The 71,656-nt window shown below is 44.6% G+C and overlaps 3 protein-coding genes, 1 long non-coding RNA gene and 1 other non-coding gene across 6 annotated transcripts in view; 1 reads left to right on the forward strand and 4 right to left on the reverse strand.

Moving 5' to 3' along the window:
* Window positions 1-25,714: 25,714 nt before the first annotated feature.
* LOC100274177 (uncharacterized) lies at window positions 25,715-33,305 on the reverse strand. Of its 2 annotated transcripts, none has more exons than XM_035962160.1 (6): window positions 31,234-32,112; window positions 30,438-30,541; window positions 29,636-29,831; window positions 26,946-29,268; window positions 26,810-26,870; window positions 25,715-26,520 (listed from the first exon to the last, which is right to left on the reverse strand). In XM_035962160.1, exons 2-6 carry the CDS (start codon window positions 30,525-30,527, stop codon window positions 26,092-26,094), a joined length of 3,099 nt encoding a protein of 1,032 aa, XP_035818053.1. In that variant the 5' UTR covers window positions 30,528-30,541; window positions 31,234-32,112; the 3' UTR covers window positions 25,715-26,091. The 2 variants fall into 2 exon arrangements, with proteins under 2 accessions (XP_035818053.1, NP_001347487.1); NM_001360558.1 differs by lacking the exon at window positions 31,234-32,112 and adding an exon at window positions 32,686-33,305 and having other exon boundaries at window positions 25,822-26,520.
* Window positions 33,306-43,710: 10,405 nt separating this feature from the next.
* On the reverse strand, window positions 43,711-44,553 carry LOC103639360 (uncharacterized). Its single transcript, XM_008662121.2, has 2 exons — window positions 44,040-44,553; window positions 43,711-43,954 (listed from the first exon to the last, which is right to left on the reverse strand). Exons 1-2 carry the CDS (start codon window positions 44,366-44,368, stop codon window positions 43,801-43,803), a joined length of 483 nt encoding a protein of 160 aa, XP_008660343.1. The 5' UTR covers window positions 44,369-44,553; the 3' UTR covers window positions 43,711-43,800.
* Window positions 44,554-67,764: 23,211 nt separating this feature from the next.
* On the forward strand, window positions 67,765-68,323 carry LOC111590108 (uncharacterized). The gene is made up of 3 exons (XR_002749190.1): window positions 67,765-67,926; window positions 68,024-68,108; window positions 68,195-68,323. It is a non-coding gene; the product is annotated as an uncharacterized lncRNA (long non-coding RNA).
* Window positions 68,324-69,337: 1,014 nt separating this feature from the next.
* On the reverse strand, window positions 69,338-69,419 carry LOC111590180 (small nucleolar RNA R41). The gene has a single exon (XR_004852892.1). It is a non-coding gene; the product is annotated as a small nucleolar RNA R41 (small nucleolar RNA).
* Window positions 69,420-70,954: 1,535 nt separating this feature from the next.
* LOC109942658 (probable E3 ubiquitin-protein ligase HIP1) overlaps window positions 70,955-71,656 on the reverse strand; it is a 2,039-nt gene continuing 1,337 nt past the window's right edge. Inside the window, exon 4 of the mRNA XM_023301099.1 lies at window positions 70,955-71,180. Coding sequence (XP_023156867.1) covers window positions 71,007-71,180 — 174 coding nt within the window. The 3' untranslated portion in view covers window positions 70,955-71,006. The remainder of the gene's footprint in view (window positions 71,181-71,656) is intronic.

The following is a 71,656-nucleotide window of genomic DNA, read 5'->3' on the forward strand; positions in this document are numbered from 1 at the left end:
AACACTTGAATGCCTTGTATGCTGCAAGGATTGGTTGTATGAATACCCAAATATTCAAGGTACTTGATAAGTATGCTAGTAATCACATAGCTTATTAGTTGCTTTTACTCGCTCTATATTTACTGTAATATATTGCTAAGTATGCTAGTAATCACTCTACTTTCCTAACAATTGTTGTTTTGCTATTTCAGTTTATCCAGTTGTGTTTGGACCTAGCTAGCAGCAACACTCTTCCTGCCAGTGGAAATGGGTTAGTAAACAATATATCCTCTTTTTTTGCTATTTTACTACTGCGATGTATGCTGGCACAATAAAAGAATGCAGAGAGGAGAATTGTAGTGTAGGGTTTATTTGTTTCCATATGTACATGGGATTACAAAATATATGTGTTGTTTTTTCCAAATAAAGAAAATATTTGCTTTATTTAGAAAAAAAATTAATTTTACATTCAACAAGAAAGCAACATGCACTCATTTATTTGCTTTTGGCCATTTCTCCTTTTGCTCGATAGTTCAATGTGCTTTTTTCTCACATGATGCTTTTCTTTCACTTCCAGGGAGGTTTATTCGTCGTTCGGTGGGCTTCTGATACTATCTAGATGTCCCCTTCCATTGTTGCTAGCTTCAAGCTTGATCACATACTCTTTCCACCGCTACTAGTTTATGTTTCTTGTCAAAAAGATTATTGTTTATTAAGGATCTTTAACAGATGTTTTTTGTTATTCTCTCGAGACCTAAATGTTTGTTGACCAAAATTGTTACTGTGTATGCAACTATGTTTGTGTATCAGTGTATGCGGTTGGCTTGATGTGAGACAATATGCTAAGCCCACAGGTTTTCCATGGGTTTCCACCCAATTACGGGTTGGTTTGGGGTCAATAATGTTATTGGATGGGTTGGGTTTAACTTCCTTCTAATATGTTTAGGTGGGTGTGGGATGGATATCGAAGTTACTAGATTTGGGTATGGGTGGGAGTGGGTTGGATTTTTTGCCATTAGCAGGCCTAGACCAGCCTGTCTGAAATTAGCGAATGTCTCCTGCAGATCAGCAATGTGATTTTCTTTCTTGGTGCTTTTTACTATAATATCATCAACATATGTTAACACATTTATGCCTATCTGATAATGGAGAACCTTCGTTGTCATTCTGCTGAAGCTTCCTCCAGCGTTCTTGAGCCCCTCAGGCATCCGAAGATAACAATACGTTCCACTAGGGGTTATGAAGCTGGTTTTCGGCTCATCCTCTTTCTTCATCCAAATTTGATGGTAGCCTGAATAACAATCTAGCAGACTCATAAGCTCTGACGAAGCTGCTGCGTCAACTAGAGAATCTATCCTTGGCAATGGAAACTCATCCGTCGGACAAGCCTTGTTGAGATCAGTAAAATCGATACACATCCTCCATTTGCCATTGACCTTTTTTACCATAACAGTGTTAGCCAACCATTCTGGATACTTCACTTCTCTGATGACTCCGACGCTGAGGAGTCTTTTTACTTCATTTCGAGCACCTTCGGCCTTGTCATCAGACATCTTCCGAAGCCTCTGCTTTCTGGGTCTGAAGGATGGATCAACATTGAGCGAGTGTTCAATAACATCCCTATTGACGCCACAGAGATTGTTATCCGACCATGCAAAGACATCTTTGTTGTTGAACAGAAACCTTATCAGGGTTTTCTCTTGTTCCTCAAACAATTGAGATCCCAGCAGCACCTTCTGTTCTGCGATATCTTCGCATAAAAGCATGGGTTTTGGCTGATCGGCCGAAGCAGCCTTCTCCCTTCTGTACTTGTACTACTCACAAGCTTCGGCTTCATCTATATTGTGGATTGCCTTTGAATCAGTCCAATTCCCCTCGGCCTTTCTGGCAGCTTCCTGACTCCCATGAATAGCAATAGGTCCCTGATCCGAAGGTATCTTCATGCAAAGATATGCTGGATGAAGAATTGCTTCGAAAGCATTGAGTGTTCCGCGACCAATGATTGCATTGTAAGGGTACTCCATATCGACAATGTCAAACACAACTTGCTCAGTCCTTGTATTGTTGACGAATCCGAAGGTCACTGGCATGGTAATCTTTCTAAGTGCTACAATCTGTCTTCCTCTGAAGCCACAAAGAGGGTGCGTAGCATCATGAATCTTGTCTTCTGGCTCTTGCATCTGTTTGAAGGCTTTAGCAAATATAATGTCGGTTGCACTGCCTGTGTCAACCAAAACATTGTGGACTAGAAATCCTTTGATGACACAAGATATGACCATAGCATCATTGTGAGGGTAATCATTGAGCTGAAGGTCCTCTTGGGAGAAGGTAATTGGGATATGAGACCATCTTGACTTGATGAAGGGTCCTTGCACCCCGACATGTTGTACCCTTTTTTGTGCCTCCTTCTTCTGCTTCTTGTTAGCTGGCTTTGAGCATGAACCGCCTGTGATCGGGAGGATCAGCTTTAGAGCCGAATCAGCTCCAGCTTGGTTCTTGAACGAAGTCATCAGCTCAAAAGGTGGAAGTGAGTTCACCGGAGGTGGGCGCCAATGTTGGGGACTTGTTCTCAAATGCTATAAATTAAGAACAAGGCAACACAGAATGTTAAATGTTAATGCCCTTCGTCCGCTGAAGCATTATCTCCCCAAAGGATTTAATGAGCTTCGGACGAAGGTCTTGGGTAATATATCACGAAGGTCACACCTTCGTGATAAGAGATAAAACAATGCGAAATGAAATATAAAATATAAAATATTATAGAATAACAAGAATAAATAACATTATTCACTTATTTTATAATATGAATTTAAATATTAAAACACAATATTTAGGTACATTTATACCTTCGCCTTGACAAAGAATAATTCCAGCGTAATATGTTAGTGATTACAAGATTCTGTGAATAGTAAAGGAGTACTGTTCATCTATTTGTAGGCACAGGATGCAGCCTGTAAGAAATTACAATCATGCCCCTTACAAAAGATTACAATTATGACTCAGACCCTTATGGACTAAAAAGTCATTCCATCTTTAAGTCGGTTTGATCCTTCGTCTTTGGATACGTTATAGTATCAAAGCTTCATGAGCGGTAGCTTCGGTACCACGTATAAACAGATTTGCCGAAGGTGTTTCTTCCTGCAGGACCTTCGGCGACGAAGCATGGTCCCAACAGGGGGTAAATGGGAACCAATCAAATTCTGGTGCTTAAAATCGGAACTTGAGCACTTAACTTCGATTGAGATGAAGAAGTTCCTCAAACCAAAAGCATATCAATAAACCAGTGGTCCCATGTTTTGAAAATATTCCTAGGACTCACAAGAGATCAGAAAAATGAACGGATCACACCACGTGAATACTGGATGTAGGGACGTTCTGCTCGAACTAGTATAAACCTTGCGCCAACCGAACACACCACACGGACGACGAAACAACATATAGGGATGAAAACGGAATGGATACAGCCGGATACAGGGTCATCCCGTATTCTACCCTATTGTATTTCTCTCGGATATGGGACTGGATACGGGTAGTTAAGATTTGGGACGAATACAGGATGGGACCGGGTAATAATCCGGGCGGGTAAGAAACAAATAACGGATACTACTCGGGTAGGTACCAGATAGTTGTCGGGTAGTTCGTACCGATGATATTAATTGGCCAACCATCCAACAAACACATAAATTAAGCAATACATAATCATGTATATGATAGATCAAATGTAGGAAAGGAAACCGATAAAATTGACATCATATAGTTCAAAGTTACGAATCACAAGGACATTATAGAACCAACACCACAATATTAAAAATTCATAAAATATTCTAGTTTCACTCAAAAATTGCAAATAAGTTACAAAAACTAATAAACATTTTATACGAAGATAACTCAAGTTCTTTTATGAAAATGATAAAGTAAAGTATTGACTATGTTGAAACTTGGATACTTACGGTGATTCACAAGTAACTCAGACAAATAAGTTAAAGTGAAATCGAAGAAACGCGGGCATCTTATAGATCTTATGATCCAAACATTTTTTATGGTTATATATGAACATATGTTGTGCCGCCGTAAAATTCCATGATTTTTTAGGCTATTTATACATTATTAATTTCTTGGCGTAGAAAACCGTCAAAATACAATTAAATCCATAAAATATTGTAGCGCCGACCGAAAATTACAAATAAGTTATCAATACTAATAAATAGTATATAAAAAGATAACCTAACTTCCCACATAGAGATAAACTTAAACCCCCCACATAAAAATGATAAAGTCTATTAATTTGATATAAATTTGGACATTATTTTAATGATTTTGGCCTAAAGATGTGTTTAAACAAAAAATCGATGTACTACAAAGTTATAGATCTCTTCGAGCTCAACAATTTTCATATAAACATTATCTTCATCGGATTTCATATGTAAAATTATAACTATATTATACAGAAAAAGAAAAACGGGTACCCGAATTCCGGGTACCCGTATCTGACCCGAATATCCAGATATTTACTGGGTAGTCCTCGCTCCATATCCGACCTAAATCGGAAGCTGTAGTATCCGGGTATTACTTGTATCCATCTCGAATATAAAAATATATGAATCCGTATTCGAAAAACAGGTATTTGCACTATCCGTATCTGGTACCACACGGGTATACCCGACCCGTTTTCACCCCTACACACATACACAAATTTACTTGCTGGAGCATGGGTTCGAAACACCGACACTTGGTGCGCCAGGTAGAGGGGATTGTGCATTCTCGATGATCTCTTCAGGCTTCGGATGGCCGGCAATGACAACAGTGAAGTTTGGGCCCCCGAAACAACCATTCAATTTGGTTTATGATCGGTTCATTATTTTACTTATGTGCTTCTAGATCAAACATTATGCTTTCAGTTAGCATGTGTGCAAGATTCCAAGCCGACCCTAAGAAATGTCACCTAAGGGCCATAAAAAGTTTCTTGACATATTTAGTTCATACTCCTAGATTTGGGCTATGATACTCCAGGGTGTCTACCTTTGATCTTGTTGGATATTCCGACACTAACTATGCCGGATGTAAGGTTGACATGAAGAGCACATCAGGGACTTGTCAGTTTCTGGGAAGATCCCTGGTGTCTTCGTTGTGCACAACTATTCTGGACGAGGCAAATCCTTAGAGACTATGGCTACAAATTGAGCAAAGTCCCACTCATATGTGATAATGAGAGTGCTATCCGCATGGCGGAGATTTCCGTTGAACACAGTCGCACTAAACACATAAACATCTTGTACCACTTCCTGAGAGACCACTCACAAAGGGGGATATCGTTATTGACCATGTTAGCACCAACAAATAGTTAGTCGATATTTTCACCAAGCCCTTGGATGAAAAGGGATTCTGTGAGCTTATACCTTTGATCATGGCATGTCTCTTTCATTTGGTATAAATACATATTTCTTATTCTTCTTGTGCCAAAGCTAAGACTAACATGCCTCCAAGTGTATATTCATACTTAGTCTTAGATTGAAAGGGAAATGCAGTTGAAGGCAAATGCAAAGCTTCCACAACTTCTCCGTCGATATCAAATATCCCTTCCCCAACTCATGTACTTGCATTCATACATTTCTTGTTGAAGGCCTCTGGATTTCTTTGTTTTTGGCGCTTAATGCCAAAGGGGCATAAATTAATAGGCCAAGCAAAAGGACCACACCACCACCACTATTTTATGAAAACTTTTTATCTTCCAAATTGGTAATATTGCATTTGAAAAACCCTCTTGACAGCTAAGAGGGGGAAACTATTTATGCCAAAGGGGAGAAGGTTTTCAGACGGAACTTTTATTTGGCCAAAGGAAAAAACATTTGAAAAAGGGGGAGAATCTTTCAAACTTGAAAATGCTTTTGAAAAATTCTATTATTATACCTTAGGCCAATTGCAAAAGAATTTGAAAAGACTTTTCCAGATTTGCAAAAACAAACTAAGTGGTGCAAATGTGGTCCAAAATTTTAACTATATCAAAACATCCATATGTACTTATAACTGCTTTCACTTCAGTAACTTATGCACTCTTGTCAAAATTGCAAACATGTTACATTTCTACACTTTATACTTGCTTTGGTTTGTATTGGCATCAATCACCAAAAATGGGAGATTGAAAGGGAAATGGCCTTTACCATTTTCTCTAAATTGATTTTGATGATTGATGACTATAAAAATCTAATGGACTAACTAGTTGAAAGGGAAATGTGCCTTTGGGCCATTTCTAAGTATTTTGGTGATTGAGTGCCAACGCAAGTGCTTTTGTGTTGATCTATGCAATGTGGTGGACAACGTGCAAATCATGTCAAAAGGTATGTTTCTAGACTTAGTATATTGTTTTTAGAGACTAATGTATTGTGTCTAAGTGCTGGAAACAGGAGAAAACGAATTGGAGAAGAGATGGCCTTGTTCAGCCAAAGCCAGCTCTGTCTGGGTGCATCGGACTGTCCGGTGGGGCACCGGACAGTGTCCGGTGTGCCAGACTGGCTCAGGCGAACTTGCTGCTCTCGAGAAGGAATTAACGACATACGGCTATAATTCACCGGACTGTCCGGTGAGCCAACGGTCGGCCGGGCCAACGGTCGGCTGCACGATCTGCGCGAGACACGTGGCCGAGCCAACGGTCGGGAGGGGGCACCGGACTGTCCGGTGTGCACAGGACAGTGTCCGGTGCGCCAACGGCTCCAAGGCTGCCAACCGGCTTCGCCAAATAAGGAAGGAAATCCGCACCGGACAGTGTCCGGTGGTGCACCGGACTGTCCGGTGCGCCAGGCGACAGAAGGCAAGAATTGCCTTCCCGGATTGCTCTCAACGGCTCCTAGCTGCCTTGGGGCTATAAAAGGGACCCCTAGGCGCATGGAGGAGTACACCAAGCATTCCTTGAGCACTCTTGATCACTCACACTCCATTCTTGCGCACTTGTTCGACATTCTAGTGATTTGAGCTCCGTTCTAGTGTGCTAGTCTTTTGAGCTTAAGTCTGGGTCTTGTGTGTGCGTATTTGCTGTGATCTTTGTGTCTTGTGTGAGTTGCTAATCCGTCCCTTACTCCGTGCTTCTTTGTGAACATCTTTGTAAGGGCGAGAGACTCCAAGTTGTGGAGATTCCTCGCGAACGGGATATAGAAAAGAAAAGCAAAACACAGTGGTATTCAAGTGGGTCTTTGGACCGCTTGAGAGGGGTTGATTGCAACCCTCGTCCGTTGGGACGCCACAACGTGGAGTAGGCAAGCGTTGGTCTTGGCCGAACCACGGGATAAACCACTGTGCCATCTTTGTGATTGATCTCTTGTGGTTATTGTGTTTTGTTGAGACTCCTCTCCAGCCACTTGGCATTATTGTGCTAACTCCTAATCAAGTTTTTGTGGCATTAAGTTCAAGTTTTACAGGATCACCTATTCACCCCCCCTCTAGGTGCTCTCAATTGGTATCAGAGTCGTTCTCTTCAAGAAAGGGACTAACCGCCCGAAGAGATGGATCCTAAGGGCAAGGGGATTGTGATCAATGATAAGGAGAAGGAGTCCTTCATCAACGAGCCCAAAGATGACAAGCCTACCGACTCGGGCTCGGGCCACAAACGCAAAGATGGGAAGAAGAAGAAGACAAGACGCATCAAGGAGATCATCTACTACGACGACAACGATGAGTCCACTTCTTCCCAAAAGGACAACGACGACAACGACTACGACAAAAGAAAGACGGTTAATTCGAACTTTTCTTTCGATTACTCTCGTATTCCGCATAGCTCAAATGCACATTTGCTCTCCATCCCTCTTGGCAAACCTCCACACTTTGATGGGGAGGACTACGGATTTTGGAGTCATAAAATGCGTAGTCACTTGTTCTCTCTCCATCCAAGTATATGGGAGATTGTTGAGAATGGAATGAAATTTGATAGCTCGGATAGTCCTGTATTTATTAATGAACAGATTCATAAAAATGCACAAGCTACTACTGTGTTGTTAGCCTCTTTGTGCAGGGACGAGTATCATAAGGTGAGCGGCTTGGACAATGCCAAGCAGATCTGGGACACCCTCAAGATCTCTCATGAGGGGAACGACGTCACCTTGCTCACCAAGATGGAGTTGGTGGAGGGCGAGCTTGGAAGATTCGCGATGATAAGGGGCGAGGAGCCAACCCAAACATACAACCGGCTTAAGACCCTTATCAACAAAATAAGGAGCTACGGAAGCACGCGATGGACGGATCACGACGTCGTCCGCCTAATGCTAAGGTCCTTTACTGTACTTGATCCACATCTGGTGAACAATATTCGTGAAAATCCTAGGTACACCAAGATGTCGCCCGAAGAAGTTCTTGGAAAGTTTGTGAGTGGGCGAATGATGATCAAGGAGGCGAATACGTGGACGACGCATTGAATGGTCCAATCAATGAGCCTCAACCCTTTGCTCTCAAGGCAACAAGAAGCAAGGAGGCGCTACCTAGCAAGGTGGCACAAGTTGAGGCGGCAGGGCTAAATGATGAAGAGATGGCTCTCATCATCAAGCGCTTCAAGACGACGCTAAAGGGTCACAAGGGGCAGCCAAGCAAGACCAAGACAAAGGGGAAGCACTCATGCTTCAAGTGTGGTAAGATTGGTCATTTTATCGCTAACTGCCCCGATAATGATAGTGACCAGGAACAGGGGAACAAGAGGGAGAAGAAGGCATACAAGAAGGCTAAGGGCGAGGCACACCTTGGCAAGGAGTGGGACTCGGATTGTTCGTCATCCGACTCTGATAATGAAGGACTCGCCGCCACCGCCTTCAACAAACCATCCCTCTTCCCCAACGAGCGTCACACATGCCTCATGGCGAAGGAGAAGAAGGTATGTAATCGAAACAATGCCACTTATGATTCTTCTAGTGATGATGAGTCTAGTGATGAAGAAATAGATTACTCTAGTTTGTTCAAGGGATGCCTACACGATTGGTAGACACCCCTCAATTAAGGATGGACTTGGCTTCAAGAGGGAAGCCAAGGACTTAACAAGCTATAAGGCTCCCATCTCCGCCAAGGAAAAAGGGAAGGCTCCTATGGCTAGTAGTGTTAAAAAGAACCATGCTTTTATGTACCATGATAGAAGACAGTCTTATAAGAGTTGTAATGCTTATGATGCTTTTGACTCTCATGCCATGTTTGCTTCTAGTTTTTCCTATATGCATGGTAAAGATATGTCTAGGAGATATTTTGTTCATATGCCTAGGAGAAATGTTGTTAATGTTCCTAGGAAAGTTAATGAACCTTCTACAATATATCATGCTTGCAATGCTTCATTTGCCATTTGTAGAAAGGATAGGAAGATAGTTGCTAGAAAATTAGGGGCAAAATGCAAGAGAGACAAAACTTGCATTTGGGTCCCTAAGACAATTGTGACTAACCTTGTAGGACCCAACAAGAGTTGGGTACCTAAGACCCAAGCCTAAATTTGCCTTGCAGGTTTATGCATCCGGGGGTTCAAGCTGGATTATCGACAGCGGATGCACAAACCATATGACGGGGGAGAAGAAGATGTTCACCTCCTACGTCAAAAACAAGGATTCCCAAGATTCAATAATATTTGGTGATGGGAATCAAGGCAAGGTAAAAGGGTTAGGTAAAATTGCTATTTCATCCGAGCACTCTATATCTAATGTGTTTTTAGTTGAGTCTCTCGGATATAATTTGTTATCTGTTAGTCAATTATGCAATATGGGATATAATTGTCTATTCACAAATGTAGATGTGTCTGTCTTTAGAAGAAGTGATGGTTCACTAGCTTTTAAGGGTGTATTAGACGGCAAACTTTACTTAGTTGATTTTGCAAAAGAGGAGGTCGGTCTAGATGCATGCTTAATTGCTAAGACTAGCATGGGCTGGTTGTGGCATCGCCGCTTAGCACATGTGGGGATGAAGAACCTTCACAAGCTTCTAAAGGGAGAACACGTGATAGGTTTAACTAATGTGCAATTCGAAAAAGATAGACCTTGTGCAGCTTGTCAAGCAGGCAAACAGGTGGGAAGCTCTCATCACACCAAAAATGTGATGACTACATCAAGACCTTTGGAGATGCTTCACATGGACCTCTTCGGACCCGTCGCCTATCTAAGTATAGGAGGAAGTAAGTATGGTCTTGTTATAGTTGATGACTTTTCCCGCTTCACTTGGGTATTCTTTTTGCAGGATAAATCTGAAACCCAAGGGACCCTCAAGCGCTTCCTAAGGAGAGCTCAAAACGAGTTTGAGCTCAAGGTGAAAAAGATAAGGAGCGACAATGGGTCCGAATTCAAGAACCTTCAAGTGGAGGAGTATCTTGAGGAGGAAGGGATCAAGCACGAGTTCTCCGCTCCCTACACACCACAGCAAAATGGTGTGGTAGAGAGGAAGAACAGGACGCTAATTGATATGGCAAGGACGATGCTTGGAGAGTTCAAGACCCCCGAGCGCTTTTGGTCGGAAGCCGTGAACACGGCTTGCCATGCCATCAACCGGGTCTACCTTCACCGCCTCCTCAAGAAGACGTCGTATGAGCTACTAACCGATAACAAACCCAATGTTTCATATTTTCGAGTTTTTGGGAGTAAATGCTACATTCTAGTGAAGAAGGGTAGGAATTCCAAATTTGCTCCCAAAGACGTAGAAGGATTTTTTTAGGTTATGACTCAAATACAAAGGCGTATAGAGTCTTCAACAAATCATCGGGATTGGTTTAAGTCTCTAGCGATGTTGTATTTGATGAGACTAATGGCTCTCCAAGAGAGCAAGTTGTTGATTTTGATGATATAGATGAAGAAGAAGTTCCAACGGCCGCAATACGCACCATGGCGATTGGAGATGTACGGCCACAGGAACAAGATGAACGAGATCAACCTTCTTCCTGAACAATGGTGCATCCCCCAACTCAAGATGATGAACAGGAGGCGTGTGATCAAGGGGGAGCACAAGATGATCATGAAATGGAGGAAGAAACGCAACCGGCACCTCCAACCCAAGTTCGAGCAATGATTCAAAGGGATCATCCCGTCGACCAAATTTTGGGTGATATTAGCAAGGGAGTAACTACTCGATCTCAATTAGTTAATTTTTATGAGCATTACTCCTTTGTCTCTTCTATTGAGCCTTTCAGGGTAGAAGAGGCCTTGCTAGATCCGGACTGGGTGTTGGCCATGCAGGAGGAGCTCAACAACTTCAAAAGAAATGAAGTTTGGACACTGGTGCCTCGTCCCAAGCAAAATGTTGTGGGAACCAAGTGGGTGTTCCGCAACAAACAAGACGAGCATGGGGTGGTGACAAGGAACAAGGCACGACTTGTGGCAAAAGGTTATGCCCAAGTCGCAGGTTTGGACTTTGAGGAGACTTTTGCTCCTGTGGCTAGGTTAGAGTCCATTCGTATCTTGCTAGCATATGCCGCTCACCATTCCTTCAGGTTGTTCCAAATGGATGTGAAGAGCGCTTTCCTCAACGGGCCAATCAAGGAGGAGGTGTACGTGGAGCAACCCCCTGGCTTCGAGGATGAACGGTACCCCGACCACGTGTGTAAGCTCTCTAAGGCGCTCTATGGACTTAAGCAAGCCCCAAGAGCATGGTATGAATGCCTTAGAGACTTTTTAATTGCTAATGCTTTCAAGGTTGGGAAAGCCGATCCAACTCTTTTTACTAAGACTTGTGATGGTGATCTTTTCGTGTGCCAAATTTATGTCGATGACATAATATTTGGTTCTACTAACCAAAAGTCTTGTGAAGAGTTTAGCAGGGTGATGACTCAGAAATTCGAGATGTCGATGATGGGCGAGTTAAGCTACTTCATTGGGTTCCAAGTGAGGCAACTCAAGGATGGAACCTTCATCTCTCAAACCAAGTACACGCAAGACTTGATCAAGCGATTTGGGATGAAGGACGCCAAGCCTGCAAAGACTCCGATGGAAACCGACGGACACACCGACCTCAACAAAGGAGGTAAGTCCATTGATCAAAAAGCATACCGGTCTATGATAGGGTATTTACTTTATTTATGTGCTAGTAGACCGGATATTATGCTTAGCGTATGCATGTGTGCTAGATTTCAATCCAATCCTAAGGAGTGTCACTTAGTAGCTGTGAAGCGAATTCTTAGATATTTAGTCGCTACGCCTTGTTTCGGGATCTGATATCCAAAGGGGTCTACCTTTGACTTGATTGGATATTCAGACTCCGACTATGCTGGATGTAAGGTCGATAGGAAGAGTACATCAGGGACGTGCCAATTCTTAGGAAGGTCCCTGGTGTCATGGAGTTCTAAGAAACAAACTTCTGTTGCCCTATCCACCCTGAGGCCGAGTACATTGCCGCAGGACAGTGTTGCGCGCAACTACTTTGGATGAGGCAAACCCTCAGGGACTTTGGCTACAATCTGAGCAAAGTCCCACTCCTATGTGATAATGAGAGTGCTATCCGCATGGCGGATAATCCTGTTGAACACAGCCGCACAAAGCACATAGACATCCGTCATCACTTTTTGAGAGACCACCAGCAAAAGGGGGATATCAAAGTGTTTCATGTTAGCTCCGAGAACCAGCTAGCCGATATCTTTACCAAGCCATTAGATGAGCAGACCTTTTGCAAGTTGCGTAGTGAGCTAAATGTCTTAGATTCGCGGAACTTGGATTGATTTATAGCATACATGTGTTTATGCCTTTGATCATGTTCCTTAATGCATTTTGTTGTTTATTTATGGTGCTCAAGTTGTACAAGCACTCCCCGGACCTCACAAGTCCTTTGCAAGTGATGCACTTATTTAGGGGGAGATGTGTTACAACTTGACCCCTTGAGACTAACCATGTGCTTGAGTTTGCTTGATTTAGTCTCGAAGGAGGCTTGAAAGGGAAAAGGTGGACTTGGACCATGCAAGAATTCCACTGCACTCCGATGAGAGGGTAACTTATTCCAAGTTCATCTTTATGACCTTATTGCCTTTGTACTCTTATTTGAAGCTTTTGGTGAGGCAATGGGGTTCTAGGGCCAAGATTGATTCCGTTTTGGTGCTTGATGCCAAAGGGGGAGAAAATAAAGGCCAAAGCAATAAATGGATCAGCTACCACTTGAGATATTTTGAAAATAGTAGAATAGAGCTTTTGGTTTGTCAAAACTCTTTTATTATCTCTTTTGTCAAAAGTTGGCCTCTTGTGGGGAGAAGTGTTGATTATGGGAAAAAGGGGGAGTTTTTGAAATCCTTGATCAATTTATTTTGGAATACCTCTCTTTATGTCTCTACAAGTGAATTTGACTTAGAGATAGGAAATTGAGTTTGATTTGCAAAAACAAACCAAGTGGTGGCAAAGAGTGATCCATATATGCCAAATATGAATCAAAACTATATTGAGTTTTCATTTGCATTGATATTGCACTTGTTCTAGTTGCTTTATGTTGTGTTGGCATAAATCACCAAAAAGGGGGAGATTGAAAGGGAAATGTGCCTTTGGTCCATTTCTAAGTATTTTGGTGATTGAGTGCCAACGCAAGTGCTTTTGTGTTGATCTATGCAATGTGGTGGACAACGTGCAAATCATGTCAAAAGGTATGTTTCTAGACTTAGTACATTGTTTTTAGAGACTAATGTATTGTGTCTAAGTGCTGGAAACAGGAGAAAACGAATTGGAGAAGAGATGGCCTTGTTCAGCCAAAGCCAGCTCTGTTTGGGTGCACCGGACTGTCCGGTGGGGCACCGGACAGTGTCCGGTGTGCCAGGCTAGCTCAGGCGAACTTGCTGCTCTCGGGAAGGAATTAACAGCGTACGGCTATAATTCACGGGACTGTCCAGTGTGCACCGGACTGTCCGGTGAGCCAACGGTCGGCCGGGCCAACGGTCGGCTGCGCGATCTGCGCGAGACACGTGGCCGAGCCAACGGTCGGGAGGGGGCACCGGACTGTCCGGTGTGCACAGGACAGTGTCCGGTGCGCCAACGGCTCCAAGGCTGCCAACGGTCGGCTTCGCCAAATAAGGAAGGAAATCCGCACCGGACAGTGTCCGGTGGTGCACCGTACTGTCCGGTGCGCCAGGCGACAGAAGGCAAGAATTGCCTTCCCGGATTGCTCTCAACGGCTTCTAGCTGCCTTGGGGCTATAAAAGGGACCCCTAGGCGCATGGAGGAGTACACCAAGCATTCCTTGAGCACTCTTGATCACTCACACTCCATTCTTGCGCACTTGTTCGACATTCTAGTGATTTGAGCTCCGTTCTAGTGTGCTAGTCTTTTGAGCTTAAGTCTGGGTCTTGTGTGTGCGTATTTGCTGTGATCTTTGTGTCTTTTGTGAGTTGCTAATCCCTCCCTTACTTCGTGCTTCTTTGTGAACATCTTTGTAAGGGCGAGAGACTCCAAGTTGTGGAGATTCCTCGCGAACGGGATATAGAAAAGAAAAGCAAAACACAGTGGTATTCAAGTGGGTCTTTGGACCGCTTGAGAGGGGTTGCTTGCAACCCTCGTCCGTTGGGACGCCACAACGTGGAGTAGGCAAGCGTTGGTCTTGGCCGAACCACGAGATAAACCATTGTGCCATCTCTGTGATTGATCTCTTGTGGTTATTGTGTTTTGTTGAGACTCCTCTCCAGCCACTTGGCATTATTGTGCTAACGCCTAATCAAGTTTTTGTGGCATTAAGTTCAAGTTTTACAGGATCACCTATTCACCCCCCTCTAGGTGCTTTTACTAGTTTGCCTAGTTGATTGATTCTCATGTGCATAAGTCCAGTCATCGTAATTCTAAGTCGACTGCCCGGAATACCGTAGATTATTCTATACAAGAGAGTTTTTTTGAGAATTCACCTGTGCGCGGACCGTTTGGGGCCTTCTGGCGGACCGTCTGCGACGCCTCGGTGTGCCTCAGGCAGAAACTATAAAAATCACATAACCTCTACTACGAACTGTCTGAAGGAGAGAAAAGTATCATCCGATACCAAGCACGGACCGTCCGGCCCTCAGGCGCAGACTGTCTACCCGTTGGAATCCAGAGAAACTCGAAGGTGTCGGGTTTAGTAAAATTCATTTTTAGTGTCCTCGCGGACTGTCCGGGATGCACGGTCGGACCATCTGTGACTGCTTTATCTGGCATCTGACGACACATTTAATGCACTCATATTCGTCATATAGCCGTTACTGCTGACCATTATGTTTCCAGCCATTGATGTGCAGGGGTGGCCCGTCCGGCCTAGACGCGGACCGTCCGCAAGTGGCGGAAACTTGACAATGGCTATGTGGTGGTTGAGGGCTATAAATTCAATCCCAAGCACCTCCATTCAACATATCCAAGCATTCCAACTCTCACATTCATTGCAAAGAGATAAAGTTCACTCCAAAGCCTCACACAAGCATCAAAGATCCTCCAAGTGTAACAATTGTGATTGTGTTCATAAGTGATTAAGTGCCTTGTGAGAGATTATAGAGAGTGTGACCTAATGTTTTATTTGTTGCTTAGTTTTTTGATCGTGCTTTCTTCGTCTCCTTCTAAACTTTCACGTGACTTGTAAAGCTAGCAAGAGACACATAATTGTGTGGTGATCTTTGCGGGTCTAACTGACCCTTGAGATTAAGAAGAATCACTCAACCGGTCTAAGTGACCATTTGATAGAGGAAAATGGTTGAAATAAACCCGACCTACGTGATCTCCTCAGCAGGGAGTAGGTTCTTCGAAACTGAACCTCAGAAAACAAATCGCCGTATTCATTTGTGTTGAACATTACCTTGTGATTTGATCCTTTCTCTCCCCTCTTTTTAAAGTTCTCTTGCTTATCCTTTTGAGTTAGCTCCTAAAGTAAATCCGCACATTGCTTGAGCCACTCGTGACAAGGAGAATCATCTTCTGCACTCTTATTTCATTATTACTCATTCTAACGCTAACTTTGGGTAAAATATGTGTGTAAAAATTTATAATTTTCAGGTTTTGACTTTTCATCCCTCTAGTTGATTTTCAGTACCTGGCAGCATGCCTTTCCTGGGGGCATACAGCACACAACACTATTTTCGTGGTGGCTGGCGGCATACAGTGCACATGGAGTACGGGGCGAATGGCGAGCAGATAAACGGACTAGCAGAACTTGTGAACTGGTCAACGAGGTGTTGAGCCTCAAATTGAGCGAGCGGACGGTCCGGCCCTGAGGCCGGACGGTCCGCAGTCCGGACAGTCCGCGCCTGTGGGCTGGACGGTCCGCGCATGCGCAGAGCAGTTTAGGGTTCCGAATTTTGTGCTATGTTTGTTGGCTAGATTTCCGGAATTAGCTCGGAATCCAGTCGTGTAAAGGGTCCAGCCCCCCTTCTCTATAAAAAGAGAGGTCTACGGCCGATTTGTAATCAACAATCGAATCAATACAACTTTTATTCGCATTTTATCCTAGGAGTAGTTCTAGTCTAGTTTAGGTTTAGCCACTCGATCCCCAAATTCTCCGCCTCTCCTCGACTCTACGTCGATTAGAGGAGTCTAGGTCGGCCTGCCCGAGCCTAGACACCACCTAGGATCTCTACTCCCCGACGGGGTCCCTCCTGGGAGCGAGATCCAGGCGCCGTCGGCGATCTTCCGCCGTCCCTGCGTACGTGCGGACCGTCTGGCCCCAGGGCGCGGACCGTCCGGCCGTCAGGCAGAAGTCCCAGCAGCGCACCAGGCCGCGGACCGTCCGGCCCCAGGCCGCGGACAGTCCGCCCTTGCGCAGAGAGCACCACCGCGCCTCGCACTAGGCCGCGGACCGTCCGGCCCCTGCGCGCGGACCGTCCGCCCCTGTGCAGAGGGCACCGCCACGGTTCTTGTTGAGTGTTTGGCGCTCCGAAAAGGCGTCAACATACTTTTGGCGACTCCGCTGGGGAAGACATATCTAAGCTCATCAAATCGGCCCTCAATGGCCGGTTCAAGGGATAGCTCTGATATTTCTCCAAGCAACATCATAGAGCCGACTTGGGAAACCTTGCCGGCTGACGAGCAGCTCCAGTTCGAGGAGCACAAGGAGCGGATGATCCAGGAGGCGAAAGCAAAGTTCTTGGCCAACTTCAAAGTGGACAGGAACAACAAGGTCGTCCGACATCGGGCGACGGATCCGGCTTCGCTCCAACCCACGCCAGATATCCCCAATGTAAGTAATACCAACGACCTGCAATCTCTTAGAAATTATGTAGAAGATCAGCGTGAACAAATGCAGAGCATCATAGGGGGTATGCAGAGCGATCTTAAGAGACTAGTACGTGCATTTGATAAATCTAGTACCGCAAATTTTCCTTCGCACGAGGTTGAGTTAGGAGATAACGCGTGTAACACATCGGCTACAGGTTGTCACGACCAGTCACAACCCCTTTATGGGATGCAACCACAAATCGGCAGCAAACCAGGCGATTTGCACATGCCCGGACCGTCCGCACGTGAGCGCGGACCGTCCGGGCCAGCAACAGTTGGGCCTATTTTTAATGAGTTACCTAGATATGCGCCCGAGCCACCACACACGGCACAGAACCTAAACTACCCAGTCGGACCGTCCGCGTACAACAACGGACGGTCCGCACATAATCACGGACGGTCCGGGCCAATGTCCGGACAGTCCGCACATGACCTTTTTGAGGAGGATTGTTACCGGAATCCTCACCCGCCCCAGCAGCACTTCCCATCGCACTATACAATGCATCAACCCATTAATTCAAGATCCAGAGCCCAGGAAAGCTTTCCGGCCCCACCCAGGAGGCCGGAAAGAAACGATCAAACCTATGACCCATATAGGGCAAATGAAAATGCACCACGTGACTCAAACCAATGGGGGGAAAGACAACATGCTAATATCCAGCCAACCCCACCTATGTTTGACCAGAGAGCTGGTGGTCTCGCACCGGCTGCCATTGATATAGTAAGGGAAGAAATAGCCGGGGCGTTCCGAGATAAGCTCGGAGTAAGCATGGTCCCTGGGGGGCAATCATATCGGAAACCTTATGACAGTCGATTTGATCACCACCCATACCCACAGGGAACCAGGATACCCGAATTCGCAAAGTTTTCGGGTGATCAAGGGAAAAACACACGCGAACATATAGGCCAGTTCTTAGCACAATTGGGAGAATTGGCCGACACAGAGGCATTTCGCGTGCGTTTATTTTCATTATCGCTAACAGGAACCGCGTTTGCATGGTATGCCACTTTACTTCCTAATTCCATTTCATCATGGGGGGATTTAGAACAAAAATTTCATGATCATTTTTTCTCCGGTGACTATGAGTTAGATCTGGTAGATTTAGTGTCATTGCGACAGACAAAAGATGAATCGGTTAATGATTACATCCGGAGATTCCGAGATACAAGAAACCGATGCTTTCAAATTCATTTAGCAGAAAAACAGCTAGTAGGATTAGCCTTTAATGGTCTACGATATTATTTAAAAGAAAGATTAGAAGGCATCCAATTTTTTACACTAGCACAGTTACACTAGAGAGCTTTGGCTTGCGAAAGCCGGAGCAAAGAAACTGCTAAAACAATGCGTCACAACGTACATATAGTAGAATGCGACCAAAGTAGCTCAGATGACGAATCAGCAGAAGTGTATGCTGCTGAAATGGTTTGGCCAAAACAGGCCAAATCTTCGGCTTGTGCCTCCTTACAGCCGGTTCAAAAGAAACGGCAAGAGGAGGTTAAGTTTACGTTTAATGTTGGTAAGTGTGATAGGATATTTGACGAATTACTCAAAAATGGTAATATTAAAATAAATCACACTGTTCTATCCGCTGACGAGCTAAAACGTCGTGCGTACTGCAAGTGGCATAACTCATTTTCTCATGCCACTAATGATTGTAATGTATTTCGGCGACAGATTCAATCGGCCATTAACGAAGGACGATTGAAATTTCAGGAAATGCAGGTGGATACAGAGCCCTTTCCGATGAACATGATTGACTTCGAGGGCAAGAAAGTCCTGATTCAGCAAAATACAGCTGATAAAGGCAAAGGCAAGGAAACAACCATCGGCAATGCTAAAAAGGCCGATGGGGATTGTAAAGCTTCTTGCAGGAAAGTGGTGGCCGAGAAGACTCCCGATGGAGGGGAGACCCTGAAGGTGACCATCACAGCCTCTAGCATTGGGGGGCAAGCGCAGACGGGAAGACAGTTGCAGGAACCCGTGCTGCGCATCACGGACAGTCCGCCGTCCAGACGCGGACGGTCCGACGCTTCGCCGGACGGTCCGGAGGACTCTGGCGGACGGTCCGGCCGTGCTCAGGACCCACAGCGACCACGTACCTTCAAACCACGACGACCCGAGATAGGTACGTGGAAAACAAATACATTTAAAGCAGCTGGTCGGCTGGTCAAGCCTGGCCCGACTTTCGATCAATTGTTGTCTAAATACGTGAAAAAGAAGGCCGGCCCTAGTGACCGGCCACCAAAGCGACCCCGCTCACCCATTCATGAGCAACGTCAGGTCAGGCCGATTGGATCACCTCACCAATCGGATGAAATGAAAGGTCCTATTGTACAATTGAGACCTAACATGCCAACATGGACACCTCCACCTCCATATCCACCTATGTCATATCCATACACATATTTACCTCCGCCATATGTCCCAAATCAAATGTGGGGCATGCCACCATATCCATTTGGGATGCCACAGTACCCCGCCTGGGGGGCACCCCAAACATCTGTTTTTAACAGGTTGACGCCACCAGTACAAGAACGATTGAGCACTGCTCAATCCGGTCACCAGGCACAAACCAATCCGGCAGGGGGGCATATGCCTGCAGCAACTCAAAAAACAACAAAAAAGGACATCATCAAAATAGGCACTGCAGATGTTGTCATACAAGAAGATAATAAAGGGCCGATGATTTTCGGCGAATCGGCCAACACGATCGAAAAGGATACGGCTACCATCAAAACAGCCGATCCAAAATACTCCATGCCTCGATGGTGCCCAGCGGGATTGACACGATCCCAAAAGAGAAAATTACAGCGCCTAAGAGCAAAGGAGAGCCAGGAAAAGGAGGCGGAAAAGACATTTAATGACACACATCCACTATACCCGCCACCGCAAAAGAAATGGAGACCGAAGGCCGTTGAGAAAAAACAAACGGCCACAGAAATAGAAAGTCAATCTGCACCAGGCGCGGACTGTCCGTCCCCTGCGCGCGGACCGTCCGCCGTTCACCGGGAAGTCTCTGGACAACCTGCACCAGGCACGGACCGTCCGGCCCCCGCACGCGGACCGTCCGCCGTTCGCCAGGAAGCCTCCAACGACACGACAACATCAATGGAAGAGGACGACCTGCTGGGAGAAGACCTGGTCGACTACGAGGCTTCTCCAGAACGTCCAGGTATGGATGTAAATATTATTACATTTTCTGCCGATTGTACTATTATCGGCGACGATGAACCTGTTGTTGCCCAGTTTGATTTTGGTCCTAAAGAAGCCGCCTTTACTAAACCAAAAGAATCGGTAAATCATTTAAAGCCGCTCTTCGTGCGCGGCCACATTGATGGGATACCGATTGCTAAGATGTTGGTAGATGGAGGGGCGGCTGTAAATCTAATGCCTTATTCATTATACAGAAAATTAGGTAAACAAGATGACGAACTTGTCAAGACCAACATGACCCTCAGCGGTGTTGGAACTGATAGTTCGATCAAAGCCAGGGGAGTCACGTCCGTTGAATTAACCATCGGGACTAAGACCCTTGCTGCTGCATTCTTCGTCGCTGATGTAGAAGGAAATTACAGTTTAATCCTAGGCAGAGATTGGATTCACGCCAATCAATGTATACCTTCTACATTACATCAAATGCTGATACAATGGGTAGGCGATGACATAGAACAAGTACATGCTGATGTATCGGCCTGCATCGCTGTGGCCGATGCCCCTGTACTCTGGACTTATGAGACTGCTACATGTCTCACAGGAGTAGACTTTTCTGATTATCAATTCATAAGTATAGATAAAAAAGGTTTCATTCCTGTAATGCTAGAGCCGATGGAGAATCGGCTAAATCCTAAATAAAGTTAAATGATGAATACACACAAAGTTCATGAGTCTTTGGTCACGGACAGTTCGGCCGCCAAGGCTGGATGGTCTGGTCTTTCGCAAAAGAGTTCGGACTTTAAGACCGAACATCTTCCACAGCTAAAAGACAGTATTACGGATGATCCGGTCCCTGAGACCGGAAAGTCCGCCATCACACAAAGATCTTCTAATTCCTCTGTGGGGAACATGATAGAGGAATTCAGAGATCTTGATAAACTAGGACAGGGGTTTACATCGGTTGATCCTTTGGAGGAGATTGACATAGGAGATGGTAAAACTCCAAGGCCGACTTTTGTAAACAAGACCCTGGAGACCGATCCTAGAGATGAGATGATCGGTCTATTGAAGGAATATTCAGATTGCTTTGCTTGGAATTATACTGAGATGCCTGGATTAAGCCAAAAGATCGTAGAGCATCGGCTGCCTATTAAATCTGGTTTCAGACCTTTTAAGCAAAGAGCTAGAACATTTCGTCCAGATCTTCTCCCACGCATCAAGGACGAAATCCACCGGCTGCTAGAAGCGGATTTTATCAGACCTTGCAGATATGCAGAGTGGGTCTCCAATATTGTGCCGGTGGAGAAGAAGGAGTCAGGTAAACTTAGAGTATGCATTGATTTTCGCAATTTAAATAGAGCAACTCCTAAAGACGAATATCCCATGCCTATAGCCGACACATTAATCAATAATGCATCAGGAAATAGAATTATTAGCTTCCTTGATGGTAATGCCGGATATAATCAGATTTTCATGGCCGAAGAAGATGCGTCTAAAACGGCCTTTATATGTCCAGGCTTCATTGGTTTATTTGAGTGGGTTGTCATGACATTTGGTTTGAAAAATGCTGGTGCTACTTATCAGAGGGCTATGAATTTGATCTTCCACGAATTGTTAGGGAACACTGTGGAAGTTTACATTGATGATATTGTAGTCAAATCGGCTGAGTTTAGTTCTCATATAGCTGATTTGCGCAAAGCCTTTGATAAAATGCGTCAGTATGGTTTGAAAATGAACCCACGTAAATGTGCTTTTGGAGTGTCGGCTGGTAAGTTTTTAGGATTTGTCATACATGAACATGGTATAGAGATAGACCCTGACCGAATCAAGTCTATTCGGAATGTGGGACCTCCGACCTGTAAGGTCGAGGTACAGAGGTTTCTCGGCAAGGTGAATTATTTACGAAGGTTTATTTCTAACCTAGCCGGGAAAATTGATGCGTTCACCCCTATTCTTCGGCTTAAGAATGATGCCGAATTCGCTTGGGGGGCAGAACAGCAAGAAGCATTTGATCTTATCAAAAAATACTTATCTTCGGCCCCCGTATTAAAAGCACCACGAGCAGGAGTACCATTCCGATTATACATTGCAGCTGAGGATAAGGTCATTTGGGCTGTTCTGACACAAGAAACTGAGGGGAAGGAGCATGTGGTGACATATCTAAGCCGAAGGTTGGTGGATGCTGAAACAAGGTACACTTTTATTGAAAAGTTATGCTTATGCTTGTTTTTTGCATGCACCAAATGTAGATGTTATTTACTGTCTAGTCATTGTACTGTTTCTGGTCAAGCCGATGTGATCAAATACATGTTGCATAACCCAATTATGAGTGGTAGAATTGGTAAGTGGGCTTATGCACTCATAGAATATGACTTGGCCTATGAACCATTGAAATCTATGAAAGGCCAAGTCATAGCGGATTTCATTGTAGAACATCGGGTTAATGATATTCATGAACTAGACATGTCATACCTCACTATTACTCCTTGGACTTTATATTTTGATGGATCGGTTTGCAATGAAGGGCAAGGAATTGGCATTGTGCTTGTTTCACCAAGTAATGTCTCCTTTGACTTCTCTAGCCGATTGAAAACTTATTGCACTAATAATCAAGCTGAATATGAGGCCCTCTTATTCGGCTTAGAACTTTTAAATGGTATGGGAGTAAAACATGTGAAGGTATTTGGTGATTCTCAGCTGGTTGTCCAACAAGTGTTAGAAGAATATCAATGTTTTGATGGTACTCTAAATAGTTACCTTGAGAAATGTTGGAGCATAATTCATTCTTTTGACGAATTCAGTATTCGGCATATCTCTAGAGTTGAGAATCATAGAGCTAACGATTTGGCACAAGATGCATCAGGTTATCGGATAAAGAGAGGGAAGTTTCACAAAACTGAAAATCTGATAACCAGTGCAGAGCCAAATTCCCAGGTCGCGGACCGTCCGCATGATGGCGCCGGACCGTCCGGGGTTACCAAAAATGTTCTCTTGATCGATTCGGCTGACAATGAAGCCGATGCAAGAGATTGGAGGACACCTATACTTAATTATTTACGAAATCCCAATATCAAAACAGATAAGAACATTCGGCGAACAGCTTTCAAGTATGTTTTGATGAGTGACGAACTTTACCGCCGAACAGTCAATGACATCCTGCTTAAGTGCTTGGGCCCAGATGATGCTATATTAGCCATGGCCGAAGTACATGAAGGGATTTGTGGTACTCATCAATCAGCTCCAAAGATGAAGTGGTTGTTGCGAAGGTCCGGTTTTTATTGGCCTAGTATGATAGCTGATTGTTTCAAGTACTACAAGGGTTGCCAAGTGTGTCAAAAATTCGGCGACCTACAGTTGGTCCCTGCAGCCGAATTACATCCTATTATTAAGCCTTGGCCGTTCAGAGGATGGGGATTAGACTTTATTGGAGAAATTCATCCTTCATCATCAAAGGGGCATCGGTTTGTGTTAGTTGCCACAGACTATTTCACCAAATGGACTGAAGCCGTTGCTCTAAAGAACATGACACACAAGGAGGTAATCGAGTTTATAACTGAGCATATTATTCATAGATTCGGCATTCCCCAGACCTTAACTACAGATCAAGGTACTTCTTTTATGTCAAAGGAGGTACGTGAATTTGCTGAATTATACAAAATTAAGCTGCTTAATTCATCTCCATATTATGCTCAGGCCAATGGTCAGGCCGAGTCTAGCAATAGGACATTGGTTAATTTGATAAAAAAGAAAATATCTGATAATCCTAAACATTGGCATAAGATTTTGTCTGAAGCTTTATGGGCTCATAGGATATCTAAACATAGGGCTACTAAAGTATCTCCCTTTGAGCTTGTCTATGGGCAGGAAGCAGTGTTGCCTGTGGAAATAAGTTTGAATGCTGTCAGGTTCGCCAGACAAAATGATCTAACTGCTACTGATTATTATGATTCAATGATTGATAATATTGATGAGGTGACCGACAAGAGGATGATAGCTTTGGGAGCAATAGAAAAGGACAAGATCATGGTAGCCAGGGCCTACAACAAGAAGGTCAAAGCAAAATCATTTCAAGTAGGGGACCTGGTGTGGAAGACCATTCTGCCTCTAAGGAATAAAGACCGGAAGTTCGGGAAATGGTCACCAAGCTGGGAAGGTCCTTATAAAGTAAAACAGGTGATGTCTGGCAACGCCTATTTACTACAAACATTACAAGGTAAGGACTTGCCTAAGGCTTTGAATGGGCGTTTCCTCAAACAGTATCATCCTAGTATGTGGCAAGATGCCTAAGAGAACCGATGTAATCACATCGAGTTAGTTGCTTTTGGTTTGCTCAGCTCCACCAAAAGGCAGGGGGGCATATGTTGAGCCTCAAATTGAGCGAGCGGACGGTCCGGCCCTGAGGCCGGACGGTCCGCGGTCCGGACAGTCCACGCCTGTGGGCCGGACGGTCCGCGCATGCGCAGAGCAGTTTAGGGTTCCGAATTTTGTGCTATGTTTGTTGGCTAGATTTCCGGAATTAGCTCGGAATCCAGTCGTGTAAAGGGTCCAGCCCCCCTCCTCTATAAAAAGAGAGGTCTACGGCCGATTTGTAATCAACAATCGAATCAATACAACTTTTATTCGCATTTTATCCTAGGAGTAGTTCTAGTCTAGTTTAGGTTTAGCCACTCGATCCCCAAATTCTCCGCCTCTCCTCGACTCTACGTCGATTAGAGGAGTCTAGGTCGGCCTGCCCGAGCCTAGACACCACCTAGGATCTCTACTCCCCGACGGGGTCCCTCCCGGGAGCGAGATCCAGGCGCCGTCGGCGATCTTCCGCCGTCCCTGCGTACGTGCGGACCGTCCGGCCCCAGGGCGCGGACCGTCCGGCCGTCAGACAGAAGTCCCAGCAGCGCACCAGGCCGCGGACCGTCCGGCCCCAGGCCGCGGACAGTCCGCCCTTGCGCAGAGAGCACCACCGCGCCTCGCACCAGGCCCCGGACCGTCCGGCCCCTGCGCGCGGACCGTCCGCCCCTATGCAGAGGGCACCGCCACGGTTCTTGTTGAGTGTTTGGCGCTCCGAAAAGGCGTCAACACGAGGTTTTAGGAAAAATATATGAAGCTGTTGAAGTACTATCTGTTTTATTGGATTAAATACTTTTAAGGAGATCCCAAATTCATTGTTTTGGAAGCTAAATTTTTTGTACTTGTTGGAGTTGCTGTAATAAAGATACCGAATAGCAACGACAAACCGCTCACCCATATCGCGGTGTCTACTGCCGTTGAACCCCGGCCTGAAGCGGCAATGCGATCATCCAAACTATGATGTAAGCACACAAATGCACGTTGTACGAACATATTATTTGGCATGAAAACTGAAGAGTAGGCTACTCTCCATAATTCTCAGTCAGTTGTTCACGTGGTTATAGGTATTACTAGTATTTTTTGGAAAACCGAGAAGGAACACTGTATAAACTGATCAACACAATATAATACGTATATCAATGCCCTTGAAATTAGCGCAGGTTAACTGTACATGAAACCAGTACAAGGAAAATACACATGCTAATTCACAAGAAGATTAAACACAAACCAACAACCATGCTCCTTCATGCATGTAAGCACATGTACAGTGAGGTTTCAAACACACAGCAACCCAGAAAAGCTCTAGCAGAAGAGACTGATAACATACATTCCGCAACACTCTGGCCCACGACCCGCTCGACTGCAAGCTGAGTATTATTCCAGCAACCCAAAGCATCACCTGACCTGAGAGAACGCACACGAAGGCTTGCCTCAATAAGCTCTACAGAAATTCATGTCCTCCACCATCCCACCCAATCGGGAGAAGTTTCACTCTTTGGTCTTCGCAAAGAACCGACTGAATCCTCGGCTCTGTTTGTCTGGCAACTGGTGGTTGGTGAATGACGAAGACGAAGAGGATCTCGATCGATGCTTCGGGCGCTTGGAGCTGTTCGGAGAAAGGAAAGGGCTTCCGTCTGCATCAGAAGGGATCATGTGTGTCTTGTATCCATTGACCGGAGAGACATTTCCTGTCCCAAGCATATCCTGGTCTGTATCAGGTTGGCCTGAAGGCTTCTGGGAATATTCTCCTGCGGTTGTTCCTACCACGTCCTGTAGAAAGTTCTCCGTGCCTTGCCGATTAGGTGAAGAGCCGAGTGACTCGGCTGGAGGACGCATAGCTTGCAGCTGACGGCCAAGAATCAATATGGTCTCCTGGCACTCTGCCAGTTTCTCTGCTGCAGCCCCTATCTCTTTATCCTGTCATCATTTAATTTAAATACAAAATTAGCTGCTCAAAGTATTTGGTATCATGAAAAGTTTAATAGTTTGGCATAACAGCCTACAGTTCAAGGTAAAGCCTGAAAAACTTTCAAACCTATTTAGTGTTTGAGTACATTATGTGATCTAGTGCTGCCATATTTATTGATCTGGAAGCATTTACTCATGCATCACAAGGTGAGCTGCCAGTACTTTTCATCAAGATTAAAACGCAACAAGTGAATGAAGGTCATAGATAATAGCAATGGGCAAAACCTAACTACTATACCTGCTTTGACTTGGTGTCTGGGTCCCCATCCACAAGCATTGAACTCCTCTCCATCTCATACCTCCACATCATAAAAGAAAGTCAGAAGAGAAATCAAGTAGAAGGTGATCTATATTTCAAAGCATTTGAATTTAACCTTTCCATCTTCTCCTCGAGATCTCTGTATTTAACTAAGTCGTCCTGATGACTTTGCCTTTCATCAGAGAGTTCAGCTGTTAAAGCATCTATTTTGGACCTTAGCACTTCTATCTCATTTTCTAATTCAAGTTTCCTTGATTCAAGTGACTTGTAGGATTCAGCCATACACTTCAACTGTGTCTCACTCAAGCTATTTGATTTCTCACTGTCAGCCAACTTAGATGTGAGGTTTTCCAGGTTTTTCTCCATATCACTTAATCTAACCTTTGTTTCTTCTATTATTTTGTTGCACTTTGCTAACTCTCCCTCCAAATTTGTCCTCTCAGATTTAAGTTGTTCATATTCCTCCGGCGAGCATACCTTCACTGCAGCCTTAACATCAAATCCAGCATCAGTAGGCCCCTCAAACTCAGGATCAGAAGATGAATGAGGCAACAGTGGGCAGAGACCAGAACCATTGTCTTTTACTGGCTCAGGCTGCACCTTATTTTCAAGTAGAGTCACTTTATCAACACAATCTAAGTTATTACTTTCTGCTTCATTGTTGTTGTCTCTCAACAGTGTCAACTTAATCTGGCTAGTTTCTGACAAGATAACAGACAGTGCCATGACAATATCATTTAGGACATCATCGTTTGACAGAACTTTGTCAACCAATGCAGAGAACTGTTGTGTTTTCTCACTTAGCCCATTATAATCAGATGACTGGCCTTGAAACTTGGAGACTTCTTGATCAAGTAACTTAACAAAGTCTTGAATCTTCAATATGGCATTCTTAAGTTCTTGATCGATGGCACATTTGCTATCTAAACTTAAGGTCCTGCCTGAATGATGAGTTCCATTTGTGTTCACCGAATCTGCCTCATCTTCAATATCCTTTAGAATGTTTCTGATACTATCAAGTACCTCAGCATTATTCTCTGCTGATTCAGAATCCAGTAATAAAGATATTCTTGACTGGAATTTCGAAAGCGAAGATTTCTCAGACAAACGCTGTTTATTAGATGGACTTTCTGTCATTGGTGAAGCTGACTGCAAATCTTTAACACCATCTCTTTCAGTAAAGTCAGACAAAGTAGCCCCAACTTCATCTATCTTCATTTTGTCAATAGTGCTGCCATTGCCATTAACATCAGAAGACAGACATGCTAATCTCTCCATCTCTAAGAAGTCATCCATGAGTTCCAACCTATTGGAGCTTTCTGTCGCACTGCTCTTGGCAGCCTTCTCTTTTTTGAACTGAGAGAGCTCAGACACCAGAGTGTTGGCCCAAGATTCTGTACAACTTCCTTCATCATCAACCCCATCTTCAGACATGGAAGTCATGCTAGGTGGGTTGCTTCCATTTTGGCTCAGTGCACCATCAAAATGAATATCCATGTTCATAGTTGGACTCTTATGTTGGTTTCCAGTCAACATATGAACTTCAAAGCTTCGGAGCTTTCCTGCTGTCTTAGCATACATGCTTCTTGAAGATTGCAGCTCACTGTTTCGCTTTGTCAATGCCTCTTTAAGCATCTTGGTTTCTTCTTCCATTGTTAATAAACGAGCAGTCAGAAACTCATTCTCTCTCTGCATGTACTGTATGTTCTCGATTGCGTAATCAGGAACAGGAGACATAGGAGACATGGGCCGATGGAAACTAGAATTCTTTGCAGGAGATCGTCGTACTCTGTGGTCTCCATACTCTCTACCCAAGCTCTCCACCTCCATTTTCATTTGAGCTAGTGCTGCAGGACCAGGTAACTTCTTTCGAACAAGGCCACGTAATCTTTGGCATTCAGCTTCAAGTTTTGATATTTTCTTGACATCTTCCTGGTGCTGTTTAGTTGCTACATCAGCTGAGCGCACACTCATGTTCTTTTCTTCATTGCGGATTTCAAGCTCTTTGGAGACAACATGCAATTCGTATTTAAGTGAATTTATTTCCCTTTCGCCTGATTGGATTGTGCTCTTTAAGATTTCAATCTCAGCTTCTGCTTGAGCTTTTTCCTCATCAATTTTCATCAACAGTTCTGCCCGTTCTTGAAGTGCTCTTGTGAGTGCATCATTCTCAGCACCAGCCCTTATGAGTTCCTGTTCAAATTCAAGTAATTTTGCTTCTAACTCGGCCTTTATCTTCTCCCACTGTTTGGTTTTTGCAAAGACTACATCATGTAGCTTCTGCTCACCTTCTTCCTTAACAGCCCTTACTTGCTTCATGCATTCTTTCAATGCACCATCCAGATGTGCAGCTCTTTCTTCAGCGGCTAGCTTAGATAATGTAACAGTTTCTAGCTGAAGCTTGAGCGCGGAGGCCTCTGCTTCAGCTTTCTCCCAACCTAGTATGCCAAAACATAAACTCTGTCACGAATACATTTGGTATAGTTATCTTATAAACTAAACTGTATCCTGTAGAAAAAAAAATATATATCTAGAGAAAGTTTGTTCCATACTAAAAATAAGACTGTTACAACATATCTTCCATCCAGAAGCCAGCCTATTTTTCTAAATCATCAACCAATATCAGGCCAACTGATACACACTCCCTCCGTCCCAAAAAGAATGCAATGCTAGATATGAATTCGTACAAGCCCTTGCCCACATTTGTACCTAGAATTGCAATTTTTTCGACAGATGAATATTAAACTATTCTATAAAAAAACAGCTAATATGAATATATTTAAAAAATAGTGATCTTATGTGTACCTGATACAGCTTCTTCAGCAACTTTTGCATGCTGCTTCACAAGAGCATCTTTAGTTGTGATCTCAGATTGCGCTGCAGAGAGTTTTTCATTCAAGACCTTCACGTTTTCTTCTAATTTTTTTACTTTTTCCTCTGACTCGGTAAGATGTGCATATGTTTCAGGTGAAATTTGCACAAATTTTGGAGCTTTATCTTCCTGCAGAGAATAAAACTTGTTTTAGCATAAGTATACTTAAAAGATGTGTCAAAACTTATAAATCAGCCTTGATGTATAAAGGTGAAAAAATGGCCAGCTGATTCTAGCCATTGCTATGCCAAATGTTATGCGACCTTTTGCCACACCACCAAGGTCAATGAAATAAAATGGAGAGGGAGAGAAAGAAAGAGGTGAACAGATCATATCAAGGGACATCTTGGCACATGTTCAATAAGTCAAGGCAATGTACCCTACCGCTGAAGGAAAAAGATGAACTAAAGAAACATGACTGCACGACCAACAACCAAGTGGCATCAGTTAACACAGAACAGTCCCTTATGCAGTTGCACCTATCAAACCTTTCTTCTGGCATCCTTAGGTACTCTATTTCAAACAATAAGTCATTCTGGCTTTTGTAGATACATAAATTTAACTATGTACCTAAACATGATATATATGTACGTAACAAAAGTAATGTATCTAGAAAAGCCAGAACTACTTACAATTTGGAACGGAGGGAGTAAAAAACATTGGAGGCTAATACTATTATCTTATAACATGGAGACTTAGATCAATCTAACTCAATATTATACAAGCTCGGCAAACCTGTTCTGCATGATTAAAATTCTGCAGCACATCCGCATTTGATGATTTGTCAGATGATTTCTTCTTCCAAGGCCAGCTGCGTCGATCCATTGCTTGCAGAGTATCTAATAAGATGTGGTGAATATTTGCGATCAGCTACAAAACTGATAAATTGTGTATAGGTAGGAGAAAAACTCAAAAGTAAATGTAGTTAAACTATTCAGTCATTAAATTTGGCAACCACATAAGAGACAGACATCTCATGTAACCAACCTGTAATACTAGAAAAATGGAGTAACATGACCATTGTGACATTGCATACAGATTTCCACAGGAAGCATATGATAAGCGAAAATATTGCGTCAACGAAAACTTTGGTCCAGATCAAAGTTTTTTAGACCCAAAAAAATATTGTGGTATTGATGAAACCATGATTTGAAATACAGAGTTTCTAGATGTACTCCAAACACATTTTAGCCTAAAATACAATGGTAGGAAAATATTGTGTTCCCAAGTGTAAGGCTACAGGAACTGTGAAGACATTAGATAGGAAACTAACGTATGGCTCCAACCTTTTGACAAATGAGTTAATGTGTTTTCTGCATGTCCATACAAGGGGACATACAAGACATTGCTAATCTGGCAGCAAGAACCCCAAATTGAATATAACTAGTAAAACACCGGTTGTTGGGCGAGTGCGCGCTTAAGTTCATAATCACTCCACTATATATGGTTATAAAAGAATACCAATAATATGATCAACTACTCCAACCAGTCCAGTGTGGCCGCTAGGGTTTATAAATCCAAACGTACGTACCTCACCAGCCCAAGTATCTTAACATTCCACTGGCAGGAAACGTACAACCCCAATCATCGAAAAGCAGAAGCTTCTGCCACAGTGGCGTCACAGCTATATAGGGGCAGGGCAGGGCAGGGTCAGGCAGGCCAAGAGAATCGAATCCCTGCATAAAAGGGGAAACCAATCCTTCAAGCAAGAACGCGCGGTACAATCAGCACGCGTCCTTGCGGGGGCCCCCACGCGAGGCCAACTTGCAAGCACAGCACAGTGCACCCGATCCGATCACCGTCATGCCAGAACTAGGCCAGTGCATTGACGCGGGCAAGTAAGCGTACTGTCCTATACTCATGTGTGCGCACCTACCAGAGCTTAATTGACGCCGTATCTTCTACTCATGGACCATAATCGCGCGTTGGGCGCAGTTTGAGGGCTGACAGGGCCACAGGCTGTGGAGCTTTAGCGCGAACGGCAACCGCAGGCAGGCCGCCCCGGCAAGAACCGCAGTTAAGACGGGCACCAAAGACGCCCGCGGAAGTAATTGCCGGCGTGCGGCGTGGGGGTCGCACATGTTTACCAGCCGAGATGACCTGACCGCGCCTACTGCTGCTCTCGTCAGTTCTAGCGAAATCTGCGTCCCGGTGAAGGCGCGCGTGACGGGGCTTTAAAAGCTCGGAGCTACTGCTACCTCAAACTCGATACGGATATTGATGGCAGCCTCCGCACGGTGGATTTGGCTTTAACCAGATGCCCCGCTGCATCATTGTACTTGTATTGTAGTGTTTTTGTGGCGCGTCCTCCCTTCATCTCCGTCTTTTACTAATAACTGCCGTAGCAGTTATCCCCAGGGGGGTTTCTTGCACGGGCAAAAAGAAATATAAAGGAGCAGGGTAATAAAAATAAAAATCTAGTAGTGCGCGAAATGGGCTTCTTCTGATGGATTGAAATGTCACTTCACATGTGTGACGAGAGAGTTCATCAGAAGCAGACCAGCGTGGTAAGGGGAAAGCTGAAGCATACAGGGAGCACAGCACGACGACTTGCCGGCGCTACTATCCGTGTGAAACAGCTGCCGCGTGAGCGATCCTCGCTGCAACTGAGTTTATGGGTTCCGTCCAGAAAGGACAACGAAACACGAAGCGGAGAGTCCGGAGGGCGGAACCTCAACTAAAACAAGGCGAGCGGCACGGCCGCACACGGTGGGGAAAAAATATTCAGAAACTGCGGAGAAATTTTGGGTTTAAACATGAAACTGCACAGTAAATTTTCAGAGAGTGTGACATCCGGCATGAACAGAGGAACTCCGTATGCGGGCTCTGCTATCGAAGCAGATGATAAAAAAAAATCCCGACCAAGACGTAGTAGAAATTGCTACACACATTTTGCAAACGAACGGGAAGAGCAATCGCGCCATAGCAACGAACGGAGAATATACAGGGGGGAGAAAATATCAAACAGGCTCTGGGTGATTACCTGGGGAGACGAGGGCGCGCGGCGGCCAGGAGGAGCCCCTGCGCGGCTGCGCGGAATGCAGATCCGGGGGGCGGGGCCGCGGGCGCTGGAGTCCGCCGCGATTCCGGCCGGGGTGTCGGATCTGGCGCGCGGGTCCGATCACCGCGGGCGGGGGTGCCGGTGCCGGTGTCGGTGGCGTGGCGTGCGTCGCTTGCCGAGCACACTTGCCTTCCAGCCAGTCACAGCTGCCCTGCCGCGTCGGCCGTGGTCCGGCTGGTTTGGACTGGACTGGACTGGACTCTGGACTCCCTCCCAGCTGCCCACTGCCGCTTTTCCCCCCTCCACACCTCGCCTCCCCTTTTGCTCCCGCCGCCTTTTTTTCCCTTTGGAATCTCGCCTCCTCCTCCCGCTGCTGGGCTCGCGCGTAGGGTGGCGGGCGGCGCCTCCCCGGCGCGTGCGCGGTGGGCGGTTGCAGCACTGCGGCTCGCCCGGTTTGGCAATGCGGCTCGCCTCTCGGCTCTCGCTCTGCCGCTGTATGAGTGGTGGAGGTGGTGGTGATGGTGGTGTTTGGGTTTGGGTTTTGGTTCGAAGGGGAACGAGGGAGAGGTGGGGAGAATGGTAGAGGTGCCGTGCGGGTGCTCTTTGTTTACGGGGCGCTGCTGCCGGTAGGTGGGCTAAAAAAGCGGGGGCGAGCGATAGGAGGGAGGAGGGAGGAGAAAGGAAGAAATGGTGGGGTGTGGGGAAAAGTTGGCAAGAGAGCTCTCTGCACTCTGCACCTCTCCTCTGTTCTCTGAGAGAAACAGGTTAGTGCGTGATGCAAGCAGAGAATTACACATCACCTCAAAGATGGCAGAAATGAAAGCGACAGAAGAACAGTGATCAGCGAGTTCTTCTACCATGATCTACAATAGTACTAGTTGAGGCTAGTTTTGGGTTTTGTGGGAAATAAAAAACAGGAGTCATATTTTTTTTGCTCAAGTGCAATACCATTACCATCCAACTCAACTCTCACGCCAGATGCAATCATGCGTGATGGCACTACTGTACTGTACCGGGGTAGTAGTAGCTCGGAATCATTTTCCTACTCAAAAAAGTCATATGACCTGTTGGGTTGTCTGCTAACGTGAGCTGTACTTTATTTACTAGCGTGCCAGTAAACCTGCTCTGTATACCTCTTTAACACGTCTTTCGCAGCTCTACTCGGCGGCACAACTTTGCCAACCGAGGATTCTTCTGCTCTGCGCAGTAGTTTTGAAATCCAGGATGGCTCAATAAAAATAAAGAAATGAGGCAATAAATTAGTTTGCAGTACGTGTAATCCGATGCATTTGCGAGTAGTACGGCTGTGTGAGTTGATACTTGATAGGCTGGCTCGGCACCAACGCCGCCATAAAGCTCCACAATGTCCATGCAAATCATGCGAGCAAACTGCCGCCCAAACACATGTCGCCTGATTCGGATCACACCACACGCGGTTGGCCTCTCCCGTCTCCACCTCCGGCATACTACGCATTAAAGCTCTGCTATTTTTTTTTAAAAAAAAAAGAAGAAGAAGGATCATTAGCACCGAATGCCAGACAACATCTCCGATCGAATCAGTAGGTGGGATATATACATTTGCGAGTTCAATTTATGACACCTGTCCCTGATCCAAATCATTAAATTCTTATCTGCTGCTTACAGCTCAGCCAAGCCAACTTTAGTTCTTGGATCCGTCTACCGGACGCTAAGTTCTCTGGTCTTTTTGACATGCAGCTGATACATGTCTACAATGTTTAAGTGTGACGAATACTTGTTTAGAATATATTGTGGTTTTTGGTTGCGTTGTCTAACTAGCCATGATATGAGTAGTGTGCATATAATATGTCACTCGACTTATGGTGCATAGCTAGTGTCCGTTATGAGTTTTCTACGGGACGTAGAGCGAAACTCAAAATCGAGACCTGCATGTCTTTTTATTAAGCTCACCGAAAATGAGAAGAAGAGAAAAAAAGAATTCAAGTGTTAGAACACTCAAGTGAGGTGTGGCTTTTTTTGTTATAAAACCTGTGGCAAGGGAATGCCGTAATCAAGACGAGTGATGCCAAGAAGAGCAGTCAGTTGGAACACATCGCTAGCTAGCCTCCAAAGGCTCAATCAGCTTTATGAGAGCGCATTGGATGATGCACGGAACCCAACTGAACGAAAGACGAGTTGATATGGCATTGTTTGCCGCGCAACGCATCCGTCCTTGCTACCAGCACCGGCCGGCCCGGCCCGGCCCGGCCCTGTTGTTTGTTATTAATCTCAAAAAACTAAAAAGAGGAAAATATACTGCGTTTGTTCGCGTACTACGTGTCGGATGCCCGTCACGTACTCATGGGCGTTTTGAGAGGCAAATTAGTCTCCCAAACACTTCCTGGTTTCTCAGCTCTGAAGAAAAGAAAGCACGACAGGCGGGCGAAGATGATTTCTCTTAAGCGACGCTAACAGCTCGATCAGGCATGTCACTTGGTCGGTTTGTCTTCCTTGAGAAACCAGGCAAAGATGCGCCAACCTGACGCCCTTTCCTGCATTGACTGCCCTGTTGTTGTGTGAGTGCTAGTACCTGTTATTGCAATAAGGCAATAATAATTAGACAGGACGTGGTAAATTTCCACGTGTGTGAAAGTAAACAAAGCTGAGCAGCGCGGTAGGTAGGGTGGGGATGCAGTGGAAAGCGGGTTCGTTCAGATCATATCCAGCTCCAGCCGCCGGAAAAGAGGAGGGGATCCAAAGATACCAGTCGCAGCAGGCACCAGGCACAGGCAGTACCCCCTCACCTCTTTTCTCTCTCTCTCTCTCGTCCGGAGCAAGCTGCAAAGCCCTGTTCGACTAGCCTGGCTCTAGGTCTGTGCATGTGTCCGTGACGTTTTTACTCCATAGACCACGTAAGCTTAGATACAGTACATCGTCCTGAAGTTTTCCAAGCCGTGTCAACAGACAGCGAGTCAGCGGCACGTCCCCATAAGGCACTCGTGCGACCATATATTACCGTCATCCATAATCTAATCGGAATCCGATCATATGGGGAGACGCAAGGAGCGCTAGCGGTTGAAGCGAACGTGTCTACGCGCGCGAGCTAGATAGAACTGCTACGATGATTTGCCGTTGCCGAGCTCGAGCACGGCCGAGCGCAAGCGGCCAGATTTTGCTCTCAGTAGGGTGGCACGTATTACAACCTGCTACACAACGCCACTTGACCTACCAAGTCAGCGAGGCGCTCACAACGAGGCAAGGGATTCAATACAATCATCCATCCAAACGCGGGGTAAGATATTTATTCACGCGTCTACGATTATAACCACAAATAAAACTCCGTACTCATCCGTTGATATAAACATCTCACACTTACATAGAGTTTACTATATTTCTCGTATCTTTGATAGCCACGACCTTCATGTATCGATGGATGATTTTTTTTTTTATACCCATATCTACATCCATGGAGCACAAAGCTCGTAGATACCATAACCCACGTTTAAGATTGCCATCACTACCGCCCGCAACGAATTTTGCTGCCTCGATAGCATGCATGGCAAGCTTTGCAGCTGTCCGTGGTAACCAAGTAGAAAAAAAATTTAGAATAAGCTGAACTAAACCACTATAATATAAAAGTATTTTCTATATTGTATATTAAAAATCTTAGAAGAGACTATAGTGAGACTCTATAGACTAAGGCAATGGTAGAATGGACTCGAGCCCGCCCGCACCACCGCCCTCCGTCCCCAGAGCTGCACGAAGAGGAAGCATGGTGTCCGACTGGCCGTGCCCGAAACCATCCTGTCTGCGTAATCATGGCTGGGCCAGATCCAACGGGAGTGCTAGTAGCACTCGATGGGAATGAGACGTTATCCTGTATTTCTGTCTCTGTCTGGCATGCAACGTGTGTGCTCCGTGATTTGATTCATGGGCAACATGTTTAGTTTTTTTTTCTTATCTGCCCTGATTCTCTGCGTTGTGTAGTAGTAATAGGTACTGCACACTATAGTATCACGTTCAGTTAACCTCCTGATGCAGATGCACGGCATTTCGCTGTTGCACGGGCTCTTGTCCTACATTCGGAATGATTCTTCTTCTTCTTTTTTCTTTTTTCCCGTTCGTCCTAAAAAGAAGGTTGCAGTAGAGAAGTTTTTTTTTTCCTGTAGACAGCTGGACTGGACGGTGCTTCGAGCTGTAAAGAACCCCGTAGTCAGCTTCATTTAAACCAAGTGATTAATAAAAGAACTGCCAAGGACAGGCTTTGACCGCAGGGCCAAGAGTTACAGTTTTTTAAAAAAAAAAATAAACGGAGGGACAGCGGACAAGGCGCAGAGTGTACAGCAGTGCACAGCTGCACCGCAGTTGCTCACATTTTCAAACGGACATGAATGAATGTCTGCTGACGTTAGGCGGAGTAAATTACTGCAGGCCGTCTTTGGATAAAGAATGAAGTCATACTTTATAATTACAATTTACAAGCCACTCCCTAGGTCGAAAATGGTATTTTCACCGATCAAGTTTTACTAAATCTAACTAAAATTATAAAAAGTTTCTCGGTATTTATTTTTAATATATTTATTATAAAATTAGATTCAAGAATCTATCTAATAATACTAATTATATAACATACATACACCATATTCGTTTTCTTCTCTTTTTTTTCCCCAAAACCATGCCGTCTCTATCAATATAGAAAACAAACAGAATGTAACGCAATAAATGTGCATCTAAATCAGTCACTTTTACAATTATAAATGACAATATAAAATAACTCTCCTATAGATGTATCGCCACCTGGTAGATAATCTAATAAAACATTAACTTACATCTAAAGTTACCAATATGTGGCATTATTAAGAACAACTAAAATATACCCTGGACTCTTCATCTAAATTGTCAGCATATCATATTGAGTATTGACAAAATAAATAACCATAAAATACACCTATATATGTATTTCTAGATCGTCACTTTCTACCGCTACCAATAATAATTAAGTTGAATTGACCATATATACACGTTATATATCATCATGCAAATGAAATATGCATGTGTACCGTGTACGTAAAAGATAAATGTATATTTCTACTGTCTAACAATTGTGAAATTGATCCCTTAATAGACCACTTACTAATGATACCTAAGTTCACTTTAAATTAATATTGATACTTCATGATAATAACTTACATAAGTTGTTATTGTATACTTTCTTTGTTCTAAATTATAAGATGATTTATCTTTTTTCTAGATACATTATGTTTACTATGCACTTAGATGTAAATTATATTTAGATATGTAGTAAAAGTAATGCATATAGAGAAACTAAAATATTTTATAATCTGAAATGGACGAAGTAGAAATTTACGCATCTTGACCAAAACTTTGAATTATATTTACATGAATAACCCGTTTGGATGTAGATATTCAAGACTAGAATTGGGAATTGGAATCATGATTTCTGAATTCTACTCTTTGGTTGTCTAATGAATTCAGAGCTAGAATTAAAGCTCAATTTCTTAGAATTGTACTTTAACTAAAAATTGTCTCTCACAGTTCAAAGCCAAGACTCTAGGTATTGGATGGAATTGCAATTCCAGATACATCCAAACAACACTATTCCAAAGAACACTATTCCAGATAAATCCAAACAACCAGAAGGCATCTAAACCCTAAACCTATTTCCAATACTAGACAGATTTGGTATTGGATCTAATTCAATTATAACATCAACAATATCTACATCTAAACAGGCCCTAAACACTCTATTTGTCGCAAACCAACACAATTGCAAGGGAAAAAAACTTTGATGGAGAAATTTTACATCTCTTATTATGGTTAGAGTATATTGAGTCGATGACACCATGCAAGTAAAATAAAAACATATGGCATGGTGTTTTATCTGTGAAAGTGTATAATATTTTTCTCTATCGCGCCAAGTCAAACTACACATGAAAATTTTACCGGGCGTGTGATTTGTACAAGATTTTAAATCTTTCTCATGGCAATGTTACGTAGCATGTTCATTCGAAGTTTTTTTTTCATGTGACTATGCATTCTGATTGGCATTACGCTGCTGAGTGCTGACAGTTTCCACAACTGTGTTGGAGTAGCAAACACGTCGACTTAACTGAAGTACCAAGGCAGCTAAAAGAAAAAAAAAGTAAAGGAGTTGTTTTGTTTTCTCGAAAAAAGAGGGAAATATATATGAAATCCACATGCATATTTTGGATACAGAATTTTTATAGAAATTATGAAGAAATTTTATAGAATTCGTTTTGTTTTTTTTCAGAAAAAAAAATATAGGAACGTGGAAAGTTCGCACGGTCTAGGAACATCTCTAATAGATTTTCTATTATCAACCTTTATATTAAACTTTACTTTATACTGTGTTTGCACATTTTATACACGCTCCGTACGTAGAAGATAAAGGTGTCGAATCAGGACGAAAAGTAAAGTGTGAGCATCTTCTCGAGAATCATGGCTTTCTAAGGCTATGACATTTTGCTTTCCATATTTGATTTATACCTTGCTACGTCATTGTGCAGATATATTATTTTATTTAGCCACTTAACTTGCACACCTAAAAGGTTTTTTTTTTTTTTTGCAGGCGCATTTGAGCAGTTTCTGCGCTTTTTTCCAGGCGGCAGTCGCTGGGCAGTGGCCCATCCTCGAGGAGCCAGAAAGAACGGTTAACCTTCAATAAACGGTGGCTTGGCGTAGCTGTCTTTCTACAGGGATGCGGAGCGGGGGGACGAGACTGTTTACAGCATCCCTATAGAAAGAACGACAGATGGGCTCCCGCGGTCCCGCCTCCCAGACCCCAGTATATCCCTGAACCTGGGGGAAACACTGTGTATATATGCAAATGCAACAGAAGAGATGCAAATGCAACAGAGGAGAGAAGAGTATATGCGCGCGTAAACAGTCTCCTGGATCCCTCTGACAACAAAGAAACAAACAAGCAGGAGTAACGACGAGTAGACAGCGACGGCACGAGCGAACGACGCCTGCGCACTGGTCAAGCGTAGAGCTTGAATTCTTGGTGTGGCTGAAACTGGAAAGCGTAGAGTATACTGCCCTGAACTGAAGCGCCTTTGTTACTGAAGATCTACTCCCCGAGAAACGGTGACAGGAAGGTGAAATCGCTCGCTCAGCCGGAATGATGCATGACCAAAAATCTGTGCGCGTGCTCTCCTTGGCTCCTCCCTGTGATGGCTACTCCTGCTAAATTGCTCGAAGCTAGTAGACGGTAGTAGTAGTGTAGTGTGCGTGCGTGTGAGGAGCAGGGATCGACGTTGGTCCCAGGAATAGGACCAGGTATGGCTCCGTCCCCGATGGAACAGGACGCCAACCAACTGCACTGCATCGGAGGTCTACAGCACTACCGCTTTTGTCTTGGCTGTGCTTTTCGTCTGCGCTCTCTCCTCTCCTCTCCTCTGTTGTGGAGCACGTCGATCCATCTTCCGCTCTTTGCCTCTTTGGGTTTTTTTTTTTGCTTGCTTGTGGTCAAGTCCGGTTGGAAAGGCCGAAGGAGACGAGCGAGAGGGGGTCCCAGGCTCCCACCCAGCCCGGCGGCCGCGCGCGTCCCTTTCTCCTTTTCGGATGCCCCGCGACGCAGCACCGCGGCAGCGGCAGGCCATCGTGCCGAGTCGGTTGCCGCGTCGCCATCCCCGCTACGCTATCTTTACCCTGGTCCTCGCGCGTGTTGTTATTTGTTAACTTGTCACACCACCACCTCCTCCACGTACGCCTTCTTCCCTTTCTCCCTCTCGGCCTCGACGCCGACTTTGCTCGCGCTGACATGTACTACAAGGTACGTGCGCGCCGGGCCGGGGTGCCTGGACCACACCACAGCCGGCGTCCAAACATACTACACGGAAAACAGGCGCGGCGGATGCCACGGGCGTGGGCGGCGTGTGTATACGGCGGCGTCGGCGACATCCATAGGCTTATGCGCTGGACGATGGGGACGTGACGGGTGGCTGGCGTGGGCGGCGTCGTGTATACGGCGGCGTAGGCGACATCCATAGTCCAGCATGGTGCTGTGCTGACAGTACTAGGAAACGAACCACGTGGCCTGATTAATCTGTGTAGCCGTGGTCCTCAATACCACCCTGGCGAAAAGTGGCGAGCGTGCCGTACACTACTCGATGCGCGCGCTCAACGCATACGACAGGATGCCATGCAATGCAGGTAAAGGCCAGTACCTTCTGCGGACGACGGCGGCAGTGCACTGCCGTATACGACAAGGATGTGACATAATTCGTCCCAGTTATTACTGCAGCTAGTATAAATATACAGTTTACACAAGCATGAGCAAAATAAGGATATATATAACGACAGCAGCAGCAACTGTTCGTCGTCGTTAGCTACAACGCCTACTACTAGCTGCATGCGTTGACAAAACTGGAAGGACGCCTGCTAGACCTAACAAGTTTTCTCGTCAGACGATCGTGTTCGTGTCCAGCTGTGTGCGTTTAGCTAGCGTGCGCGGAGAGAACCAGCCCCCGGCCAAGAATTGGAACTCGGGTGTCGTCCTGTGTGTGTGTGGTTCCTTGCGACAAAAGCAACAAGGCTTCATCAACTAGCTTCAAGTGGTCGCGTGCTGCGTGCATGGACAAAATCACAAAAGGCGCATGTGCGCGGTGCGCCACACGGCATGAGAGATCGTCAATTGGATGGGATGGTGCATTATCAGCAGACAGCAGGCAACTAAGTGCACAACAAAGATGAAAGTTGGTGCTAATAATAGAGCCTATATACCTAGCCTAGCTATAGCTATATATTAAGGATCTACTGTAGAAGGGTACTAGCTACTATACCCATCTCTCTTTTTGTTCCTCAGACAGACCTTCACGTCGCGTGCGGTGTGCCTCTACTACACGCGGCTGCACCACCGGTACGGTAGTACTAGTAGCTACTACTGGTCTAGTTTGTACTGTTTGGCGTTTGTACGTACAAACGGGAGACTACTGTTGGCGTTTAAGATGGCTGCCGAATTCAGTACGCATATGTAGTACTACTTGATAGTCGTCGGCACTCTAATTGCGACGTCACGGGCACCGTATACGCCCGTTGTGACTTGTGACGACGGCCTGAGATGACGGGGGTCCCCGCCCGGCGGCGACCACTGTACCTAGCTTGTACTAGTCGTCGTCTGCTACTAGGGAGCCTGTGCCACGCCCAGCGGAACCCGATGTGCGATTGAACTGCGACGTCTGCGAGCAACTCGTCCGGTGTGCATGGAGATGCGTGCCTGCATTGTCTCCAAGCGGAGAAAGAAGCGACGATGCAGGTCCGGGTCCGGCGAGCAGCAATGCATGCAGAGCAGCAGCAGCAGCATCGAACATGGGGCCGTATGCCGTTGATCCATCAAGAAGAGTGGTTGGGTTTCTGGGTTCCCGCCCGTGGACGCACACGACAGACGACACCACCACCCAGTATCCGTGTCCCCCGTCCTCTCCTGCACGAGCACGACGACCACCTAGGCCGGGCAGCAGGCGGTAGGCATCTGCTCCTTTTGCAGTACGTACGGTACGGTACGTATGCTACTGGCCGTAGCACACAGTCCTCGCTCGGTTCTCGACCTGCGCACTGTAGACTGTGCACAGGACGGGTTGGATTGCAGTTTTTCAAACAGTGTCGAATTACCTGTGCCCACCAGCCTCATCTCCTTTCCTTTGACCTCTCATATAGCTAGGGATGGTAACGTGCTTTAGATTCTATACTATAAAATTTAATCAACAAATCGAATTAAGATCATACTCTATACATAATTATTTTTGAACTAAAAATTATTTAAGTGTCTTAATTTTTTATAAAAATACATTTAGATCATGATCCATTACCACCTCTAACTAACTATAACTGACTCTCTGTACGGGTAGGGACTAGGGAGTAGTGGTACTAGAAGCACTGGTGTCTGTAGGTGGGCGAAGATCCTCCAAATGTTTTGCACCCGAACTCCACCAGCCAAAATTTGGGACTGAGACGTCAATCATTTTTCATTGACAGCTTCGATCCACCAAGTTAGGTAGTATATATATACTGAACGGCCGAGTCATATACGATGATGAAACGATGATCCAGATTTATAGACGGCGCGTACTACACACACACACGTAAAGTTCCGCGCCGCCAACACTGCTTCGAGATGTGCTAGACCGGACGCTCAACTACCGGGCTGTCGTCGTCGGTTCGCTGTCGGGTTATTTGAACTAGGATCGCTGGGTCGGAAATAAACACTCGCTTTCCTGTAGGTGGAAGAGTAGAAGCACATAAAAGGAATAATAAGCACGTAAATGTAAGAGCAAATTCAGGAGTACTTTTTTGATAGCTCTTACATTTAATTTTGAGACCTGGATTAAGGACTCCTGAATTTGCTCTGATATCCTCCATGCGGAAGACCACGGAGTCGATGGTTAGTACTGGTTGCAAATTGCAAATTTGCGAGGGTGGTCAGACTATTGGCGAAACTGTTTGGCATGGAACACGCGACCGACCGAGGAAGCTCGCCCCTCGGCCTCGGCCTCGCCGGGGACCCGGTACTCGTGAGCTTTTAGCTCGCCGGCGCGCGATGATATAGCATTCGGCTGTGTGCCATAAATTTCCGAGACGCGTGTTTGGCAACCTCCGACCTGGGTCCGAGCCCCCCCCCCCCCCCCCCCCCCCGCGCCGGCCGGCCGCTGACGATCATCATCGGTAGTAGCATCTCGATCTGATAAAAGGAGATACGGAGTACTAAAAAAAACAGCGTTTCTTTCAGCAGGCACAACGCGAGTAGTGTTTAGAGGTGTGTTTTGAACTGCACGCAGCACCACCACCACTGCTTCCCAATGCAACCAACATCGTTTACGGCTTACGGCTGCTCGATGCCTTCAATTAATGCGAGTTGTTTAGTCACGCCCGGCTCACCTTGGCGCCAAAAAAAATGGTGGTCTGTAACCAACTTGATGGTTGGGGGTTGGCGTAAGAAAGATGGATATAATAGTTTTGCTGTTGGGTCCGTCGCACTCATGCAAGTAAATGCAACGGTTTATCACTCTCGATCTGAAAGGTTTCCCATCTTAATTAAAAAAAAGGAACATATTCTCTTCCTTGTATTGTACACTTGAAGTATCTAAATAGTAATATAGGCTAATAGGTGACATGGACATCGACAGCAAACCTCTCTCCCCTGTCCCTGTGTCTGTCTCCATGACAGATTAACTCGGGTTCCATGACTGAAAGTGCCAGTGCTACTCTGGTGGTGTGTATCCTTCGTTCTTCATCAGGAAACTCTTGAAGCGACCTGGTGTTTGCGAATGACCGCTCGTGCATCAGGGCACATCAAAGCTCACTGATTTTGCAAAAAAAAAAAAAAAAAAAATTGTCACCTGGCACCGATGAACAGGCCAGTTCTAGTTCCGCCGCCCCTGTCATGCATGCATGCATGCAGGCTGTGTAAGCAAGAACCGGTGCGGCATGTATGTACGACGCCGCGACGAGACGATGCCCGGCCGGCCGTCGGCCTTGGAGCCCCGAGTGTGCCATGCCGACACCCCAGGCAGATCGTGCAGGGAGGCAGCGGTGCCATCGACAGCCTCCTTTCCACGGGCGTGACTACTCGACCGCCACTGCTTGCAGTCATCTGTTGGCGAGTAAATGTCGTGTTCAGAGACCGATGCGGAGCGTGCGACAGCGACGTCTGAAACGGGACAATCATCTCGCGGACAACAACCTCCCGGCCGCCTCCCTCGTGTCAGACCGGGGTGTCAGCGCCGTGGCGGAGAGGAGAGGGGAGGGCCCCTTGCCGCTTGCGCTTGCGCGTGACGAGATGGAATGGAATGGATGGATGGACGCTCCCCCTCCACTTCCGCTGGGACGTCCGTCGTGTGGTGCGACTGCGACCGTACCGTGCGAGGGATCGCAAATTCGCAATCGCTCTATCTTGAGTCTTGACCTGGACAGCGAAGCTTGTTTATACTATCTTCAGCGGTTCCCCTTAAATTTCTCCCCATATATCCTACTCATGTGCCACGTCTATATCTCCATCCTTTACAGCGGTCTCCATAAATTCTTTCCCTATACATCACTACAACCATAAAATATTATTTTCCATATCTTTTCATCATCTATTATCATTTTTCTCTTCTCTAACAAACACTGACGCACACGCATAGCGAGGAAAGGGGGCTGCCACAGCGCCCTCTTAATCTGGCGGAGTACCGGCCTCTCTCCTTGCACTGTTGCCGGTAGAGGCTCATATAGCGTCATGCGTTGAACACGGAAGGAGATGCCTGTAGCCATCACAGGTAGCGGAGAGGGAGGCTGGCGGGATGCGTTGAACACGGTCTTAAGAAAACGTGCTCTGCTGAAATGAAAACACTGGCTCACGGACTCTGAATTCTGAAACGTACGCATTAAACGGTTAGCTCTTGGCTCTTGCGCACGGGCCGGAGATGATTAGGGCCTTGTTCGTTTCTGCCGGATTGGTGAGTCAGAATAATTTCTAATCGGATTGCTTCTCTAATTTATATAAACTTTATTTAGCCGGAACGATTCCGGGTGCAATCCAACATAAACGAACAGGGTCTAGGGCGGCATGGCAGTCAGCAGGTGGGGTAGTAGCAGCCCTACAAGAAACTGATAAATGTTCGTGAGTTTTGTTAAGATCGTGGGTACCGACGTTCTTATATTAATTAAGTTCATGGGTTTATTTAAGAACGTGGGTACCCACGTTCTTACATTAAGTTCGTGGGCCCTAGCCAAAACCGTCGAACTTAACCTTTTAGGAACGTGGGTACCCACGTTCTTAAATTAAATACGTGGGCCGCGTGGACACCGTCGAACTTAACCCAACCTAAATCCCTAACCCCGCGCGTCTCTCTTCCTATCTCCTTTCCTGCTTCCCACCAGTGCTTGCACCCGCCGCCGGCCGCCAGCACGAGCACACCGCGCCCGGCCGCCGCCACCTAGTGCGCTGCGCCGCGCCACCATCCCGCTCGCGCGCCACCCAGCTCGCGCCGCTACCCCGCTCGCTGCGCCGCGCGCCACCCCGCTCGCTGCGCCATCCCGCGCGCTGCGCCGCGCCGCCAGCCAACGCTGCCCGCTCGACAGCCCCACGCCGCCTGGCCACCTGCGCAACCGCGCTGCAGCTGCCCGCCGACCTTAAGAACGTGGGGGCCATCGAACTTACTTCTTTAAGTTCGTCCAAAAATCGCCGTCGGCTATGTTCGTGGGTAAACCCACGTTCTTATGGTAAGTTCGACGGCCTATTACATTAGGTTCGACGGTTTTTCACCCACGTTCTTTAACCAGTTTCTTGTAGTGCAGGTTGTTTGTGCAGTAGCATCCGTGCATTGTCTTTCTACACACCAGGCACCAGCCACAGGGCCGGTCCTGAGGGCGGGCAACCGGAGCGGCCGCACCGGGCCCCAAAATTCCAGGGCCCACCCTAGGTATACATACAGTGTATATGTATATACGTATTATGGCCAGATCCAAGTAAAACTAATCCAATTAGGCCCATGTTGATTCAACTGCCTGGACACCATGGTAATTGGAATAAAAAATCCCTAATCACCGTCGGCCGCTGCAAACGCACGCGAAAGCCTTGCCCTTGCGCGATTGTGCCCTGCGCTTGCCGCCCTTGCCATCTGATCACCTCACATTGCAGTCCTGCCATCTTCTTGCCGGTCCTCAGGCCTGCTGTGCTGCCTGTTCACGGAATCACAGCACAGGTCACGGCTTCGACTGCTTGAAGCTAAGTTTACCTGAAAGTCCAATGTCTTCTATGAAGATCTTTGATTATGTTCAGCAAATGGATTCGTATCCAAATATTACAATCGCTTACCGGATATTATTTACTGTGCTTGTAACTGTTGCATCAACTGAGAGAAGCTTTTCAAAGTTGAAATTGTTGAAGAACTATTTAAGGTCAACAATATCTCAAGAACGTCTCAACGGATTGGCCACTTTATGTATTGAGAAGAAATTATTGGACAAGGTTGATAACAACACTATTATCAACGACTTCGCATCAAGAAATGTTAGAAGAAAATTTTAAGGTAATAGGTAAACATATTTGAATTTATTTTGATATATTTGAGTTTTTTATTATATAAAATATTTGTCGATGTACTTAGAAGAAAGTAAAAAAATTATAGATGAAGCTTTAAAGGCCCCAATTTTTGGTTTCGCCCCGGGTCCCTGAAAACTCAGGACCGGCCCTGGTACATGCTGACATCAAACCCTCCAAAAAAGATCAGGTAGAACTTGTTCGTTTGTGCCGGATTAGTGGGTTGGAATAATTCCTAACCGGATTGCTTCTCTAATTTATGTAAATTTTGATTGGCTGTAATGATTCAAGGTGTAATTCGACACAAACAAACAAGCCCTCAGTCAGAAAATGACGATGACCAGCCATATCGTCGACATGGCACGGTACGGTTTGGAGTCAAATCATCGAGAGCCTTCAAGTCTACTAGTCAGGAAACCCTGTTCTTAAACGCCAAGACGGGCCGGGGACGACGCACGCACGCACGAATCTTTGGTTGTTGGACGAACTTCTATCACGCAATAAACCAGCTTATTAAAAGTAGTACTACTAGTAAATAAAAAAATTCGTCCTCTCGTCGTCGTAGCACATAACAGAGAGCGGTTGGAACTGCACGGTTTCGGTCAGTCGATCTCCAAGCGTTTCAGAGATTGGAACGCTCTAACTAATAATATGCCCGGTACAGCCAAAGGCTGCTAATCCACTGATGGGCTTGTTCCAACAGATCAATTAAGCCTTTTTCTTCTTCTTCTTCTTAAGACTCGAACAGCACACGAGAAATAGTCGTGGTCGTGGATTTCTGCTCTTGTGGCCGTATATCGGTGTCCACGCAAGTATGGATGGAATAATATAATACAGTTCACACTGTGAGTTCCAGGATTATGTACTGACGTGCTTCTCCCAACTGCCTGCAAGTCTACGACACTTGATCCGATCCGAGAGAGAACTGTAGGAAACAGTGAACTGTTCGTTTAGGAACGAGAAACGGATTTATCAGGATCAAGTTAAGCCATGCATGTGTGCGAGATGGTAATCAGTGGGGGCGTCCACGAATCACGATGCCTTTTTTAGAGCAGTTACTACTTTGTGTTTAACTGAAGGCCCATGCCTTCACTTCACCCGTCGGTAGCCTAGAATATTCATTCTCCAGAGATTATTATTTTTCCACTGTCTTTTCGCTGCTGATTGAGCGAACTGTGCACGTACAGTCCCAGCTGTGCGTCTTGGATTTTAGGGCCATTCAGCTGCTGCAGGATCCGACTGCTGCCTGCCTGCTTGCTTGCACGGCGACGAGCATGGCACTGAGTTTTATGTCGGTGTCGGAGAGGAATGAACAGCGGAAACTGTCGCCACCGCTGTGAGGACGATTGATGATTGACCGGACAGCGGCTCTCACCTACAAATCTATGCCAACGTAACTGCTACAAGATGCCCCGCTATTAGCTGCATTATTAGTCCTCTAACCAAGCCAGCGATGCATGTTATTAAGACCTAACAGAGGAATCGTGCAGCCTTAATCAACATTTTTTTTTCTTGCTCAAGAGGCACAACTGCCGCAGCTGTCCTTCCCAGTAACGTTAGCGAAGACTGTGGATGAGATAACTTGAAGCATATATATTCGGGAAAAGCTCAAACAGGGAACGCATATATATATATATATATATATATATATATATATATATATATATATATATATATATATATATATATATATATATATATATATATATATATATATATACTACTTGTTAAGTAAGCAATAGTAGTCTGCCTTTTGACCGTTCTGCCTCTGACCGGTTCTGCCATCTACGTACCCCACAGCCGTACACACAGGTCTCCAGCAAAAATTTTATCATACCTGCGCAAGAGCTGAACATAACCAATTCAGCCACCAACAGACTTCTTACTATCAAGTCCGCGCCCACGCTTATAAGCCGCTCCATGTCTCCTTTCGTAGCCAGTATGGTACTAAGTTTTTGCAAGACAGCAGGAGAGCGGTTCTTCTCGGCCCATTATCCCTTCCGCGCGGCCCATGTGCTGAGTGTCACTCGGACGGCCCATTTCGTGCGGCGTTACCCTCAGGCCTCAGGCGGTCTTCTTCCCCGGCCGTTCGCACGACGGAGCGCTGAACCGCTCGGTCAGCCACTCAGCCGGTCAGCCCCACTCTCGCATCCTCCCTCCCCACGACCTCCACTTCCAATGCGTGCGCTGGATGATGCCGCTATATGGTGCCGCGTCCGAGGCAGTTCCTCTCTCTTTCACTTACTGCAATTTGCCGAGGTCTGCAAGCTCCGCTTCCTGCTTTGTCCTTGCTGCATCGGGCGCCGGAGGACCTCGCCTCCTCCCTCCCTTCATCGGCGCGACAGCTGCCTCGGCGCCCGGAACAGCGCTGCCGCCACGCCGGTGCTGCTCAACGTGTACGGCGCGCTGCTCTGCTCCGACCTCCTCTCCGAGCTCTCCTCTGCCATTGACGAGGCCCCCAAGGTCCACCCCACTGCCTCCTGACCTCATTCCCTGAAGCGCTGATCTCTCCCGTTAGGGCAAACTGATCTGTTGTTAGTGGGACGGCAGTGAAGTATGCAACAACAGTGGTCTCGCTTTTGCTTTGCGTAGCTCTAGTGCACATGAAATGATTTATATGAAATATGAAAGGCTGAGAAATCATGCTGTACCAACTGTGGCGTGCTGTTCAGTGTGAGATTGGCCTTTCTTGGTTGCCTCAGCTTGTACATTTTGTAATGAATATGCTCATTTTAGTTGGCAGACCAGTTGCTTGTTTGGAATTGGTACTGACGTATTGCTCTGCTAATTTTAGGATTTTTCAGGGATTAATATTTCAGTCTTCTTTTTCCATGCATCGCTGCACGTCTGTTGTTTGTTCCTGTGCGGGTTCCCTCCCCATGGTTGCCTTTCATATTTGTAGTGTAACTGCTAAACCGTTCTGTAATTGAACTATACAACATGGATTTAAATAAACTATATGTTGGGGACTTGTTCTCAAATGCTATGAGTTAAGAACAAGGCAACACAGAAAATGTTAAACATTAAGATCCTTCGTCCTTCGAAGCATTATTTCCCTTAGGATATAACGATCTCCGGACGAAGGTCATGAAGGATTAACCTTCATCACTACGATATACATTAGTAAAAGACGAAGCATATGAAACATAAAAGATAGCGTGAATAATCATATAACATTATTCATTTAACTTTATTAACTCATCATAAAGGAATAGAAACAATATCGAATTATAAATGTACCTTCGGCTTGGAAGGAGATGAAAATACAAGTGTGACGCAAAAGCAAATGCCAAGTCAGCGTGAACAGTATGGGGGTACTGTTCTCCTATTTATAGGCACGGGGTACAACCCATACAAAATTACATACATGCCCTTTACATTTGGTGATAATTCTACAGCATTCTATCGAGGTCTAAATGGCCTTTTCATCTTTAAGTCGGTTCCCCTTTCTGCGAACATGCCGAAGCTTTCCTGCTTCACAGCTTCGGCACTGTGTCAACCTTCGTATCTTTTGAGCTTCTCCCTTTCTGATTCAAGCCCGAAGATACCTGTTCACACATTATACTCCAGAAACATTGTTAAATCATGTTTTTGAGGACCTTCGGAAGCCGAAGGCCCCCAACAGTAGCCCCTCGCAATATTAATTTGTTTGAAAATAATAAATTCAGATTGCGATATGACCGAAGGCTTTATGCCGAAGGTCCGAAAAAACACCTTCCCTTTGCTAGAATAGCAACATTCAATGACAAGTGGGGTCTTTCAACTTTCAACGCATCAAGCGTATAAATACGGCCATACCGCAAACTTATTTTGCACGCTTTCTGGCCAACCACTCCTGCTCACTCATTTTTTAGCTCTTGTGCACTGTGCTCTGCTAAGTTTTTAGCTTTGAAGCTTCGGTTTTTAGAAACAGTTTTTTAGCGCTTCCGAAGATGTCTGAAGCTGCTAAGAAGGCTGCTGCTGAGATGAAGCTGAGTCTTGATGAAGAGAAGAACCTAGGGTTTCTTATAGCGATGTCGAAGTCCAACACAGAAAAGATTACCAAGGAAATTCTGGAGGGGCTGTCTGAAGATACTGGTGACAGCGAAAGTTATGATATGGACAGCGGTGGCGAAGACTCCGAAGATCGTCCCTGGCGACCAAGCCATTCAGTTTATGGTAAATCAACTATCAAAGAGAATCATCTTGTTAATATGAGAGGAAGGTATTTCCGGGATCTGTCCATTGTGAGGGCGGACGAAGGGGAAAAAACTTGTCCACACCCTGAAGAAAATGAAGTTGTGGTGTACCGAAGCTTTTTGAAAGCTGGATTGCGATTCCCCTTGAGCAGCTTCGTCGTGGAGGTGTTGAAAATCTTCGAAGTCTATCTTCATCAACTTACTCCCGAGGCAATTATAAGGCTAAATATCTTCGTGTGGGCCGCGAGGAGTCAAGGTCTGGAGCCTGACGCAAGAAGCTTTTGTAATGTTCATGAATTATTATATGAAACAAAGCCTTGGGGCAAAGAACAGTACCATAACAACTTTGGCTGCTACAGCTTCGTTTCTCGGTCCGGGGCAAGCTGTCCCGTACCAACCTTTCGGAAGAAATGGCCCGGGGATTGGATGACAGAATGGTTTTATGTGAAGAATGACTTATCAGCACGAGAAGACATCAAAGGTATAATTATGCGTCCTATTTGGCAAAGCTTCGGCCTTCGGAGGCCGAAGGTTGAAATGAACGAAGCCGCCGAAGAGTGCCAAAGAGCCTTCGGCGTTGTCTGCTCTTTTATAGGAACAAGGGACTTAGTACAAGAACATATCGCCTTCAGGGTGTGGCCGCTTGCTGAGAAATGGGAAATGCCACAAGAAACCATAAAAAAGGCCGACGAAGGTGAGCTTGTGAGACTGAAGTACACCTTCAAATTTGGAGATAAATTTATTGAGCCAGATGATGAGTGGTTGAAAAGCATTGACAATTTAAGTGATGAGCTACTTGGGACCTACTCGAAGGCTGAAGATAATGCAATGTCAGCAGCCTTCGGAGGCCGAAAAAAGAAGAGACTGAATCGGGTATTTGATGCCATTGGGTTTGTTTACCCTGATTACTGCTATCCCATTCGAAGGCAGAAGAGAAAAAACACAATCTCTGCAAAAGAAGAAGCTGCAGCTGCTCCTAGCGAGCCAGAACCGAAAAGGAAAAAGATAAAGGTTCTTACGCAACGGCCGCGTTATATTGAACCAGCTTCGGTGCCGGAGTTTACCGGGAAAACTTCTTCAGCCACCGAAGCTGAAAAACTAATCGAGCCAGCCTTGTTGCCAGAGATCGCAGAAACGGCCGAAGTGCCACCAAAGATAGAATCAGAACAATTAAACATTTTGTTGTCAGAAACAAAAGAGAAAACCGAAGCGCCACTCACAGAAAAAATTGAGGAGGTAAGAGAAGCAACTGAGGGCTCCAAAACATCAGAAGTTTTGAGTCCTACAGCAATCATTGGGACATCAAAAAACCAAAAGGGGCCATCAGTGACCCCAAAAAGGAAAAGAATGGTAAATGTACTAGACGTCTTGGAGACAATTAAGTCTTCAAGCACAATTCCAAAAAAGAGTGTTGAAGTTGCTGAAACTTCTACTGAAGCTTCGGCTCAACAAGCTGAAGCTGAAGCTGGGCCTTCAGAGCCCTTCAAAGAACATCCTTTTGAAGCCGAAGCAGTAAAAATTCCAGAACCAATATTAGTTGAAGAAACGGACACCGTCATCCCCGAAGCACCTGCCGGCATGCATGATTACATCATGCGACATGCTTCGGGGAAAAAGCTATCTGAGGAAGAAACTCATGAGGCCAACCATTATGCAAAGGAGCTGAAATATCCGAAGGGGGCAGTAATATTCAATGGAACAAATGAAGATGACTTCTTATACTGCCTGCCTGATAACAAAGAGCTATCCGTCTGCCGAGAGATGGCGAGAAGCATAGGCTTTCCGAAGCTTGAAGCTGGGTTAAGTGCCATGACGAAAGAGGATCTCGCAGACAGCCTCGCGTACAACAGCCTGAAGGTACGGGAATTAAACACTTGAGAAAAAACCCCCTATTATTTTTTTTACGCAACTCATTCCTTTTTTCTTATATGAATTCTTTTTTCATATAGGGCCTGATCCTAAGCAACGCGTTAAGAGCGCAAAAGAGCGCCGAAGATGAAAGTTATGAAATTGCGTTTAATAATTTACGCTCCGAAGTTATCAAACTGAGAAACGAAGCTTTGGAAAAAGATAAAATTCTACTTACACTGGTAGATAAAGTGAAAAAAGACGAAGCTGCTTCAAAGGCCCAGGCCGAAGCTCAAAAACGCGAGATTAAAGATCTTCAGAAACAGCTGGCTAGAGCTAAAGAGGAGCGCGCGCTTGAGGAAACGAAACGAGAACTTAGCGATTTTATGGTCAACAAATTGGAATCAAAAGTCAAGGAGCTTCGCACATCTCAGGGGAAATGCTATGTCAAATCTGTAGAATGTGTGAATAAAATTAAGTCCAGCTTCGCCAGTGTAGGCGCCTTTTCCAGCGAAGAGAATTTCTCTCGAGGCAATCCCGAAGGTCCGCTGGAATGGATTAGCCACGAAGCAGAGGCCTTCGAAGAGATTCTGAACAGTCGTGGCGACATATGTGCTTTTTCGGGCGCCAGAGGAATTGCTTCCGTCTTAGAGAAGAAAGGTTGCGAACATGTAAAATTTTTAGCTCAATCCGAAGCTACCTTATCTACCGAAGACATCAAGGACCCCTCGGCCGAAGCGAGCGTGGTTGGTGGCAAATTTTTTACTGATATCTGGAACGACGGCGGCCGAGGAATGGCGCGAGAGATCATTGAAAGAAGCGAAAAAGGCATTCATGATGCTAGAAGAGTAGCAGACGCTGCCGAAAGGAGTAGGGAGCCCGAAGGACAGTTAGGTACCAACTAGTCGTTCTTGTTGCGTTGTAATTTTCATTTTAAACTTCGCTCACGATTTGTAAAAGTACTGAGAAAGTGTTCTCTTCGCTCAGAAACTGTTGGACGATCTGCCGACCCCCACACAAAAGGGGATGAAGAAATTAATCAAATGGCCGAAACTATCATGGACAAGGTTGTTGACCAACTTCTGAATGAAGCCGCCGAAGCAGTATTGAGGGAAGATTAGGTGCTATTTGGAAAAAACATTTAAAGTGTAATCTATGCAACACTTTGTACATTTGAATGTAATATACAAGTCTCTTTTCATTATTGAATTCTTTACGATGCATGAAACTTTAAAAACATACCACTTTTGAGCCTTCGGCGAAAAAACACCTTCCCTTCTTTTCATGCGTCGTGAAGAAGATAGCCTTCGTCAAAATTATTCTGATGAATGACATCGATGCCTCGTGAAAACATTTTCCGAAGCTATTTTCCGAAGCTATGCAACTTTGATATTGATCTGATAAAGTTCGCCCATGTTTCGTGAAAATATTCCCCGAAACTGTATTCCGAAGCTATACAATTTCAATGTCACCTTTTCAAAGCATCCCTTCGAAGGTTGAGAGTGTCCCCTTCTCTTGCCAAATGCGATATGATGTATGATGCTTATGCTATGCAAAATGATGTGATGATGTTATGTTATGCATGCGACATTTGTTCCGAAGATACACATAAAATATATTCGTAAGCTCTGCATTCCCTTAGGAACGTCTTTGGAGCTTCTTCGTCTTTTACTTAGACGGCATCAGCGTTGACTTTTCGCTGTAAGCCTCCCTTAGGAGCTTCTTCGTCTTTTACTTAGACGGTATCAGCGTTGATTTTTCGCTGTAGGCTCTGCATTCCTTTAGGAACGACTTCTGAGCAGAAAACTTACGCTGCGCTCCCTTTGGAACGACTTTTTGTGACTTTATAAACTTACTCTGCGTTCCTTAGAACGACTTTTTGTTACTCCGATGGATTTTTAGTCCGAAGGTCCTTCTTGGTAACGGAAGAAATTTTAGGCTTCGGCAACTTAGGCCTGTGAATCAAATAAATTTTTCTCGTGGAAACAACGAAATTATTACATGGAAACTATCAATGTTTTTTGCTTCACAGAAAATAAAACGGAATAGAAAAGACTGCTATCAAAGGTAGGATATGTCAATAAATGTGCTTCGACTCTGGCACAGTGCTGTTGACTGTGCGAGCTTCGGACTGTTCTCTGAAGTCCCTCTGCTGTGGAGCGTATTGACTCCCTTCTGGCTGTTGACCTTGCTGCAATGGAGGTGGAGGCGGAAGCTGCTGCCAGGAAGCTTGAGGTTGACTTGCCGAAGCTACAGAAGCCGCAGGGTGGTTGTCTATGTATTGTGGGACATAAGGCGGATGAAACGAAGCAGTATGCATAACCTGCTTCGACTGAGCTTGTTGAGATGCAGCTTCGGCTAGTTCCTTTTGCTTCTGGATTGTAACATGGCACGTCCTAGTGGTGTGGCCCTTGCCCTCTCCACAGAATAGGCAAAACAGTCTCCTTGGCTGATCTCCGAATCTTCCGCCGAAGCCCCTGGCGCCTCTGCCTCTTGGAGCTGGTGGCCGAAAGGAAGTTTGTTGTTGCCCCGAAGCCTGTGAGGAGCACTGCGGCCTGCTTTGCTGACTCCCCTTATCATCATTCTGAGTGCTGTGAATGGAACGGACATGCCTCGGGTAGTATCTTCCTCCGAAGCCCCTGGTCATCTCAGAAAATCTGAAGGCCTCCTCCCTTCTTTGGCGAAAGTCATTGTCGGCACGAATGTACTCATCCATCTTTTGGAGCAATTTCTCCAAGGTCTGAGGAGGCTTCCGAGCAAAGTATTGAGCTGCAGGTCCAGGACGAAGCCCCTTGATCATGGCTTCGATAACGATTTCATTGGGCACCGTTGGTGCCTGCGCCCTCAATCGTAAGAACCTTCGGACATACGCCTGAAGGTATTCTTCGTGATCCTGAATACACTGGAAGAGGGCTTGAGCTGTAACCGGCTTCGTTTGAAAACCTTGAAAGCTGGTCAGTAACATATCCTTCAGCTTCTGCCATGAAGTGATTGTTCCTGGCCGAAGGGAGGAATACCAGGTCTGAGCAACATTCCTGACGGCCATGACGAAAGACTTCGCCATGACTGCAGCGTTGCCCCCGTACGAAGACACTGTTGCTTCGTAGCTCATCAAGAATTGCTTCGGGTCGGAGTGGCCGTCAAACATGGGGAGCTGGGGTGGCTTATAGGATGGAGGCCAAGGAGTAGCCTGCAGCTCAGCAGACAGAGGAGAAGCATCATCAAAAACAAAATTTCCCTGATGGAAATTATCATACCAGTCGTCTTCGTTGACGAAGCCCTCCTGATGAAGGTCTTTCTGATGAGGCCTTCTGTTCTGCTCATCGTGAGTGAGATGGCGAACTTCCTCAGAAGCTTCGTCAATTTGCCTTTGCAACTCAGCTAGGCGGGCCATCTTCTCCTTCTTCCTCTGCACTTGTTGATGTAGCATCTCCATCTCTCTGATTTCTTGGTCTAGCTCTTCTTCCTCAAGCGTCGGGCTAACAGCTTTTCTCTTCTGGCTTCTGGCCTCCCGAAGAGAGACGGTCTCCTGGTTGTGGTCCAGCGGTTGTAGTGCTGCAGCCCCAGCCGCTGAAGCTTTCTTCGGCGCCATAGCGAAGGTCTATAGCTTCCGAAGGTGTTCACGAAGACTCGAAGTGGAAGTGAGTTCACCGGAGGTGGGCGCCAATGTTGGGGACTTGTTCTCAAATGCTATGAGTTAAGAACAAGGCAACACAGAAAATGTTAAACATTAAGATCCTTCGTCCTTCGAAGCATTATTTCCCTTAGGATATAACGATCTCCGGACGAAGGTCATGAAGGATTAACCTTCATCACTACGATATACATTAGTAAAAGACGAAGCATATGAAACATAAAAGATAGCGTGAATAATCATATAACATTATTCATTTAACTTTATTAACTCATCATAAAGGAATAGAAACAATATCGAATTATAAATGTACCTTCGGCTTGGAAGGAGATGAAAATACAAGTGTGACGCAAAAGCAAATGCCAAGTCAGCGTGAACAGTATGGGGGTACTGTTCTCCTATTTATAGGCACGGGGTACAACCCATACAAAATTACATACATGCCCTTTACATTTGGTGATAATTCTACAGCATTCTATCGAGGTCTAAATGGCCTTTTCATCTTTAAGTCGGTTCCCCTTTCTGCGAACATGCCGAAGCTTTCCTGCTTCACAGCTTCGGCACTGTGTCAACCTTCGTATCTTTTGAGCTTCTCCCTTTCTGATTCAAGCCCGAAGATACCTGTTCACACATTATACTCCAGAAACATTGTTAAATCATGTTTTTGAGGACCTTCGGAAGCCGAAGGCCCCCAACACTATAGGTGGAGCAAAGGCTTCCTTTTCATTGGATTTAATCCATGTTCTCAGTGATAATCTTGATTTCACCGTTCTGCAACCCTTCCATTTTTTTAGTTCTCAAGTGGGTATCACCAAGACTGCGCGCGTGCCGGAGAACGAGGACGACTGAAATCACATAGAGGTAATACTCTTTGTAGTTCTATTTTTATGTTGAGAACTAATTCGATAGCCTTGTAGTACCGGAGAGCCCATGATAGCTATGTGTCGAATGTTATGCACAAGTTTAAATAAGTTTTGTAGCAATATGTTTCTGTCATGTGATTTAGGACTACAGTCATAGACTCATAGTTAACATCTTTGTCCTGTTGTTCAGTTTAAACATATCCTATACGATCTCGACGATGATGAATAGTTTGGCTTGCTGTTGACACCAATTCAGAGTACCATGTAGTGTTTGGCTTGCTGCTCGCATTAGTTCAGACTGTTTAAAAGCTCAAGGGACAGACGACACAGTATTTGTTGTTCTGCTTTTTGTTCATTGCACTGACCCAACGCTATGCTGAATTTTGCTTCCCATCAATCCCACTAATAGCTAGGCTGTTGTTCTCCTTGCTGTTTATTGCATTGTGCTCCCATCAATCCCATTAGTTGGATTAGCATAAGCTGTTTTGATTTTCAGCAGTCCAAACTCATACATATGTATGCTCCCATCAATCCCATCAATTGGATTAGCATAAGCTGTTTTGATTTTCAAGAGTGCAAGAACACATAAGAAGAACCTTTGATTTATCTTATGTAATGCTTTTTATCATAGTGCTTCTGTATCTCAAGGTTATCCTTCGTAGTTAGTATGACCAGAGGGTCCTGTCCATTATGTTTTTCCTGCTAGCAAGTATCCATCTCGCAAACAAACTCATCAAAGTTATCTATGTTAACAAACTGATCGAAACAATTTAATATTTCCCTGTATACGTATGTTTGCCGTTTAAACTCCAAACATTAAACCGCTATTCATAACTTTTCCGATTTTGTTTGTAATAGAAGGCTAAACCTCGAACATTGGCGATCTTATGTTTTGGCACACTTGGCCATCATCTTGAGGACATCATAGCTGGTATTTTTGTATTTCCTACCTTATAATCGTTGCTACCTGTTGCATGGTTGCTAACTATTCATGTTTGCTCTATTACTTTGAACAGAAGTTTGAACTTGTTTTGTGTTGCTGAGTGGTGCTTGCTGGACATTGCTGGATTTTTAGGTAACCACTGAAACTTCAACACCTTCTTTCCCTGAAACTATAATGTTCACCATCTTATGGTTAGGACACTTAGGCAACATATATTGTTCTAGCACTAATATGCTACAATCAGTGATAATTAAATTCTGCAATATATAACTGTTGGGGACTTGTTCTCAAATGCTATGAGTTAAGAACAAGGCAACACAGAAAATGTTAAACATTAAGATCCTTCGTCCTTCGAAGCATTATTTCCCTTAGGATATAACGATCTCCGGACGAAGGTCATGAAGGATTAACCTTCATCACTACGATATACATTAGTAAAAGACGAAGCATATGAAACATAAAAGATAGCGTGAATAATCATATAACATTATTCATTTAACTTTATTAACTCATCATAAAGGAATAGAAACAATATCGAATTATAAATGTACCTTCGGCTTGGAAGGAGATGAAAATACAAGTGTGACGCAAAAGCAAATGCCAAGTCAGCGTGAACAGTATGGGGGTACTGTTCTCCTATTTATAGGCACGGGGTACAACCCATACAAAATTACATACATGCCCTTTACATTTGGTGATAATTCTACAGCATTCTATCGAGGTCTAAATGGCCTTTTCATCTTTAAGTCGGTTCCCCTTTCTGCGAACATGCCGAAGCTTTCCTGCTTCACAGCTTCGGCACTGTGTCAACCTTCGTATCTTTTGAGCTTCTCCCTTTCTGATTCAAGCCCGAAGATACCTGTTCACACATTATACTCCAGAAACATTGTTAAATCATGTTTTTGAGGACCTTCGGAAGCCGAAGGCCCCCAACAGTAGCCCCTCGCAATATTAATTTGTTTGAAAATAATAAATTCAGATTGCGATATGACCGAAGGCTTTATGCCGAAGGTCCGAAAAAACACCTTCCCTTTGCTAGAATAGCAACATTCAATGACAAGTGGGGTCTTTCAACTTTCAACGCATCAAGCGTATAAATACGGCCATACCGCAAACTTATTTTGCACGCTTTCTGGCCAACCACTCCTGCTCACTCATTTTTTAGCTCTTGTGCACTGTGCTCTGCTAAGTTTTTAGCTTTGAAGCTTCGGTTTTTAGAAACAGTTTTTTAGCGCTTCCGAAGATGTCTGAAGCTGCTAAGAAGGCTGCTGCTGAGATGAAGCTGAGTCTTGATGAAGAGAAGAACCTAGGGTTTCTTATAGCGATGTCGAAGTCCAACACAGAAAAGATTACCAAGGAAATTCTGGAGGGGCTGTCTGAAGATACTGGTGACAGCGAAAGTTATGATATGGACAGCGGTGGCGAAGACTCCGAAGATCGTCCCTGGCGACCAAGCCATTCAGTTTATGGTAAATCAACTATCAAAGAGAATCATCTTGTTAATATGAGAGGAAGGTATTTCCGGGATCTGTCCATTGTGAGGGCGGACGAAGGGGAAAAAACTTGTCCACACCCTGAAGAAAATGAAGTTGTGGTGTACCGAAGCTTTTTGAAAGCTGGATTGCGATTCCCCTTGAGCAGCTTCGTCGTGGAGGTGTTGAAAATCTTCGAAGTCTATCTTCATCAACTTACTCCCGAGGCAATTATAAGGCTAAATATCTTCGTGTGGGCCGCGAGGAGTCAAGGTCTGGAGCCTGACGCAAGAAGCTTTTGTAATGTTCATGAATTATTATATGAAACAAAGCCTTGGGGCAAAGAACAGTACCATAACAACTTTGGCTGCTACAGCTTCGTTTCTCGGTCCGGGGCAAGCTGTCCCGTACCAACCTTTCGGAAGAAATGGCCCGGGGATTGGATGACAGAATGGTTTTATGTGAAGAATGACTTATCAGCACGAGAAGACATCAAAGGTATAATTATGCGTCCTATTTGGCAAAGCTTCGGCCTTCGGAGGCCGAAGGTTGAAATGAACGAAGCCGCCGAAGAGTGCCAAAGAGCCTTCGGCGTTGTCTGCTCTTTTATAGGAACAAGGGACTTAGTACAAGAACATATCGCCTTCAGGGTGTGGCCGCTTGCTGAGAAATGGGAAATGCCACAAGAAACCATAAAAAAGGCCGACGAAGGTGAGCTTGTGAGACTGAAGTACACCTTCAAATTTGGAGATAAATTTATTGAGCCAGATGATGAGTGGTTGAAAAGCATTGACAATTTAAGTGATGAGCTACTTGGGACCTACTCGAAGGCTGAAGATAATGCAATGTCAGCAGCCTTCGGAGGCCGAAAAAAGAAGAGACTGAATCGGGTATTTGATGCCATTGGGTTTGTTTACCCTGATTACTGCTATCCCATTCGAAGGCAGAAGAGAAAAAACACAATCTCTGCAAAAGAAGAAGCTGCAGCTGCTCCTAGCGAGCCAGAACCGAAAAGGAAAAAGATAAAGGTTCTTACGCAACGGCCGCGTTATATTGAACCAGCTTCGGTGCCGGAGTTTACCGGGAAAACTTCTTCAGCCACCGAAGCTGAAAAACTAATCGAGCCAGCCTTGTTGCCAGAGATCGCAGAAACGGCCGAAGTGCCACCAAAGATAGAATCAGAACAATTAAACATTTTGTTGTCAGAAACAAAAGAGAAAACCGAAGCGCCGCTCACAGAAAAAATTGAGGAGGTAAGAGAAGCAACTGAGGGCTCCAAAACATCAGAAGTTTTGAGTCCTACAGCAATCATTGGGACATCAAAAAACCAAAAGGGGCCATCAGTGACCCCAAAAAGGAAAAGAATGGTAAATGTACTAGACGTCTTGGAGACAATTAAGTCTTCAAGCACAATTCCAAAAAAGAGTGTTGAAGTTGCTGAAACTTCTACTGAAGCTTCGGCTCAACAAGCTGAAGCTGAAGCTGGGCCTTCAGAGCCCTTCAAAGAACATCCTTTTGAAGCCGAAGCAGTAAAAATTCCAGAACCAATATTAGTTGAAGAAACGGACACCGTCATCCCCGAAGCACCTGCCGGCATGCATGATTACATCATGCGACATGCTTCGGGGAAAAAGCTATCTGAGGAAGAAACTCATGAGGCCAACCATTATGCAAAGGAGCTGAAATATCCGAAGGGGGCAGTAATATTCAATGGAACAAATGAAGATGACTTCTTATACTGCCTGCCTGATAACAAAGAGCTATCCGTCTGCCGAGAGATGGCGAGAAGCATAGGCTTTCCGAAGCTTGAAGCTGGGTTAAGTGCCATGACGAAAGAGGATCTCGCAGACAGCCTCGCGTACAACAGCCTGAAGGTACGGGAATTAAACACTTGAGAAAAAACCCCCTATTATTTTTTTTACGCAACTCATTCCTTTTTTCTTATATGAATTCTTTTTTCATATAGGGCCTGATCCTAAGCAACGCGTTAAGAGCGCAAAAGAGCGCCGAAGATGAAAGTTATGAAATTGCGTTTAATAATTTACGCTCCGAAGTTATCAAACTGAGAAACGAAGCTTTGGAAAAAGATAAAATTCTACTTACACTGGTAGATAAAGTGAAAAAAGACGAAGCTGCTTCAAAGGCCCAGGCCGAAGCTCAAAAACGCGAGATTAAAGATCTTCAGAAACAGCTGGCTAGAGCTAAAGAGGAGCGCGCGCTTGAGGAAACGAAACGAGAACTTAGCGATTTTATGGTCAACAAATTGGAATCAAAAGTCAAGGAGCTTCGCACATCTCAGGGGAAATGCTATGTCAAATCTGTAGAATGTGTGAATAAAATTAAGTCCAGCTTCGCCAGTGTAGGCGCCTTTTCCAGCGAAGAGAATTTCTCTCGAGGCAATCCCGAAGGTCCGCTGGAATGGATTAGCCACGAAGCAGAGGCCTTCGAAGAGATTCTGAACAGTCGTGGCGACATATGTGCTTTTTCGGGCGCCAGAGGAATTGCTTCCGTCTTAGAGAAGAAAGGTTGCGAACATGTAAAATTTTTAGCTCAATCCGAAGCTACCTTATCTACCGAAGACATCAAGGACCCCTCGGCCGAAGCGAGCGTGGTTGGTGGCAAATTTTTTACTGATATCTGGAACGACGGCGGCCGAGGAATGGCGCGAGAGATCATTGAAAGAAGCGAAAAAGGCATTCATGATGCTAGAAGAGTAGCAGACGCTGCCGAAAGGAGTAGGGAGCCCGAAGGACAGTTAGGTACCAACTAGTCGTTCTTGTTGCGTTGTAATTTTCATTTTAAACTTCGCTCACGATTTGTAAAAGTACTGAGAAAGTGTTCTCTTCGCTCAGAAACTGTTGGACGATCTGCCGACCCCCACACAAAAGGGGATGAAGAAATTAATCAAATGGCCGAAACTATCATGGACAAGGTTGTTGACCAACTTCTGAATGAAGCCGCCGAAGCAGTATTGAGGGAAGATTAGGTGCTATTTGGAAAAAACATTTAAAGTGTAATCTATGCAACACTTTGTACATTTGAATGTAATATACAAGTCTCTTTTCATTATTGAATTCTTTACGATGCATGAAACTTTAAAAACATACCACTTTTGAGCCTTCGGCGAAAAAACACCTTCCCTTCTTTTCATGCGTCGTGAAGAAGATAGCCTTCGTCAAAATTATTCTGATGAATGACATCGATGCCTCGTGAAAACATTTTCCGAAGCTATTTTCCGAAGCTATGCAACTTTGATATTGATCTGATAAAGTTCGCCCATGTTTCGTGAAAATATTCCCCGAAACTGTATTCCGAAGCTATACAATTTCAATGTCACCTTTTCAAAGCATCCCTTCGAAGGTTGAGAGTGTCCCCTTCTCTTGCCAAATGCGATATGATGTATGATGCTTATGCTATGCAAAATGATGTGATGATGTTATGTTATGCATGCGACATTTGTTCCGAAGATACACATAAAATATATTCGTAAGCTCTGCATTCCCTTAGGAACGTCTTTGGAGCTTCTTCGTCTTTTACTTAGACGGCATCAGCGTTGACTTTTCGCTGTAAGCCTCCCTTAGGAGCTTCTTCGTCTTTTACTTAGACGGTATCAGCGTTGATTTTTCGCTGTAGGCTCTGCATTCCTTTAGGAACGACTTCTGAGCAGAAAACTTACGCTGCGCTCCCTTTGGAACGACTTTTTGTGACTTTATAAACTTACTCTGCGTTCCTTAGAACGACTTTTTGTTACTCCGATGGATTTTTAGTCCGAAGGTCCTTCTTGGTAACGGAAGAAATTTTAGGCTTCGGCAACTTAGGCCTGTGAATCAAATAAATTTTTCTCGTGGAAACAACGAAATTATTACATGGAAACTATCAATGTTTTTTGCTTCACAGAAAATAAAACGGAATAGAAAAGACTGCTATCAAAGGTAGGATATGTCAATAAATGTGCTTCGACTCTGGCACAGTGCTGTTGACTGTGCGAGCTTCGGACTGTTCTCTGAAGTCCCTCTGCTGTGGAGCGTATTGACTCCCTTCTGGCTGTTGACCTTGCTGCAATGGAGGTGGAGGCGGAAGCTGCTGCCAGGAAGCTTGAGGTTGACTTGCCGAAGCTACAGAAGCCGCAGGGTGGTTGTCTATGTATTGTGGGACATAAGGCGGATGAAACGAAGCAGTATGCATAACCTGCTTCGACTGAGCTTGTTGAGATGCAGCTTCGGCTAGTTCCTTTTGCTTCTGGATTGTAACATGGCACGTCCTAGTGGTGTGGCCCTTGCCCTCTCCACAGAATAGGCAAAACAGTCTCCTTGGCTGATCTCCGAATCTTCCGCCGAAGCCCCTGGCGCCTCTGCCTCTTGGAGCTGGTGGCCGAAAGGAAGTTTGTTGTTGCCCCGAAGCCTGTGAGGAGCACTGCGGCCTGCTTTGCTGACTCCCCTTATCATCATTCTGAGTGCTGTGAATGGAACGGACATGCCTCGGGTAGTATCTTCCTCCGAAGCCCCTGGTCATCTCAGAAAATCTGAAGGCCTCCTCCCTTCTTTGGCGAAAGTCATTGTCGGCACGAATGTACTCATCCATCTTTTGGAGCAATTTCTCCAAGGTCTGAGGAGGCTTCCGAGCAAAGTATTGAGCTGCAGGTCCAGGACGAAGCCCCTTGATCATGGCTTCGATAACGATTTCATTGGGCACCGTTGGTGCCTGCGCCCTCAATCGTAAGAACCTTCGGACATACGCCTGAAGGTATTCTTCGTGATCCTGAATACACTGGAAGAGGGCTTGAGCTGTAACCGGCTTCGTTTGAAAACCTTGAAAGCTGGTCAGTAACATATCCTTCAGCTTCTGCCATGAAGTGATTGTTCCTGGCCGAAGGGAGGAATACCAGGTCTGAGCAACATTCCTGACGGCCATGACGAAAGACTTCGCCATGACTGCAGCGTTGCCCCCGTACGAAGACACTGTTGCTTCGTAGCTCATCAAGAATTGCTTCGGGTCGGAGTGGCCGTCAAACATGGGGAGCTGGGGTGGCTTATAGGATGGAGGCCAAGGAGTAGCCTGCAGCTCAGCAGACAGAGGAGAAGCATCATCAAAAACAAAATTTCCCTGATGGAAATTATCATACCAGTCGTCTTCGTTGACGAAGCCCTCCTGATGAAGGTCTTTCTGATGAGGCCTTCTGTTCTGCTCATCGTGAGTGAGATGGCGAACTTCCTCAGAAGCTTCGTCAATTTGCCTTTGCAACTCAGCTAGGCGGGCCATCTTCTCCTTCTTCCTCTGCACTTGTTGATGTAGCATCTCCATCTCTCTGATTTCTTGGTCTAGCTCTTCTTCCTCAAGCGTCGGGCTAACAGCTTTTCTCTTCTGGCTTCTGGCCTCCCGAAGAGAGACGGTCTCCTGGTTGTGGTCCAGCGGTTGTAGTGCTGCAGCCCCAGCCGCTGAAGCTTTCTTCGGCGCCATAGCGAAGGTCTATAGCTTCCGAAGGTGTTCACGAAGACTCGAAGTGGAAGTGAGTTCACCGGAGGTGGGCGCCAATGTTGGGGACTTGTTCTCAAATGCTATGAGTTAAGAACAAGGCAACACAGAAAATGTTAAACATTAAGATCCTTCGTCCTTCGAAGCATTATTTCCCTTAGGATATAACGATCTCCGGACGAAGGTCATGAAGGATTAACCTTCATCACTACGATATACATTAGTAAAAGACGAAGCATATGAAACATAAAAGATAGCGTGAATAATCATATAACATTATTCATTTAACTTTATTAACTCATCATAAAGGAATAGAAACAATATCGAATTATAAATGTACCTTCGGCTTGGAAGGAGATGAAAATACAAGTGTGACGCAAAAGCAAATGCCAAGTCAGCGTGAACAGTATGGGGGTACTGTTCTCCTATTTATAGGCACGGGGTACAACCCATACAAAATTACATACATGCCCTTTACATTTGGTGATAATTCTACAGCATTCTATCGAGGTCTAAATGGCCTTTTCATCTTTAAGTCGGTTCCCCTTTCTGCGAACATGCCGAAGCTTTCCTGCTTCACAGCTTCGGCACTGTGTCAACCTTCGTATCTTTTGAGCTTCTCCCTTTCTGATTCAAGCCCGAAGATACCTGTTCACACATTATACTCCAGAAACATTGTTAAATCATGTTTTTGAGGACCTTCGGAAGCCGAAGGCCCCCAACAATAACACTTTGTATTTGTTAGCTGCTAAATTCTGAGTCCTCTAAATTGTAATTTGACATAATCTTAGTGGTTGTTCATTATTTATCACTAATCAGTAAATGGTTGATAATTAGGGACATTAAATGAAATACCAGACTTGTGTGTATTTGGGGTATTCTTTGGGCTGTATATAGTTTATAGCATGCTTCCGGTATATAGAGGTTGATGCTAATTCTTAGATAACAAAATTATAGTTGGGAGGCTTAGCTGGTAGCATGCTTTTTGTATGTTGCACTTGCACCCGCCCATAATTCTTTCTCTCCCCTCTTCTTTTTGAACGATACACTTGTACTCGTCCACAATTCTCTCTCTCACCCGCTTCTCTTCATGCTTCTTTTTTGGATCTATCATTTAGCGCAAGCGAACATCTTTAAGGGAAAGTATTGTTGCTTATATCTCTTTTTTCTAAACTTCTTTAGTGCTTTCCTTTGAGTTTGAGTCCTGCTTGTTGAACCACACAAGATGAGTAAACTATGAGCCAGCACATGTTCAGGAAACTAATCTCCATCAACAACTTCCTCTTAAAACGTCACTATCAAATATTGTAATGTGCAAATCATTGCGTGTTACATGACATCTTAAATATCTAACTTTGAGAATACAGATATATGAATATGAATACAAATCAGGTACGGATAAAACATTCAGTATCCGGCGATAGGCCCAACAATGATGCACAGGAGCATTACAACACAAAGAAATTCAGCTTATTGTTCAGTCACTGTCCATCTTCTATTTGACACCAATTTCTGGAGTATGAGAGGGCCTGTTTATTTATTAGTCAGCTGAGGATTTTGATCTAGGCATTTTGCAGGCAGAAACAATAGGCCAAATAAAAAATAGTATGTGAATTCAAATAACCTGTCCTTGTAACGTTCTGATGAATATTGATGAAAATGTCTGTGAATTGTTGAACAATTGCAACTTGAACAGTTGAACTGTAAATATGAGACAATAAGATCAGCACCTTTAACAGTATAATCACTGGAAGTTGTAATGACACTGCAAATAGGAGGAAGGAAACTGCCTGGAACATGAATGAATGTATGAATACTGAAATGCTGAACCTAATCCAAAAGAAATAAGAAGAGATTGAAAACTGCAGCCTGCAGTGTGTTGGCGAAACCGACATAATTCATTATGGGTGCATTATATAATTTCTGGTGTTGTATGTTGCATGGGAGGACTTTTTGTACAATATACTTGTACATGTCCCCAATTGACAGAGTGACTTTGTTTGTTGCTAAATTCTGATATCTCTAAATTCAGTCATATTAATACAGCGATATATTGTACATATTATTTTAGCATTTTAATAGACAAGAGATTATATGTCATATAGTCGTTTTAATGTTTTTTGTATCTTTGCAATAATGTCATGATAGATCCTATAAGAACAATGGCATTAGGTAGACGTACTCAAAATAGGACGGTGGCAGGCCTGTCTCCCTTTCCTCCGTAAGTTTATATAAGGTTATTTACTTTTTACATCTATATGTATGAAGAACTTAAACTAAAGTTCGTGTTTTATGTAGTTTCGTGCTATTTGACGATATTCAAGATGTCAATAACTTACCACAAGTCAAAAGTGTCTTTGCGAGAGTAGTTGTTAAGTTCCCTAGGCGTCGTAATAGTCAACACTACATCCTACAGGACATCACTGTGAGTCACTTCAACAAGCATTGAAATAGAGCCAATATATTCATGTTATTATAATTAAATTCTTTGACTCATACAACATGTATTCCCAAATATCTAGGGATCCAAAATCGAAGCAATTTCTAACGGCCATAATGTCCAACGGTTCGATGCCTTACTCACACAAGGATGCACATATACATTGTATAGAGTGACATTTTGTCTAAACCGGGAGGAACTTCAATTTCGCAATATTGGTCATGGGCTAGAGTTGGGATTGATAACACATACTATTGTGGATCCATTCACGAAGCCAATCCAATTTCCTCCATTTCCAAAGTATCTTATGCCATTTCATGAGGTTTACCAACAACCGCATAAGACATTCGTAGGTAATAACCCTTCTTTCCATATAGTTTATATATATATATCACTAACGCCTGAAGTCTAAATGATTCAAAGGTAACTAATCATATGTGAATTGTTCAGATGTTATTGGCATAGTTCTTCATTTGGAACCATTAAAGCATATCGGTGGAAGACCGTATAGAGAAGCTGTACTAATGGATTCTAGGTGGCACTAATTTTCATATATACATTCTTTTTTAACAGCATTATGCATTTGTTAGGTCTTATTCAGACGATTAAGGTTTTTAATAGGTGGGATCTAATCATCGTGGGGGTATGGACTGACCTCTTGCAAAGAAATGCTCTACGATGGTCGTTAGCTAGAGTTGACAAGAACATAATTATTGGAACTTTGCTGCGTTGTAACCATAATCACAGTAATTTCTTCTGTGCCTAACATCTTTCAATATATACTTAATTCTTACTCTTATTAATAATTATATACTATTATAACAATAGGGTGCTTGGAAACCTCGGACCACAACACTATTCATTTCAACCCGGATCATCACACTATATACCGCTTGAAGAGTGAGTGGTTCTTATAATATATTTATAGATTATAGATATAGATACAATTAGAATGACAATAATTTACAATAATCATGTCCTTACAAATCATGTTCTAAATTGCAGCAATTCGTCGTTCGTTGATTGACAATCCAAGGAGTCGTTTCATCGATAAATTTCTAGAGAACAGACGAGCACATTTGGCGACTATAACATCGGATTGATACATGTGTTCTAGCTTGTTATAGTAGAATACTTTGTTAGTCATGTATCAGATGAAACTTATTAATAATGATTTGTGTTCTGTTTTTATTGGTCGTGTATTCGATCTCAATGTTAACCGCTTTGTATAGAACTATGTGACCTCTCTATTATCTAATAAATAAGTTCATCATCATTAGTTTGTTTGTCAGTGTTCTTATTAGTAACTACTTCCTTTACAGTGGGGCATTTTTCTGGTTTCTTGTTCCGTCTGCTTGTATATGTGTCTTTCAGTGGTTGTGTGCACACTCTGTTTGTCTAATTTACATGCAGTGGCAACTTTGTTGTAGTGTTGCGGTTCTAAAGTACTACTGTATTTCCGTTCGAAGACCTGGGAGAACATTTTGGTTCACCTGAATAAAGTGGAGACAAACAATTCAAGAAATGGCCCTCCCGATGCTGCTTTATTTAGTGCGTGCAATTTGAAAGACATTTTATACTAACACTTTAATCTAACTGCTATACTACAGATTCAGATAAGTGAGCTCTCAAAACCCAAACCTGAGGTGATATCAATTTCTAGATTTGAGCACGAGTCACTCTATAAGAGCATGGCTGAAATCCTACTTTCCTTTCCTTTTTGTAAGCATAGAGAACCTAAACCAAACAAAGAAGACAAATCTTATAAAGGCTCAGAAGTATTCATTGGTTTCTCTTGTCAGGGATCTAAAAATAGGTATGTATTTTTTGTCATCACATCCTCAAGTTAGATCCTATGAGAAAAGCAAGCAAAAGAAAGGAGTGTCAAAATCCAAAGAAAATATAAAAGAAATTGAAGGTGATAAATGGACAGTCCTCACCCACCCCTACTCTGATCCAAGCATATCCCTTCACAACGAGTGTACCTTGATCCATGTGGTGGGGGCTCCTGGCCGACCACGATGATGGCGCAGCTGCAGCTCCCACCGATTCCGCAGCAGCTTTATCTGTGAGATCGACAACTTACTGGCTCTGTTGAATGGCTCTTGCTCTTGTTATTACCACTGCTGTCACTGCTCCCTTGGGACTGAGATGTATTTGTCTCAGGTGTTGACGTTGCAAGGCCAGCAAAATGCCTAGATCAAAATCCTCAGCTGACTAATAAATAAACAGGCCCTCTCATACTCCAGAAATTGGTGTCAAATAGAATATGGACAGTGACTGAACAATAAGCTGAATTTCTTTGTGTTGTAATGCTCCTGTGCATCATTGTTGGGCCTATCGTCGGATACTGAATGTTTTATCCGTACCTGATTTGTATTCATATTCATAAGAGATCCGTATTCTCAAAGTTAGATATTTAAGATGTCATGTAACACACAATGATTTGCACATTACAATATTTGATAGTGACGTTTTAAGAGGAAGTTGTTGATGGAGATTAGTTTCCTGAACATGTGCTCGCATGTAGTCACTGTCCATCTTCTATTTGATCTGGGTCCTCGCTGTTGCATGTAAAGAAAAGTCAGGTGTGTTGCATTTTGAGATAGACATGCAAAATTTGAGAAAGGCATTCCACTGTCAGCAAGAGAAATTACCTGGAGCTCAGATAGGATCCCAAGAAAAAGTAAAGGCCCTCATAAGATTTGAATTGCTCAAATAATTTGATGCAAGCATCAAACCCTAGCTGCTCAGAGTGTTCTTTCGCGGCCTGCATATGTCCCCCAAGATTTCACAATAATTAGAACCAAGAAGGAAGAAAATAAATGCCAATGGGTTGGTACAGAGGGGTAGGGGGCATAAGAAACTGAACAGGAATACCTGCACAACAATCTGAAGATTTCCCTTCAGATTAACCAGTAGAAGGTCTTTCATGCATTCCAAAGCCCACTCTCGACAATGTGCCAAAGAACTCAACAAGTGTCTGTCCAAGGAAGTTGTTAATGGGCAAAACATAAAAAAAGATATCTGAAAATAACTGAAGTCGACAAACCTGTGGTTCAATGACATGGGTATTTACAATGGCACGCTTGATATCAGGCAACTCTGAGTAATGTTGCATTACAAAATGTAAGGTTAGTTAAACAGGAATACGAAGCGGAGATATCAGCTGCACCAATGCGAAGGTACTGACCTGGAGGGCTCGCAAGTACAACCCAGCCTTTTTTAATAAGACGTTTGGGAAGTGGGGTAATAGCAGCATAAAAGGGCCTGTCTTCTGTGAGAATGACAGGCAAAACCTGGACTACTTAACGCCGACTGTCCCACACAACAGATCAGTTCCACATTGGAAAGAAAGTGCTCAATGTAAAATCCTCATATGCATTTTGTTTTATACCAGCAGAATAACAGAAATAGCAGATCCCCTAGGTGGCTAGGTAAGGTTACCGCTTACCTGACAGATGCTGCATTTCATGTCATCAACGGTTGATTTGTTGACTTCTAAAGCGACCTGACTATATATGCTTCTTTTGAGGCATTTTGTGAACTGCTCCTCCGAAAGAGCTGTGCTCACAGAGCCTATTCTCTCCTCCAGTGCCAATAATTCCTGTTCAGAAGATACAAGCACCTCTTCCGTGAGGATAAATATGAACGAAGAGTATTTCGTAAAGGATCATAGTTACTGCTCGAATCACAGTAAGGGCTTCAAACACAGAATAAGGAAGAATCCTCCAGAAAGAAAAGCATCCTCTAATAAAACCCCTCCACCATTCAGGCAGTGGCACGTCGACCTTTCCATTTGGCTGGATTGCCAGCCATGTCTTTTAGCAATCCATAAACCGCCTTCCCACTGCATTAAAATGAAGCATGCCTTTTTTCAGTTTATGACTAGCAAAGACCAAAACATAGATCCACGTGCCAAATCTATTTCATTGATTCAGACATAGTTGCACCTGTAGACTGGATCAAGGACAATGCCTGTTGATGCAGCTATGTCTTTGACAAACTTAAGCTCCTCGGCTGTGTTCATGGCATAGACTAACCCCTTAGCCTGTCAAGGAGAAGTTGAAGAGAATGCCAAAT

This window comes from Zea mays, chromosome 9, assembly GCF_902167145.1.
Source record: "Zea mays cultivar B73 chromosome 9, Zm-B73-REFERENCE-NAM-5.0, whole genome shotgun sequence".
Taxonomy (NCBI): Eukaryota; Viridiplantae; Streptophyta; class Magnoliopsida; order Poales; family Poaceae; genus Zea; species Zea mays.

Coding starts and splice junctions, on each gene's coding strand:
- LOC100274177 (XM_035962160.1), bottom strand. CDS start 30,527: ATGGATCGACGCAGCTGGCCTTGGAAGAAGAAATCATCTGACAAATCA. Junction 29,832..30,437: donor ATTTTAATCATGCAGAACAG/GTTTGCCGAGCT, acceptor TATTCTCTGCAG/GAAGATAAAGCTCCAAAATT. Junction 29,269..29,635: donor TGCTGAAGAAGCTGTATCAG/GTACACATAAGA, acceptor TTGGCATACTAG/GTTGGGAGAAAGCTGAAGCA.
- LOC103639360 (XM_008662121.2), bottom strand. CDS start 44,368: ATGATTGTCCCGTTTCAGACGTCGCTGTCGCACGCTCCGCATCGGTCT. Junction 43,955..44,039: donor GGCCTGTTCATCGGTGCCAG/GTGACAATTTTT, acceptor CGCAAACACCAG/GTCGCTTCAAGAGTTTCCTG.